This window comes from Oncorhynchus mykiss, chromosome 5 (assembly GCF_057628025.1).
Source record: "Oncorhynchus mykiss isolate SJ-2025 chromosome 5, ASM5762802v1, whole genome shotgun sequence".
NCBI classification, from domain to species: Eukaryota; Metazoa; Chordata; class Actinopteri; order Salmoniformes; family Salmonidae; genus Oncorhynchus; species Oncorhynchus mykiss.
In genome coordinates, this window is record NC_143026.1 from 98,289,560 (window position 1) to 98,359,904 (window position 70,345).

General features: G+C 44.7%; 3 protein-coding genes across 10 annotated transcripts in view; 2 read left to right on the plus strand and 1 right to left on the minus strand.

The window, feature by feature from the left end:
* Positions 1-2,641: 2,641 nt before the first annotated feature.
* LOC110524904 (nucleotide sugar transporter SLC35D2) lies at positions 2,642-27,904 on the plus strand. Of its 5 annotated transcripts, XM_090236559.1 has the most exons (13): positions 2,642-2,822; positions 3,260-3,293; positions 3,375-3,461; positions 3,543-3,610; positions 6,661-6,732; positions 11,018-11,086; positions 13,599-13,701; positions 18,867-18,959; positions 21,956-22,023; positions 22,141-22,219; positions 24,082-24,164; positions 24,263-24,370; positions 27,639-27,904. In XM_090236559.1, exons 1-12 carry the CDS (start codon positions 2,713-2,715, stop codon positions 24,363-24,365), a joined length of 969 nt encoding a protein of 322 aa, XP_090092685.1. In that variant the 5' UTR covers positions 2,642-2,712; the 3' UTR covers positions 24,366-24,370; positions 27,639-27,904. The 5 variants fall into 5 exon arrangements, with proteins under 5 accessions (XP_090092685.1, XP_090092686.1, XP_021460542.1 ...); XM_090236560.1 differs by lacking the exon at positions 6,661-6,732; XM_021604867.3 differs by lacking the exon at positions 27,639-27,904 and having other exon boundaries at positions 24,263-27,576.
* On the minus strand, positions 27,613-38,935 carry si:ch211-121a2.4 (transmembrane protein 205). 4 transcript variants are annotated; one of them, XM_090236564.1, is made up of 5 exons: positions 38,814-38,899; positions 33,756-33,956; positions 31,856-32,000; positions 31,600-31,763; positions 27,613-31,201 (listed from the first exon to the last, which is right to left on the minus strand). In XM_090236564.1, exons 3-5 carry the CDS (start codon positions 31,953-31,955, stop codon positions 30,899-30,901), a joined length of 567 nt encoding a protein of 188 aa, XP_090092690.1. In that variant the 5' UTR covers positions 31,956-32,000; positions 33,756-33,956; positions 38,814-38,899; the 3' UTR covers positions 27,613-30,898. The 4 variants fall into 4 exon arrangements, with proteins under 4 accessions (XP_090092690.1, XP_090092689.1, XP_021460545.1 ...); XM_090236563.1 differs by having other exon boundaries at positions 38,801-38,886; XM_021604870.3 differs by lacking the exon at positions 33,756-33,956 and having other exon boundaries at positions 38,801-38,935.
* A 10,346-nt stretch (positions 38,936-49,281) lies between these two features.
* The window catches only part of LOC149983637 (uncharacterized), a 57,904-nt gene continuing 36,840 nt past the window's right edge, over positions 49,282-70,345 (plus strand). Inside the window, exon 1 of the mRNA XM_090236566.1 lies at positions 49,282-49,551. The gene's annotated coding sequence lies outside the window, so the exon portion shown is untranslated. The remainder of the gene's footprint in view (positions 49,552-70,345) is intronic.

Below are 70,345 nucleotides of genomic sequence, written 5' to 3' on the forward strand. Positions count from 1 at the left end.
ACGGCTGCGTGGGCCCATGGTGTTTATACTTGCATACTATTGTTTGTACAGATGAACGTGGTACCTTCAGACGTTTGGAAATTGCTCCCAAGAATGAACCAGACTTGTGGAGGTCTACAATTTTTTTTCTGAGGTCTTGGATGATTTCTTTTGATTTTCCCATGTCAAGCAAAGAGGCACTGAGTTTGAAGGTAGGCCTTGAAATACATCCACAGGTACACCTCCAATTGACTCAAATTATGTAAATTAGCCTATCAGAAGCTTCTAAAGCCATGACATCATTTTCTGTTTAAAGCTGTTTAAAGGCACAGTCAACTTAGTGTATGTAAACTTCTGACCCACTGGAATAGTGAATTATAAATGAAATAATCTGTCTGTAAAAAATGGTTGGAAAATGACTTGTGTCATGCACAAAGTAATGTCCTAACCGACTTGCCAAAACTATAGTTTGTTAACAAGAAATTTGTGGAGTGGTTGAAAAACGAGTTTTAATGACTCCAACCTAAGTGTATGTAAACTGCCGACTTCAACTGTACCTCGGCCTCAGCTGTGAACAATCTGAGAGACAAGGCAAGAAGGGCCTTCTATGCCATCAAAAGGAACATAAAATTTGACATACCAATTAGTATCTGGCTAAAATACTTGAATTAGTTATAGAACCCATTTCCATTTACGGTTGTGAGGTCTGGGGTCCGCTCACCATCCAAGAATTCACAAAATGGGCCAAACACCAAATTGAAACTGCATCAGAATTCTGCAAAAATATCCTCTGTGTACAACATAAAACACCAAATGATGCATGCAGAACAGAATTTGGCTGATCCTTGCTAATTATCAAAATCCAGAAAAGAGACTTTAAATTCTACAACCACCTAAAAGGAAGTGATTTCCAATCCTTCTTTAACAAAACCATAACGTACAGAGAAATTAACCTGGAGAAGAGCCCCCTAAGAAAGCTGGTCCTGGGCTCTGTTCACTATCACCCCACAGAGCCCCAGGATAGCAACACAATTAGAAGCAACCAAATCATGAGAAAACAAAAAGAAAGACTGCCGTAAGCAGACCACACTGCCCTTTCCCACCTGGACAAAAGGAACACCTATGTGAGAATGCTGTTCATTGACTACAGCTCAGCTTTCAACACCATAGTGCCCACAAAGCTCATCACTAAGCTAAGGACCCTGGGACAACAGCTCCCTCAGCAACTGGATCCTGGCCTTCCTGACAGGTCGCCCCCAGGTGGTAAGGGTAGGCAACAACACATCTGCTACGCTGATCCTCAACACTGGGGCCTCTCAGGGGTGCTTGCCTATTCCCTTGCCTAGCCGAACACACCATCATTCACATCGACAGAGCTGTCGTGGAGCGGTTTGAGAGGTTCAAGTTCCTTGGTGTCCACATCACCAACAAACTATCATGGTCCGAACACACAAAGACATTTGTGAAGAAGTCAAGCTTCCTGACATCCAGGACCTATATACTAGGCGGTGTCAGAGGAAGGCCAAAAAAATTGTCAGACTCCAGTCACCCAAGTCATAGACTGTTCTCTCTGCTACCGTAAGGCAAGTGGTGCCAGAGTGCAAAGAACCAAAAGGCTCCTTAACAGCTTCTACCCCCAAGCCATAAGACTGCTGAACAACTAATCAAATGGCCACCCGGACCATTTACATTGACCCCGCCATATCACTTTACCCCTACCTACATGTACAAATTACCTCGACTAACCTGTACCCCCGCACATTGACTCGGTACCGGTACTCCCTGTATATAGCCTCGTTATTGTTGTTTGATTTTCTTGTTATTTTTCAATGTTTTAGATTTTTTTTTCACTAGTTAATTTAGTAAATATTTTATTAACTTTCTTGAACTGCATTGTTGGTTAGGGGCTTGTAAGTAAGCTACTACACCTGTTGTATTCTGAGCATGTGACAGCTTGTCTTCAAATCAAATGTTATGTGCACTGCTCTTGTACTTCAACTATTTGCACATCATTACAACACTGTTTGTAGACATAATGACATGTGAAATGTCTTTATTATTTAGAAACTTTTGTGAGTGTGTTTACTGTTACTTTTTTTGTTTATTTCACTTGCTTTGGCAATTTAAACATGTTTCCCATGCCAATAAAGCCCCTCGAATTGAAATTGACAGATTTTTCGCCGAGTTGGGCCTCTCTTTCCTCTTCCTCTCTGACGCAGGGCAAGCAAGCGATGGCTGAGAGAGGATGATGGTTAGTGCTATATGGGATCCTCAATACGTCCACACCCTAAATCATAACCCTAACTTTACCTTAAAGGTAGACTCAGCGAAAGTGAACAGCATAGTGGGTTAATTTCCGCAAAAACTAAGGGCGTTGAAGCGTGGGGCCAACTGCTCCGCTGTTTTGGAGCCCTTGCAACAACGCTGTACACAGCGTGAAGCATCCCTTGCACATGCGCAGATACTGTCCGTGTTCGAGAGCATCAACACAGTTATGTATCATTGGTAAATTGTGACTGACTGATCTACAAATAATAATGAGTTATTTATGATGCAATGTGATTTGCAGGTCAGTCAGTCGCCTGCAGTCGTTTTGACTATCTCGAACAGTCAATATCTGCGGTGCTGCTCGGGGCAACGTCATATCGTTGAGTTTACCGGACGTCCCAGTGATCCCGTTTAGACTCTTCGAGAGAAGGATAGAGAGTGGGAAAGAGGAAAGAGTGCTTGGGGATGGCGGACAAATCTCTCACGGTGTTCGTGAAGCTGTTCGCCGCGGTATTTTACGGACTCAGTTCTTTTCTCATCGTCGTGGTAAACAAGAGCATCCTCACAAACTATAGGTTTGTTTGATTTCCGTTTAGTCTGTTCGCTAGGTTCCAAAAACATCTAGACACACAGCGATGCTACGTACTGTTTGATTCTGATCAGGCTATTTATCAACTAGCTAACGTAAACTCACTTGCTAGTGAAATAATACTGCTTGGACAGGTTACGTTATTTAGCTAGTTAATTAACGCCGGCGAGTTACTTCCTACTAACGTTAGATACACATTTAGACATTTATTTATATTTTCTATGTAGGTAACTTAGCTACGGGTTTGAGGCTTTGGTGGCTAATGTTAATTTATTTAAAGTTTAACTTTCATCGCTACACTAGCTAGCTGACTACTCGTTGTGTCACCGTTTGGGACACCTTCATATCACGAAGTTAGACGAGATGTTTGTCAATTTTCTCAAGCTGTTTTCTTGTCAACGTACGATACATTTTTACTTTCAGGTTCCCCTCGTCAATATGTGTCGGCATCGGGCAAGTAAGTGTGTTATTCCTGTGTTTGTGTGTGAGAGAGAAAGTGCGGTGTGTTAATCCAGTATAACTGAGGTGTCTGTTATAGATGCTGGCCACCGTGGTCGTGCTGTGGGTGGGCAAGGCTCTGAGGGTGCTGAGTTTCCCAGACTTCGACCATAGTATACCTCGCAAGGTGAGTCAGTCAGCTAATAGGTAGGTGTGCATGTCTGTCTGTGTCCATCTTTGTGTGTGTAACGTGTTTCTCTTGTTGCAGACCTTCCCACTCCCTTTCTTGTACGTAGGGAACCAGATAACTGGACTGTTTGGGACAAAACGGCTAAAGTATGTTATGCTTATCTGGGTTTATATGTTATGGTTATATGTAATGTATATATGTTGTGGTAGGGCTGGGTGAAATGGCCAAAATCTCATCCCGATATATTCATTTCAAATCCCGATAACGATACATATCAAGATACAGTACCTTTTCTGTAAATTCAATGAATCAATAGTTTATATAAAATGACCACATGTAAAGGCCTATTTCTCATTACATTTTGAATTATACTCTACAAATGAAAGGTACTTACTCATATTTGGTAGGTTCTAAATAAAAGGAGAACTTTTGTGCACATTTTCAATTAAGCATGTAACAAAATATAAATGTATTAAATCGAAAAAGGTAAATGGAGAACACTTCAACTATAGTTGAAAATATATGTATATATGTCTATATATTTTATTTTTTTTTTGGGGGGGGGGGGGGCTTGCCTGTGTTGCATGATATTTTGGCATTAATACTTGTCACATATCAATTTGGTACCTTGGGTCGAGTGTTCACTCACAAAACCCCTGTTTCTTGACCGTGTAAATTGGTGCCATGTCTTTGCAGATGTAAGTTGTAACAGCAGCTGTTATCTCCTTCCATCTTCGTGATTCTTTGCCATATGGTGTGCCGCGAGTAAACCTCTCTTGCAACATCTGAGTCGGATTTGTTTTGAGCACTCGACTTTACTTTTTTGGGTCTCGTCCGTGGAGACTCTCCGTACTGTTTCACATGATTATTGCGTATGTGGTAAAAGAGGTTTGTGGTTTTTGAGCCTGTTGTCTGGACCGGCCTGCGGCATATTTTGCAAAGGACAGTTTTCTGGTCCATGTCAGAAGTTTCATACCCAAATCATGTCCATGCGACCGAAGTAGCTCCTCTTTTAGGTATGAGCTCTGTGTCACATTCACTCTACTCCATATTTGTTGCAAATTTCCAGAACGCAAAGCGTCGTCCAGTTGACTAAAAATATTGCCCTAAAGAGTGATTTGCGACACAATGAAATAAACGATAGAGCATAATATTAAACGTTAGATGTTTTTCTATTGTCACATGATATGTATCGTCATATCGCCCAGTTATATGTTGTGGCTCTGGGGGGTTATATGTTGTGGCTCTGGGGAGTTATATGTTGTGGCTATCTGGGGGGTTATATGTTGTGGCTATCTGGGGGGTTATATGTTGTGGCTATCTGGGGGTTCGGAAAGTATTCAGACCCCTTCTGATTTCCCACATTTTGATACGTTACAGCCTTATTCTAAAAGGGATTAAAATAAACATGTTCCTCATCAATCTACACACAATACCACATGACAAAGCGAAACAGGTTTTTAGTGATGTTTGTAAATGTATTAAAAATAAAAAAGATGTAAATAAGGGAAGTAATTCAGACCAATTGCTATGAGACTCGAAATTAAGCTCAGGTGCATCCTGTTTCCATTGATCGTACTGGATGTTTCTACAACTTGATTGGATTCCACCTGTGGTAAATTCAATTGATTGGGCAGATACACCTGTCTATATAAGGTCCCACAGTTGACAGTGCATGTCAGAGCAAAAACCAAGCCATGAGGTCGAAACAATTGTCCGTAGAGCTCTGATACAGGATTGTGTCGAGGTACGGATCTGGGTAAGGGTACCAAAACGTTTCTGCGGCATTGAAGGTCCCCAACAACACAGTGGCATCCATCATTCTTAAATGGAACCACCTAGAATCTTTCTAGAGCTGATTGCCTGGCCAAACTGAGCAATGGGGAAGGGCCTTGGTCAGGGAGGTGACTGACAGATTTCCTCTATGGAGATGGGAGAACCTTCCAGAAGGACATCTCTGCATCAACCATCTCTGCATCACTCTACCAATCAGACCTTTATGGTAGTGTGGCCAGTTGGAAGCCACTCCTCAGTAAAAGGCACAACAGCCTGCTTGGAGTTTGCCAAAAGGCACCTAAAGACTCTAAGACCATGAGAAACAAGGTTCTCTGGCCTGATGAAACCAAGATTGAGCTCTTTGACCTGAATGCCAAGCGTCACGTCTGGAGGAAACCTGGCACCATCCCTACAGTGAAGCATGGTGGTGGCAGCATCGTGCTGTGGTAATGTTTTTCAGTAGCAGGGACTGGGAGATTAGTCATGATTGAGAGAAAGACGAACCGAGCATCGTACAGAGATCCTTGATGAAAACCTGCTCCAGAGTGCTCCGGACCTTCAGACTGGAGTGAGGGTTCACCTTCCAACAGGACAATGACGCCAAGACACAGCAGCAGTGGCTTTGGGACAAGTCTCAATGTCCTTGAGTGGCCCAGCCAGAGCCCGGACTTGAACCTGATCTCTGGAGAGACGTGAAGATAGCTGTGCAGCGACGCTACCAATCCAACTTGACAGAGCTTGAGCAGATCTGCAGAGAAGAATGAGAGAAACTCCCCTACATACAGGTGTGCCAAGTTTGTAATCGCTGCTAAAGGTGTTTCAACAATGTACTGAGTAAAGTGTCTGAATATTTATGTAAATAAGGCATTTATGTTTATTTTTAATACCAACATGTCTAAAAACCTGTTTTTGCTTTCTCATTATGGGGTATTGTGTGTAGATTATATATATTTTTTTACCTTTATTTAACTAGGCGAGTGAGTTAAGAACAAATTCTTATTTTCAATGACGGCCTAGGAACAGTGGGTTAACTGCCTGTTCAGGGGCAGAACGACAGATTTGTACCTTGTCAGCTCGGGGGTTTGAACCTGCAACCTTTCGGTTACTAGTCCAACTCTCTAACCACTAGGCTACCCTGCCTAGATTGAAAAGGGGGAAAACTCATTTTAGAATAAGGTTGTAACATAACAAAATGTGGAGAAAATCAAGGGTCTGAATAATGCACTGTATGTTCTGGTAATATTTGGGGTTATATGGAATGGTTATAGGTTGGGGTTATCTGGGGGTGCAGGTTGGGGTTATCTGGGGGCGCAGGTTGGGGTTATCTGGGGGCGCAGGAGGTTATCTGAGGCTTCATCTAGCTGTGTTGTTTTGGAGGTAGTGGATAGATGATGATGATGATGATATTGTTCTCTACCAGCCTGCCGATGTTCACAGTCCTCAGGAGGTTCTCCATCCTCTTCACCATGATGGCTGAAGTTCTGCTGCTCAAGTATGATTTACTATTTAATATTATTTAAATATATTTATTTTGTTTGAATATTGAAACACTAGGTTATACAGCTTTGTTTTGTCTCTATCCTCTAAAGGGAGAATCCTAACTTCTACTATGTGATTTTCCGGTAGTCATGCATTGATGTCATTGGAGACCAAGGAAACATATTTGTTGAAGTGGCAGTTAAGATTCACCCCTAAATGACCTGTCTGTATGTCTGTAATAAAATAGTGCCTCCAAGTATTCACCCCTTGACTTTTTCCACAATTTGTTGTCTTACAGCCTGAATTTAAAATGGATTAAATGTAGTTTTTTTTGTCACTGGCCTACACACAATACCCCATAATGTCAATGTGGTATTATGTTTTACAAATTAATACAAAATATAAAGCTGACATGTATTTACTCCTAAGTGTTAAACCCCTTTGTTATGGCAAGTCCAAATAAGTTCAGGAGTAAAGATGTGCTTCACAATTCACATAATAAGTTGCATAGACTCACTCTGTGTGTAATAATGGTGTTGAACAAGACTTTTGAATGACTACCTCATCTCTGTACCCCACACATTATCTGTCCCTCAGTCGAGCAGTGAATTTCACACAGATTCAACCACAAAGACCAGGGCGGTTTTACAATGCCTTGCAAAGAAAAGCACCTATTGGTAGATGGTTAATTTAAAAAAAAAAGCAGACATTGAATATCCCTTTGATCATGGTGAAGTTATTAGTTACACTTTGGATGGTGTATCAATAAGCCCAGTCACTACAAAGATACAGGCGTCCTTCCTAACTCAGTTGCCGGAGAGAAAGGAAAACGCTCAGGGATTTCACCATGTGGCCAATGGTGACTTTTTAAAACATTTACCGATTTTTAATGGCTGTGACAGGAGAGGACTGATGATCAACAACATTGTAATTGATATACTAAACTAAGTGACAGAGTGAAAAGGAATCCTGTACAGAATATAAGTATTCCAAAACATGCATCCTGGCGACAGCAAGGCACTAAAGTACAACTGCACAAAATGTGGCAAAGAAATTAACTTTGTTTCGGCAAATCCAACACATCACTGAGTACCACTCTTCAACAGAGTGGCCCATAGCTAGTGCATTGATCTTAATAAGATAGCCAGGCGAGACAACCACATACAGTATTAGTCGTATCACATAATACAAAATGCATAAAAATGTCTCTTCACAGTCCCTGTGTAAGGTGTTCTTTTATTGTGTTGGTCCCCATTTTCATGAGCTGAAATGAAAGATCCCAGAAATGTTGTGCATACGTTTGTTTACAAATGTCTTAGTGAGCATTTCTCCTTTGCCAAGATAATCCATCCACCTGATAGGTGTGGCATATCAAGAAGCTGATTAAACAGCATGATCATTACACAGGTGTACAATAACCTGCCACCCTAAAATGTGCAGTTGTCTCAAACACAATGCCACAGATGTCTCGAGTTGTGGGAGTGTGCAATTGGCATGGTGACTACAGGAATGTCCACCAGAGCTGTTGCCAGATAATTGATGTTAAACTTCTCTACCATAATCCGCCGCCAACGTTGTTTTAAAGAGTTTGCAGTACGTCCAACCGGCCTCGCATCGGCAAGCAAAGTGTAACAATCACGCCAGCCCCTCCACCTCCTGACTCTTTCACCTGCGGGATGGTCCGAGACTAGCACTAATTTCTGCACAAAAGGCCAGAAAAAGTCTCCGGCAAGCTCATCTGCTTGCTCGTCATCCTCACCAGGATCTTGACCTCACTACAATTTGGCGTTGTAACCAACTTCAGTGGGCAAATGCTCACCTTCGATGGCTACTGGCACGCTGAAGAAGTGCGCTCTTCATGGATGAATCCCGGTTTCAACTGTACCAGGCAGATGGCAGACTACGTGCATTGCGTCGTGTGGGCGAGCGGTTTGCTGATGTCCCATGGTGAACAGAGTGCCCCGTGGTGGTGGGGTTATGGTATGGGCAGGCATAAGCTACGGACAACAAACACAATTAGCATTTTATCGATGGCAATTTGAATGCACAGAGATACCATGACGAGATCCTGAGGCCCATTATTGTGTCATTCATCCATTGCCATAGCCTCATGTTTCAGCATGATAATGTACAGCCAGCCCCATGTCGCAAGGATCTGAACACAGTTCCTGGAGGCTGAAAATGTTCCTTCTGTGGCCTGCATACTCAGACATGTCACAGAGATACTTTTGTATATAGTGTATGTGGACACCTCTTCAAATTAGTGGATTTGGCTATTTCAGCCACGCCCATTGCTGACAGGTGTATAAAGCCGAGCACACAGCTTTGCAATCTCCATAGACAAACATTGGCAGTAGAATGGCCTAACCAAAGAGCTCAGTGACTTTCAACGTGGCACCGTCATATGATGCCACCTTTCCAACAAGTAAGTTTGTAAAATTTCTGCCGTGCGAGAGCTGCACCAGGCAACTAAGTTCTGTTATTGTGAAGTGGAAAAGAGCAACAAGGGCTCAGCTGCAGCCCACACAAGCGCACAGAATGGGATTTCTGACATGCGTACCTTGTAAAAAATTGTCTGTCCTCGGTTGCAACACTCACTACAGAGTTCTTAACTGCCTCTGGGAGCAACGTCAGCACCAGAACTGTTTGTTGGGAGCTTCGTGAAATGGGTTTACCTGGCCGAGCAGCAGCACACAAGCCTAAGATCACCATGTGCAATGCCAAGCGTCGGCTGGAGTGGTGTAAAGCTTTCAGCCAATGGAATGGAAACGCGTTCTCTGGAGTGATAAATCAAGCTTCACCATCTGGCAGTCCGACGGACAAATCTGGGTTTGGCGGATGCCAGGACAACGCTACCTGCCCGAATGCATAGTGCCAACTGAAAAGTTTTGTGAAGGAGGAATAGTGGTCTGGAGCTGTTTTTCATGGTTCGGGCTAGGCCCCTTAGTTCCAGTAAAGGGATATCTTAAATCTACAGCATACAATGACATTCAAGACTATTCTGTGCTTCCAACTTTGTGGCAACAGTTTGAGGAAGGCCCTTTCCTGTCTCAGCATGACAGTGCCCCCATGCAGAAAGCGAGGTCCATACAGAAGTGGATTGTCGATCGGTGTGGAAGAACTTAACTGGCCTGCACAGAGCCCTGATCTCAACCCCATCGAACACCTTTGGGATGAATTGTAACGCCGACTGAGCCAGGCCTAATCACCCAACATCAGTGCCCGGCCTTACTAATGGTCTTGTGGCTGACCAAAATGTTCCAACATCTAGCGGATTGCCTTCCAAGAAGAGTGTGTTGTTGTTATAGCAGCAAAGGGGTGACCAACTCCATATTAATGCCCATGATTTTGGAATGAGATGTTTGACGAGCAGGTGTCCAGATACTTTTGGTTAGGTGGTGTAGTGAACCATGATGAGATTCTGAGGCCCATTTTTTTTTTTTTGTGCCTTTCATCCACCATCACCTCATGTTTCAGCATGGTAATACATGGCCCTATGTCTCAAGGATCTGTACACAATTCCTGGAAGTTGAAAATATCCCAGTTCTTCCATGGTCTGCATATTCACCAGACATGTCACCAAATGAGCATGTTTGGGATGCTCTGTATTGACATGTACGACAGCATGTTCCAGTCAATATCTAGCAAGAGGAGTGGGACAGCATTCCACAGAACACAATCAACAACTTAATGCGAAGGATATGTCACACCAGATACTGACTGGTTTCTGATCATCGCCCCTATTTTTTTTTAAAAGATATCTGTATTCCCAGTCGTGAAATCCACAAATTAGGGCCAAATGAATTTTTCAATTGACTGATTTTCTTATGAACTGTAACTTAGTAAAATCTTTGAAATTGTATGTTGCGTTTTATTTTTGTCCAGTGTAAATTGGCTTAAAAATCTGTCAAGACTTTAACATTTCTGTCTAGCAATGATCAACAACCAACTTGACAGAGCTTGAAGAATAAAAAAAATGTATAATGTGCAAATATTTTATAATCCTGGTGTGCAAAGCTGATAGACTTACCTAGAAAGACTTCCAAAGTGATTCTGACATGTATTGACTCAAGGGTGTGAATGCTTATGTAAATTATAAGTTTTTGTATTTCAGTTTCAAATCATTTGCGACAATTTCTAAATGCATGTTTAAACTTTGTTATAATGGGTTATTTTGTGAAATCTATTGAATCCATTTTGAATTCGGGCTGTAACACAACATGGAATAAATCAAGAGGTCTGAAGACTGTCTGAAGGCCTGTACTTAGTTTCTAACCTTTTACTCTTCAACTCTTCAGGAAGACATTCTCCAGGCCTGTCCAGCTAACAGTGTTTACTATGATCCTGGGGGCGTTTGTAGCGGCAAGGTACGTTCTACTGCTCCATGTGTGAAGAGTCTGACGTCAGCTTTAGTCATGGTATATCATCTATAGGACCGCTTTATTAATTTAGTATAATATCTTTAGGACATGTTTATTCATATGGTATAGTTTTGTATTTGTATTTATTTCACCTTTTATTTAACCAGGTAAGCTAGTTGAGAACACCTTTATTTAACCAGGTAGGCAAGTTGAGAACACCTTTATTTAACCAGGTAGGCTAGTTGAGAACTTGTTCTCATTTACAATTGCGACCTGGCCAAGATAAAGCAAAGCAGTTCGACACAAACAACAACACAGAGTTACACATGGAATAAACAAAGATACAGTCAATAATACAGTAGAAAAAAATCTATATACAGTGCGTGCAAATGAGGTAGGATAAGGGAGGTAAGGCAATAAATAGGCCATGGTGGCGAAGTAATTACAATATAGCAATTAAACACTGGAATGGTAAAGTTCTGAAGATGAATGTGCAAGTAGAGATACTGGGGTGCAAAGGAGCAAGATAAATAAATAAATACAGTATGGGGATGAGGTAGGTAGATGGGCTGTTTACAGATTGGCTATGTACAGGTGCAGTGATCTGTGAGCTGCTCTGACAGCTAGTGCTTAAAGCTAGTGAGGGAGATATGAGTCTCCAGCTTCAGTGATTTTTGCAGTTCGTTCCAGTCATTGGCAGCAGAGAACTGGAAGGAAAGGTGGCCAAATCAGGAATTGGCTTTGGGAGTGACCAGTGAGATATACCTGCTGGAGCGCGTGCTGCTATGGTGACCAGTGAGCTGAGATAAGGCGGGGCTTCACCTAGCAGAGGCTTGTAGATGACCTGGAGCCAGTGGGTTTGGCGACGAGTATGAAGCGAGGGTTAGCCAACGAGAGCGTACAGGTCGCAGTGGTGGGTAGTATATGGGGCTTTGGTGACAAAACGGATGGCACTGTGATAGACTGCATCCAATTTGTTGGATAGAATGTTGGAGGCTATTTTGTAAATTATAACGCCGAAGTCAAGGATCGGTAGGATGGTATGTTTGGCAGCATGAGTGAAGGATGCTTTGTTGCGAAATAGGAAGCCGATTCTAGATTTCATTTTGGATTGGAGATGCTTAATGTGAGTCTGGAAGGAGAGTTTACAGTAACCAGACACCTTGGTATTTGTAGTTGTCCACATATTCTAAGTCAGAACCTTCCAGAGTAGTGATGCAGGCAGGTGCGGGCAGTGATTGTTTGAAGAGCATGCATAAAACATTTAGGTCAACTTTATTCATATGGTATATAATATCTTTAGGTCAGCTTTATTCATATGTTATATATCTTTAGGACAGCTTTATTAATATGTTATATATCTTTAGGTCAACTTTATTCATATGGTATATATTATCTTTAGGTCAGCTTTATTCCTGGTGCACAGAGAAGGGTTAGGGTCCACACCAGTATCTCCATGTATTTTCTTGTGTTATGTCCCGTTTTTGTCCTACGCTGAATGACCACATTGGAAATAAGTGTTTACGCTTTCATGTGTGTTACGAATCCCTTTTGGCCCGACAGTCTAGGGGAGATGGTAACGAGACCCGTAACATAACTCATGCAAATTATAATAGTGAAAAAGTAAAAGTGAGAACGAAATGACCACAGACAACTAAATTAGAAAACACACGGTAATGGGGGGGAAGCAGGAAAAGGGGCTGAGCTGGACCCAAGGAAAGAAATAATAAGTATTCAAAAACATCCCTAAGCTAGACTAGCCTATTTCAACAGCTAACTAACTAACCAAAATAGAGTGGGTGGTCCGCCCAGTTCTAACTAGTGTATTTAACAAAGTTTACCTACGGGTAGTGTATGCCCATGGGCGACTTGTCTTGGTTCCCCCTTTTCCCACCAGCAAACAAACACAAACACCATAACCAAAAACAATACTCACATGTGAGGACAAAGTGATATGGAGGTGCTCAAACAAAAGATAGCTCAATACATAAAGAGCGATAGAGAGACATAGTAGGAGAGGGTGAAACGGAGCGATCTACAGACATATGTCATTTACAGAGAGATTGAGCTCTAGAGCAAACAAACAAAAAGGAACTGTGATTGGGTAGGAAACAGGAGGAGGTGTGTCTTCTGATTGATGATTGATTGGTGACTGGTTGGGGAGTGATGATTTTCACCTGTGAGGAGAAGGAGAGAAAAGAACACAGGATACCTGTATCCGTAACAATGTGTCATCCTCTGGGTTTCTTGTATTTTAAAAACTGTTTTAAACTGCATATTGTTTTACCAAAAATAAAATGAATCAATTCATAAAGTGTTTAAATGATCTCTTTGAGTTGTGCTGGAGGAGTCATGCCCACTCTAGAATGTTATCTTTATGGCGTGTGTAAGCTGAGTCTCTGCCCCCAGCTAAATACATGTTCCAACATGTACGCCCTCTCTTATGTTTCTGACCTGTCTCTGCGCTCTACTGCACTGACCTGCTGTATGTGTCCGTCCGTACGTGTTCTCTCTCCAGTGCTGACCTGTCGTTCGACCTCCAAGGCTATGTGTTTATTCTGCTAAATGATGTTCTGACTGCAGCTAACGGAGCCTACGTCAAGCAGAAGCTTGACTCCAAGGTATGTAAGCAGCTAGCTGGACTAATGTGTGTGTGTATATACAGTGGGGCAAAAAAGTATTTAGTCAGCCACCAATTGTGCAAGTTCTCCCACTTAAAAAGATGAGGCCTGTAATTTTCATCATAGGTACACTTCAATTATGACAGACAAAATGAGAAAAAAAATCCAGAAAATCACATTGTAGGATTTTTAATGAATTGTTTTGCAAATTATGGTGGAAAATAACAAAAGTTTATCTCAATACTTTGTTATATACCCTTTGTTGGCAATGACAGAGGTCAAACGTTTTCTGTAAGTCTTCACAAGGTTTTCACACACTTGCTGGTATTTTGGCCCATTCCTCCATGCAGATCTCCTCTGGGGCTGTTGCTGGGCAACACAGACTTTCATCTCCCTCCAAAGATTTTCTATGGGGTTGAGATCTGGAGACTGGCTAGGCCACTCCAGGACCTTGAAATGCTTCTTACGAAGCCACTCCTTCGTTGCCCGGGCGGTGTGTTTGGGGTCATTGTCATGCTGAAAGACCCAGCCACGGTTCATCTTCAATGCCCTTGCTGATGGAAGGAGGTTTTCATTCAAAATCTCACGATACATGGCCCCATTCATTCTTTCCTTTACACGGATCAGTCGTCCTGGTCCCTTTGCAGAAAAACAGCCCCAAAGCATGATGTTTCCACCCCCATGCTTCACAGTAGGTATGGTGTTCTTTGGATGCAACTCAGCATTCTTTGTCCTCCAAACACGACGAGTTGAGTTTTTACCAAAAAGTTATATTTTGGTTTCATCTGACCAAATGACATTCTCCCAATCTTCTTCTGGATCATCCAAATGCTCTCTAGCAAACTTCAGATGGGCCTGGACATGTACTGGCTTAAGCAGGGGGACACGACTGGCACTGCAGGATTTGAGTCCCTGGCGGCATAGTGTGTTACTGATGGTAGGCTTTGTTACTTTGGTCCTAGCTCTCTGCAGGTCATTCAATAGGTCCCCCCGTGTGGTTCTGGGATTTTTGCTCACCGTTCTTGTGATCATTTTTTGTGATCACAGTTGAAGTCGGAAGTTTACATACACTTAGGTTGGAGTCATTAAAACTTGTTTTTCAAACACTCCACAAATTTCTTGTTAACAAACTATAGGTTTGGCAAGTTGGTTAGGACATCTACTTTGTGCATGACACAAGTAATTTTTCCAACAATTGTTTACAGACTGATTAATTCACTATCACAATTCCAGTGGCTCAGAAGTGTACATACACTAAGTTGACTGTGCCTTTAAACAGCTTGGAAAATTCCAGAAAATTATGTCATGGTTTTAGAAGCTTCTGATCGGCAAATTGACATCATTTGAGTCAATTGTAGGTGTACCTGTGGATGTATTTCAAGGCCTACCTTCAAACTCAGTGCCTCTTTGCTTGACATCATGGGGAAAATCTCTAAAGAAATCAGCCAAGGTCTTAGAAAGTCATCCTTGGGAGTGTATAAACGCCATGGGACCACGCAGCCGTCATACCGCTCAGGAAGGAGACACGTTCTGTCTCCTAGAGATGAACGTACTTTGGTGCGAAAAGTGCAAATCAATCCCAGAACAACAGCAAAGGACCTTGTGAAGATGCTGGAGGAAACGGGTACAAATGTATCTATATCCACAGAAAATTGAGTCCTATATCGACAACCTGAAAGGCCGCATAGCAAGGAAGAAGCCACTGCTCCAAAACCGCTATAAAAAAGCCAGACTACGGTTTGCAACTGCACATGGGGACAAATATCGTACTTTTTGGAGAAATGTCCTCTGGTCTGATGAAACAAAAATAGAACTGTTTGACTGTTTGAGATAGGAAAATTATGTGGATATATTGAAGCAACATCTCAAGACATCAGTCAAGAAGTTAAAGCTTGGAATTTAGAATTCAAGGCACACTTAACCAGCACGGCTACCACAGCATTCTGTCGCGATACACCATCCTATCTCGTTTGGTCTTAGTGGGACTATCATTTGTTTTTCAACAGGACAATGACCCAACACACCTCCAGGTTGTGTCAGGGCTATTTGACCAAGAAGGACGCTGCATCAGATGACCTGGCCTACACAATCACCCGATCTCAACCCAATTGAGATGGTTTGGGATGAGGTTGGACCGCAGAGTGAAGGAAAAGCAGCCAACAAGTGCTCACATATGTAGGAACTCCTTCAAGACTGTTGGAAAAGCATTCCAGATGAAGCAGGTTGCGAGAAGTGCAAACTTTTGACTGATACCGTATGTTGCACCTAGCTGGACTAATATATTTAGCACCTAGCATTCGGAAAGTATTCAGACCCTATCACTTTTCCCACATTTTGTTACGTTATAGCCTTATTAAAAAATGTATTACATTAATTTGAGCAATCGGGGGAGAAGGGCCTTGGTCAGGGAGGTGGAGGAATAATGGTTTGGGGCTGTTTTTCATGGTTCAGACTAGGCCCCTTAGTTCCATTGAAGGGAAATCTTAACTCTACAGCATACAATGACATTCTAGACTATTCTGTGCTTCCAACTTTTTGGCAACAGTTTGGGGAAGGCCGTTTCCTGTTTCAGCATGACAATGACCCCGTGCACAAAGCGAGGTCCATACAGAAATGGTTTGTCGAGATCGGGGTGGAAGAACTAGACTGGCCTGCACAGAGTCCTGACCTCAACCCCATCAAACACCTTTAGGATGAATTGGAACGTCGACTGCGAGCCAGGTCTAATCGGCCGACATCACTAATGCTCTTGTGGCTGAATGGAAGCAAGTCCCCGCAGCAATGTTCCAACGTCCAGTGGAAAGCCTTCCCAGCAAAGGGGGGACAAACTCCATATTTTAAGGCCCCTGATTTTGGAATGAGATGTTTGTAGAGCGGGTGTCCATGTAGTGTATGTGGAGATAATGGAAGGCAAGCTATCCTTCACATGTTATCGCTGGATACCAGTTAGTTTAGCTAATCAGACAAAACTTGTGACTGACGTTTTAACTCAATCAATTATCAAGGCTTGTACTCCAGTATAGCACAGGCAGGCTGAGATATGTTTAGAAAGTGACCCACTGTCACCCTTGGTGACTTCTGAATGAGAGTTAATTTTGGGAGTTGACATGAGATGAGGTTGGCTGTTGCACTCATATTACACTGTCTGCTAGCTTTCTAATTCACTTCATGCTACTGCTTTGACGATCTCTCATCACCACTAGTTCTACTACTAGTAATAGTATTCTACTACCATTTCTACCACTAGTTATACTGTTCTACCACTAGTTATACTATTCGACTACTACCACTAGTTATGCTATTCTACTACTAGTTCTACCACTAGTTATACTATTTTACCATCAGTTATACTACTAGTTCTACTATTCTACTACTAGTTATACCACTTGTTCTACTACTAGTTATACTGTTCTACTACTAGTTATACCACTAGTTATACTGTTCTACCACTAGTTATACTGTTCTACCATTAGTTATACTATTCTACTACTAGTTATACTGTTCTACTACTAGTTATACTACTAGTTATACTGGTCTACTACTAGTTATGCCACTATTTATACTGTTCTACTACTAGTGATACTGCTAGTTATACCACTAGCTATACTGTTCTACCATTAGTTATACTATTCTACTACTAGTTATACTGTTCTACTACTAGTTCTACTACTAGTTATACTGGTCTACTACTAGTTATGCCACTATTTATACTGTACTACTACTAGTGATACTGCTAGTTATACCACTAGTTATACTGTTCTACCACTAGGTCTACTACTAGTTATACTGTTCTACTACTAGTTATACCACTAGTTATACTCTTCTACCACTAGTTATACTGTTCTACCACTAGTTATACTCTTCTACTACTAGTTATACTCTTCTACTACTAGTTATATTATTCTACTACTAGTTATACCACTAGTTATACTATTCTACCATCAGTTCTACCACTAGTTATACTGTTCTACCACTAGCTATACCACTAGTTATACTGTTCTACCACTAGGTCTACTACTAGTTATACTGTTCTACCACTAGTTCTACCACTAGTTACACTGTTCTGCTACTAGTTATACTGTTCTACTACGAGTTATACCACTAGTTATTCTGTTCTACCACTAGTTCTACCACTAGTTATACTGTTCTACCACTAGTTATACTACTAGTTTTACCACTAGTTATACTATTCTACCATCTGTTATACTATTATACGACTAGTTATACCACTAGTTATACTGTTCTACCACTAGTTATACTGTTCTACTACTAGTTATACTGTTCTACCACTAGCTATACCACTAGTTATACTGTTATACTACTAGTTCTACCACTAGTTCTACTACTAGTTATACTGTTCTGCTACTAGTTATACTGTTCTACTACTAGTTATACCACTAGTTATACTGTTCTACCACTAGTTATACTGTTCTACTACTAGTTATACCACTAGTTATACTGTTCTACTACTAGTTATACCACTAGTTATACTGTTCTACTACTAGTGATACTGCTAGTTCTACCACTAGTTATACTGTTCTACCACTAGGTCTACTACTAGTTATACTCTTCTACTACTAGTCATACTGTTCTGCTACTAGTTATACTGTTCTACTACTAGTTATACCACTAGTTATACTGTTCTACCACTAGTTCTACCACTAGTTATTCTGTTCTACCACTAGTTCTACCACTAGTTATACTGTTCTACTAGTTATACTGTTCTACTACTAGTTATACCACTAGTTATACTGTTCTACTACTAGTTATACCACAGTTCTACTGTTCTACCACTAGCTATACTGTTCTACCACTAGCTATACTACTATTATACTGCTAGTTATACTTTTCTACCGCTCGTTATTCTCCCGCAAGTTATGTTATACTGCCGCTAGTTATACTATTCTATTGCTAGTTATGCTATTCTACTACTGCCAAAGTCATTTTTATGTACGGTTCTTTAGACTAATGATAACCCTACCACCATATATATTGTTAGCATGCCATCCCAACAACCCCAAAGAGTTTGTTGTAGAGCAGTGAGCTGGTGACAGCTATATGCTGGCTAGAGAGGAATGTACCATCATGAATAACCCTCTCTGTTCTCTTCTCTGCCTCTTCTTCCCCTCCCTTCTCTCCCTCTCTTGCCCCTCTCTCCCTCTCAGGAGCTGGGGAAGTATGGCTTGCTGTATTATAATGCGTTGTTTATGATCTTTCCAACAATGCTGCTAGCTCAACTCACTGGAGACGTTCAGAGGGTAAGATCTGTCTGTCTGTGTGGCAGCAGTCTCTCAATGTGCTAATGTCATGGAGAGACTGAGAGGGAGGGCACGAGACAATTGGCAAAGAGGGCAAACTTAGGCAGGAAACGTCAACGACGAACAGTGAGCCGTCAACTCATGCATGAAAAAAATAACAATTAAAGAAAAGCATCTGTCGGTCATATTTTTAATCTGAGCCTAGAGAAAAGTATTTGTCCTCAGGCCTGGAGGGAAGCCAGTCATGTGGCTACCCAAGAGTGGTAAAGCAGCTGGTTTACACTGGTTCTAACAGCAGACCTATCAGCAAACTGTTGAAAATACAGTACAACACTATTTCTCTGTAAACAAATTAACAACAGACGTTCAGCATGCTTATAGAGAAGGGCACTCAACATGTACTTCTCTGACATAAATGTAAAATAAGACAATTGTGGGTGCTGTTCTGTTAGAGTTCAGTGCAGCCTTTGACAGTACTGACCATAACCTGTTGTTGAGAACTTGTTATGTGGATTCAGAGCTATCTAATAGAACTCAGAAGGGCTTCTTTAATGTGAAACATTTAAGGTGTAGTGTACCACAGGGCAGCTCTTCAACTCTGCCACTTTTTTATATTTTGACCAATGACCTGTCACTGGCATTACACAAAGCCTGTATGTCCATGTATACTGAGGATTCAACCATATGCCCATGAAGTCATCAAAACCCTTAACAGTTGCAGTCTGTTTTGGAATGGGTGCCAGTAATAAACTTGTCCTGAACATCTCTAAAACGAAGAGCATTCTATTTGGTGCAAATAATTTCCTACGTTCTAGTGGCTGTTGTACAAGTTGAGAGGACTAAATTACTTGTAAACTGTCATGGTCAAAACATATTCAATGGTTGTGAAGATGGAGAGCGGTCTGTCCGTAATAAAGAGATGCTGTGCTTTTATGACACCAAGTCCTGCAGGCTCTAGTTTTCTTGTCATGATTATTGTCCGGTTGAGTGCTGCAATAAAAGACCTAGAACGACCAGAACAGAGCGGCACCTCTTGCTCTTCATTGTAATCAGAGGGCTGATATAAATACTACAGTGCCGTGCAAAAGTATTAATCCCCCTTGGTGTTTTTCCTATTTAGTTGCATTACAACCTGTAATTTGAATGGATTTTTATTTTTGGATTTCCGGTAATGGACATACAGAAAATAGTCCAAATTGGTGAAGTGAAATGAAAAAAAAAAAACTGAAAAGTTGTGCGTGCATATGTATTCCCCTTTGCTATGAAGCCACTAAATAAGATCTGGTGCAACCAATTACCTTCAGAAGTCACATTGCACACGGGTGGACTTTATTTAAGTGTCACATGATCTCAGTGTATATATACACCTGTTCTGAATGGCCCCAGAGTCTGTAGCATCACCAAGCAGACCAAGGAGCTCTCCAAACAGGTCATGGACAAGGTTGTGTTATAAAAAAATATCAGAAACTTTGAACATCCCACGGAGCACCATTAAATCCATTATTAAAAAATGGAAAGAATATGGCACCACGTGGGGGCTGCCCACCAAAATTCACGGACCAGGCAAGGAGGGCATTAATCAGAGAGGAAAAAAAAACAACTAAGATAACCCTGAAAAAGCTGCAAAGCTCCACACCGGAGATTGGAGTATCTGTCCATAGGACCACTTTAAGCCCTACACTCCACAGAGCTGGGCTTTACAGAAGAGTGGCCAGAAAAAGGCATTGCTTTAGAAAAAAATAAGCAAACACGTTTGGTGTTTGCCAAAAAGCATGTGGGGGAGACCCCAAACATATGGAAGAAGGTACTCTGGTCAGATTAAACTAAAATGTAGCTTTTTGGCCATCAAGGAAAACACTATGTCTGGTACAAACCCAACACCTCTCGTCACCCCGAGAACCCAGTGAAGCATTGTGGTGGCAGCATCATGCATGCTTGTGGGGATGTCTTTCATCAGCAGAGACTGGGAAACTGGTCAGAATTGAAGGAATGGTGGATGGCGCTAAATACAGGGAAATTCTTGAGGGAAACCTGTTTCAGTCTTCCAGAGATTTGAGACTGGGACGGAGCTTCACCTTCCAGCAGGACAATGACCCTGAGCATACTGCTAAAGCAACACTCGAGTGGTTTAAGGGGAAACATTTAAATGTCTTGGAATGGCCTAGTCAAAGCCCAGACCTCAATCCAATTGAGAATCTGTGGTAGGACTTGAAGGAGCTGGAGCAGTTTTGCCTTGAAGAATGAGCAAAAATCCCAAGCTTATAGAGACATAGCCCAAAAGACTTGCAGCTGTAATTGCTCCACAAAGTATTGACTTTGGGGGGGAATAGTTATGCACGCTCAAGTTCAGTTTTTTTTCTTATATCTTGCTTGTTTCACAATAAAAAATATTTTGCATCTTCAAAGTGATAGGCATGTTGTGTAAATCAAATGAGACAAACCCCCCAAAAAACGTTTAATTCCAGGTTGTAAGGCAACAAAATAGGAAAAATTCCAAGGGGGTCAATACTTTCGCAAGCAACTGTATGTATGCCATTCTCTCTTGGCTAAGAGTTGAGGAGAGACTGACAAGAAAGCATGCAATAATGGCTCTATATAATACTGTATCTCATATTGGTCAAATGAACAGTAAACCTGGTTTAAAAAAACAGATAAAGCAACACCTCTCCCCTGTTTGACCTAGATCGTTTGTGTGTATTGATATGTAGGCTACGTGTGCCGCTTTTGTAGTTATGTCCTTGAGCTGTACTTGTCTATTCATGTTTTGTGTGGACCCCAGGAAGAGTAGCTGCTGCTTTTGCAACAGCTAATGGGGGATCCTAATAAGATACCAAAAGAGTGCGAGACAGAGAGACAGTGTCTGAGAGAGAGGCCTGGTTTTCCAAACTCAGGAAGTGAAGAGGCCAGCAGCCAGAAACACACAAAGCTGCCATTATGTTGTTAGCTACTACTAAATACACTTTCTCTGCTGTCTTAATGATGGTGTATGTCTGCAGGCGGTGGAGTATGATGGCTGGTCAGACATCCTGTTTCTCAGCCAGTTCATCCTATCCTGTATAATGGGGTGAGATCCTGACTCTTAACCTCTCTGTTCTCTACCCCTCTTCCATACTCCTCTTCTGTCTGTTTTCTACCCTTCTGTGCTGTGTGTGTGATGACTTGTGGTGTGTTTGTATTGCAGGTTTGTGCTGATGTATTCTACAGTGCTCTGTACACAATACAACTCAGCTCTAACCACCACCATCGTGGGCTGTATCAAGGTAAGCTCCCAGAACAGAACCCCAGCCCATTAATAATGACAAGATAAAATGCTGTCTTAGCCCTAACCCATTAATTATGACATGATAAAACATTCTCTAATAATGACATAAAACACTAACCCTAACCTATCAATAATGAAATGATAAAACGTTAACTAACCCATCAATAATGACAAAAGGCTCTCTAACCCGCCGATATTTTTAGCTAAAAAAAATTGCGGCGTTTTAAGCATTCTAGTACAGTTAAACACACACACATGGACACAGAGGTCCAAGGCACTGCATCTCAGTGCAAAAGGCGTAACAACAGTGCCTGATTCGAATCCAAGCTGGATAACATCCAGCCGTGATTGGGAGTCTCATAGGGCGGCGCACAATTGGCCCAGCATCGTCCGGGCCGTAGTTGTAAATAAGAATTTTATCTTTTATATTGAAGGCAAATCGGAAATTCCACCATTGCGTCTAATCCTCATTGTTGCTAGCTTCACAACACATAACTCAGTCAAGTCAAGCCTCACTAGCCAGATGAAGCTAGCAGGCTGCTTAACCCTGTTGCCCAAAGCTAAAGTTATAAGTAGCTGGCTAGCTATTTATTTTCATGAACAACAAGTGGCAACCTAGCTAATACTTACTCACAAGGATTCCTAAATCATTGCTAAGAATAATGAAAATGACTGCAGTTTCTACTGATCATTGTTTTCAGGCAGGTTGTATTGGTGCTGGCCAGGTACCAAGCTAAAGCTAGATACCCCAGAAGTTGTGGTCGAACAAATTATGCTTTATTACCAGCGCAGTATTGAAAACACATCGTTCGTGGCCGGTGTTTACTTTTCTGTACAGCTTTGACCCAAACGGCGTTCCATAGTATGTATGTCGTGACGCTATTACTGTGTAACATCTGAAAAATAGCACACTTGGTAGTGTGTCCCGGTGCTCGACCAGTCGGCGAAAGCCAACATCACCCACGACAGAGAACGGTTGATTGTCAAGGGCAATGAATTCCATTATCTTGGCATTAATTGATTTTGCCTTTTGTGTTGTCTCGCTCAAATGACTGCTCGATCCACACAGCAGACATTGTGTGGGCTAGGTTAGGAGTGCTGTGTAGCGCCATTACGTCATGTACCTACGTTATATAGGTATGCACGGTAGCTTTGACATCGGGCCGATGCCGTTAAGTTCACCAATATATTGTGCATCCCTAATAATGACATGATAAAACGCTCTCTAACCCATCAGTAATCACATGATAAAACGCTCCAACTCATCAGTAATCACATGATAAAACTCTCTCTAACCCATTAGTAATCACATGATAAAAAGCTCTCTAACATGAACCTGTTAAGGACAAAACTCTTCTAACCCATTAATAACGACGTGATAAAATGTTTTCTAACCCATCAATAAAAGCACGAAACAAACACTAATCCTAACCCATTAATAATGACGTGATAAAATGCCCTAACCCATTAATAATGACACACGCTCTCTAACCCATCAATAATCACATGATAAAACCTCACTCTAACCCATTAATATTGACAAAACGTTCTCTAACCCTAACCCATTAATATTGACAAAACGTTCTCTAACCCTAACCCATTAATATTGACAAAACGTTCTCTAACCCTAACCCATTAATATTGACAAAACGTTCTCTAACCCTAACCCATTAATATTGACAAAACGTTCTCTAACCCTAACCCATTAATAATGACAAAACGTTCTCTAACGCATCAATAATGACACACGCTCTCTAACCCATCAATAATCACATGATAAAACCTCGCTCTACCCCTAACCCATCAATAATGACATGTTAAAATGTTTTTTTAATCCTTCTACTGTGTTCTTTCTCACAGAATATTCTAGTGACATACATCGGGATGGTGTTTGGTGGAGACTACATTTTCTCTTGGACAAATTTCATTGGTTTAAATATCAGGTATGGGCTGGATATATTTGGGCTTAAGTCACACAACAGCAGAAATAGTTCTTCATTTCAGACAGTTAATGGTGTGTGTGTGTGTGTGTGTGTGTCAGTATTGCAGGTAGCCTGGTGTACTCCTACATTACTCTGACAGAGGAACAGTCCAGTAAACCCTCTGAGAACGCCATGGAGATCAAGGGGAAAGTGGTGGTGTGACATCGGTATGCCAGAGGAAAAGTCACTGGAGATCCTTTTTCAAATGTTAATGGTACAAGAGAACATTCTATTTTTGGTACATGTTGTATTTATGGACTTAACAGCTGTGGTTACCATAGCAACCAACTGGACACCCCACCATGGCAACAGGCTCCTCCCACTGGACATGTGGATTAGGAGGGTGTTGCTGGGGCAACATGATTTTAAAGGGTGCTTTTACTTAACTTCCTCATGTTTAGTCATTAGACGATTACATCATGGAGAGCACGGTCTTCCCGTTTTTGGTGAAATGGGTTCATGGGGATTGAATTCTCTCCTGATGTCAGAACCAAGCAGAATGTGTGGAATGTTCCCTCAAACAGGAATGGTCCAATGGAATCTGAGGCAGTATTATGTGGGTGCTGGTATGTGCATAAGATGTTGTCCATCATACAGTTGAAGTCGGAAGTTTACATACATATACACCTTAGCCAAATACATTTAATCTCAGTTTTTCACAATTCCTGACATTTAATCCTAGTAAAAATCCCATGTCTTGGGTCAATTAGGATAACCACTTTATTGTCAGAATAATAGTAGAGAATCACATTCCCAGTGCGTCAGAAGTTTAAATACATTCAATTAGTATTTGGTAGCATTACCTTTAAATTGTTTAACTTTGGTCAAACGTTTCGAGTAGCCTTCCACAAGCTTCCCACAATAAGTTGGGTGAATTTTGGCCCATTCCTCCTGACAGAGCTGGTGTAACTGAGTCAGGTTTGTAGGCCTCCTTGCGCCCACACGCTTTTTCAGTTCTGCCCACACATTTTCTATAGGTTTGAGGTCAGGGCTTTGTGATGGCCACTCCAATTCCTTGACTTTGTTGTCCTTAAGCCATTTTGCCACAACTTTGGAAGTATGCTTGGGGTCATTCAACTTCCTTGAGATGTTTCTTCAATATATCCACATAATTTTCCTACCTCATGATGCCATCTATTTTGAGAAGTGCACCAGTCCCTCCTGCAGCAAAGCACCCCTACAACATGATGCTCTTCGGCTTGCAAGCTTCCCCTTTTTCCTCCAAACATAACAATGGTCATTATGGCCAAACAGTTCTATTTTTCTTTCAAACCGTAGTCTGGCTTTTTTATGGCGGAGCAGTGGCTTCTTCCTTGCTGAGCGGCCTTTCAGGTTATGTCGACTTGTTTTACTGTGGATATAGATACTTTTCTACCTGTTTCCTCCAGCATCTTCACAAGGTCATTTGCTTTTTGTTCTGGGATTGATTTACACTTTTTGCTCCAAAGTACGTTAATCTCTAGGAGACAGAACACGTCTTCGTCCCGAGTGGTATGACGGCTGCGTGGTCCCATGGTGTTTATACGTGCGTACTATTGTTTGTACAGATGAACGTGGTACCTTCAGGCTTTTGGAAATTGCTCCCAAGGAGCAACATACTTGTGGAGGTCGACGATTTCTTTTGATTTTCCCAACCAGAGAGGCACTGAGTTTGAAGGTAGGCCTTGCACAGGTACGCTTCTGATAGGCTAATTGACATGACATAATTTTCCAAGCAGTTTAAAGGCACTGTCAACTTTGTGTATGTAAACTTCTGACCCACTGGAATTGTGATACCGTGAGTTAAGTGAAATAATCTGTAAACAATTGTTGTAAAAATTACTTGTCATCCACAAAGTAGATGTCCTAACCGACTTGCCAAAACTATAGTTTGTTAACAGGAAATTTGTGGAGCGGTTGAAATACAAGTTTTAATGACTCCAACCTAAGTGTATGTAAACTTCTGATTTCAACTGTATCTGATAGGAAAGACTGTTTATATTGTCATTCTCCAGTATTTCTGAATTTCTGCTCTGGGTTTTATAAAGGGTTTGTATGTGTGACTGGGTCTCTGTAGAGGCAACTTGTGGTAATTATGTTAAGTTTATGATTGTCAAATCTTTTCATTTGCTTTTAAAAACAATATTATTGCACTTTTACCAGCTGTCGGTCTAGCTAGCCAATGTTGGGAGAAGGTGAACTATATATGCCTTACTGTGACACGCCATGTCCAGGGTTAACTTACCCTAAAGGCTTTCACGTCGCGCTGATTGTGGATATAGTGTTGGTGTGCCGATCATCCTCTGTAGATATCTGACTTGTGCTTCTACATGGAAAATCGGTACACACATTACGTTCAGAGGTGCTAAGTACTCTCTGCCACCAAACTCTATAGGTGTCTGAGCCCTAAAGACCAGAGGTTAACTCCACCCTCCATGTTTTCCTTAGATTTGAAGCATACAAAGACGTTTAAAGGTAGACTCAGCTAAATGTTGCCACGAGCAGCACCACAGATATTCAGATGCAAGACTTGGCTCTCACACAGTATGTGCACGGGTTTGTTTCATAACTCAAATTGAAATCTTCCGCTGCTCTATGTTCGCTGCATACGTTAGTCTGAGACTGCCCTCATTTGTGATGACGTCAAAATGAAGGGTGTTGTACAAAACAAAGTCATCAGAGATTGGATCGTCTTTAACCGTGTATCGAAGCCAATGATGAATTTTCTAAACGCCGCTTTATCCACGTGTGTTCTTCGGGCACAACACCTCTGTCTCTGGGACCAATCAAAACGGTTAGGATGTTTGCTTTCTAGAAATCGTCGGGATCCAGGCTCTTCCGTTGGCGTGGCATTTGGCCGGCGCAAGAAGTTTGGGTAGCCAGGGCACCAAAACAGCACAGAAGTTGAGTCCGACCCACTATGCTGTTTAGTTTCTGCATGTACGACATATCACTGAGTCTACCTAGCGCAAGCGTCACTTGCTCGTCTCATTGATTAGTGGGTCTGTTTTAACTGTAGCTGGCAGGCAACAGACAATACCTTGCTCTTGTTAAAGCTTTTAGAGTTGTTTCATAGTTTGGCTGTCAGAGGTTAACTTCTCCCCTAAGGGTTAAGGATGGGACTAACTTAACCCTGAAGGCTGTTTAATACTTAGAAACGTCAGGGTCCTTTTACATGCCATTACCCAACAGTCAAGTTGTCAGGTATGGCAATATTCACCATTTTAAAATAGCATTTTTGATATACCAATGTCTGCACTCCCCAAGGTTTTAGCTGGGTGTACTTACTTTTTGTTACTGATCTGTGAAGTAAGTTATGTTGATCACCAAACATGTCAAACTATCTTCAAAACCAGAACAATGATTTTTAACATTAAAAATACCTCATCTACAACCCTTGCAAGTATTTCAGTCCATAGTGAAATTGATATTTTTGCTGTCTTCTGTTTATTGCAGACCACTGACAGTCAGAGGCTAAAAGCAGCACAGGGTCAGCCACACAGCAGCAGCAATCCTAATGTATACCTTCTGTTCCATGAAATGAACCCTCTCATCAGCAATCTCTGCAGGTCACTAAGGGAGGTGCGTGGATGTGGAACCCTGTGCGGACTTTCGATTGAAACCCGAGGTATACGTTAAAATAATTGTATTACTTACACTGGATTTATGTAAACAAATTACTAAAACCAAATAAAGTTAATGGAACTAACAATCACAAAAAAGCTTGACAGTCAGGGAGATTTACATTTCAAAAGCAATTAAGCGGTATTGATTTGTTAGAACACAGCATTAGCCATGGTAAATGAATTGCAGGACATTTGCTTTTAAGAATGCAAAATGTATTCTAACACCATGGAGAAATTGGCTTAAATAAAATGGGGGGCTCAAATTCAGCTACACCCACCACCCTTTTTGATCCAGAAAAACCCTGCATATTAGGGGTTAAATGTCTTGCTCAAGGGCACCTCAGATATATTTGATTAAAACACCCCAAATTAAAAGAAATCCACTCCTACATGTAACACCAAATAAATATATAGTACCAGTCAAAAGTTGATACCTACTGCTTCCAGGGTTTTTATTTTTTACTATTTTCTACATTGTAAAATACGTGTAGACATCATGTAACCAAAAAAGTGTTAAACAAATCTAAATATATTTGAGATTCTTCAAAGTAGCCACACTTTGCCTTGATGACAGCTTGGCATTCTCTCAACCAGCTTCACCTGGAATGCTGTTCCTACATATATGCTGAGTGCTTGTTTGCTGCTTTTCCTTCACTCTACAGTTCAACTCATCTCAATTGGGTTGAGGTTGGGTGATTGTGAAGGCTAGGTCATCTGATGCATCACTCTCCTTCTTAGTCAAATAGCCCTTACACAACCTGGAGGTGTGTTGGGTCATTGTCCTGTTGAAAAAGAAATGATAGTCCCACTAAGACCAAACACGATGGGATGGCGTATCGCTACAGAATGCTGTGGTAGCCATGCTGGTTAAGTGTGCCTTGAATTTTAAATAAATCAGACGGTGTCACCAGCAAAGCACCATCACCTCCACGCTTCACAGTGGGAACCACACATGCAGAGATCATCCGTTCACCTACTCTGCATCTCAAAGGCACGGCGGTTGGAACCAAAAATCTAAAATTTGGACTCATCAGACCAAAGTACAGATTTCCACTGGTCTAATGTCCTTTGCTTGTGTTTCTTGCCCAAGCAAGTCTTCTTATTGGTGTCCTTTATTAGTGGTTTCTTTGCAGAAATTTGACCATGAAGGCCTGATTCACGCAGTCTGTTACTTGAATTCTGAAGCATTTATTTGGGCTGCAATTTCTGAGGCTGGTAACTAATAAATGTATTCTCTGCAGCAGAGGTAACTCTGGGTCTTCCTTTCCTGTGGTGGTCCTCATGAGAGCCAGTTTCATCATAGCGCTTGGTTTTTCAACTGCACTTGGAAGAAATTTTCTGTATTGACTGACCGTTTTTTTCTCTTTGCACCAAATAGGGCTATCTTCTGTATACCCCCCTACTTTGGTTCAAACGCATTAAGTACATTTCTGGAATTTCTTTCCTTCTTAAGGCACACCTGTTAATTTAAATGTATTCCAGGTGACTACCTCATGAAGCTGGTTGAGAGAATGCAAAGCTGTCAAGAATCTCATATATTTTGATTTATTTAACACTTTTGATTTCTACATGATTCCATAGTTTGTCTTAACTATTATTCTACAATGTAGAAAAGTCAAAGTGAAAAAAAAATGGCTTCCACCATTTCAAAGTAGTCAACTGAGTGTTCAGTGAATTGTTGCCTATGGTTTGTAAAATAATTTTTATAAATTTGGTAGCCAACAAATGAATCAAGATTTGGTTCAGCACTGCAGGTGGCACTAAATCACCAATACTCTTATTAAACACAAAAGAAAATCGACAACTTTCAAATTGAGATGGCGCTACCCATGCTGTCACATAATCCATTGAGGCACAGAGGAGTCCTTTCTACCTCTATGAAGCCAACACAATTGTTGGAGCGTTCACAGGACATTACATCAAGGACGCACCTGGAGGTCCCCATGGCAGCCCCACAGGATAGGCCTTAGAGTCTTGCAGGAGAGTGATGACCTCACCACCCCCTAATTTCTACCGGTAGATGAGGGTTGTGTGAATGTGACTTTAAAAATAATCTCTTGCTTTACTGACACCATCCACATCAGCTCTACATTTAAAGGGATTTTGACAATGAAAACCTTTATCTACTTCCCCAGTCTGATTAACGCAAGGATACTTTTGTGAGCCAATATTAACTGGTGTTAGTGCAATGACTGGGTGCATGATACCATGGACTTCCAGTCATTGTGCTAACACTAGTTAGCATTGGCTCACGAAAGTATCCTTGCGTATACCTTTAATCCAACTTAAAAGCTGCAAAGCCAAAGCTCTGCCATCTCTGATCGTTCCTCTAGTCGTAGAATAAAATACATCCCTCCATCTCTCCTCTAGTTTAATAAAATACATCCCTCCATCTCTCCTCTAGTTTAATAAAATACATCTCTCCTCTAGTAGAATCGAATACATCCCTCCATCTCTCCTCTAGTTTAATAAAATACATAACCCCATCTCTCCTCTAGTTTAATAAAATACATCTCTCCTCTAGTAGAATCGAATACATCCCTCCATCTCTCCTCTAGTTTAATAAAATACATAACCCCATCTCTCCTCTAGTTTAATAAAATGCATCCCTCCATCTCTCCTCCAGTAGAATAAAATGCATCCCTCCATCTCTCCTCCAGTAGAATAAAATACATCCCTCCATCTCTCCTCTAGTTTAATAAAATACATAACCCCATCTCTCCTCTAGTTTAATAAAATACATCCCTCCATCTCTCCTCTAGTTTAATAAAATACATCCCTCCATCTCTCCTAGTTTAATAAAATACATCCCTCCATCTCACCTCCAGTAGAATAAAATACATCCCTCCGCCTCTCCTCTAGTTTAATAAAATACATCTCTCTAGTAGAAGATTAAAATGGCTTGAAAAAGAACAAACCTGAGTGTTGCTGGACTTAACTATGGGAGGCTGGTGAGGGTAGGGCGGCTCATAGTAATGTGAATAGTATGAAACCATGATTTTAATGTGTCGATACCATTCACTCCAGCCACCCGTGGACTTACCATCCATATTTCCCCAGCCAATAGATACTGCAGATTTGGTAACTGTGCTATAGTGAAGTAAGGTTCTCTGCTAGGTAGTACAGGCTGTATGCATTGCAGGTAATGCAGCAGATGTTACACAGCGAAGACAACAGTCTGTAAAGCCACAGCTGACCAGACAGACGCCTGTATCTACCGTCTGTCTCACACAGCTTGGCGTAAGCCTCCCTATTGGTAGATAGACCAATGTCCTGGCCCAATCCTTGTGCTTGCTCCATTAGATGCATGTCTTCCATTATCTCTGATGTCATCTGACCGAACCACTGGGCGTTGACCGCTGCTACCGACACACACAGGAAGTATACCCCAATCTACAGCGAGAGAGACAAAGTGTATCAATGTATGAAAGCAGCTGCATAGAGGAATGAGTCCCTGACAAGGTTAGAGATCTGGGGGAGAATCTCAATTTCATTCTCGTCTCCTCAAAACCCATTGAGAGAGCCAGAGGTCCCTCCCTTCGGACCTTCTCCAATGGGTTATGAGGTGAGGATTCTCCCACGGTCAGGACTCCTCATGCACCTGGAAGGTCTCCCTGGGAGAATCTGTTGCATACTTCATGTCCTCTCCTTTTCATAACCCATTGGAAGAGAAGGTCTGAAGGGAGGGACCTCTGGCTTTCTCATCCAATGGGTTTTGAGAAGGAGATGAGTATGCAATTGAAATGTTCCTTGTCATCTAGCAGGGTGGTAGGGTCAAGGGTTCAAGTTACCTGGAAGGCCTCTCTGTCATCTAGCAGGTCTGCAGGGTGGTAGACAGCGAACAGCGTCAGGTTGAGGAAGGCACAGAGAGAGCCCAGGTGAAGGTAGAACGGAACCAGTCTGCTCTGGATCAAACCAAATGTGTGTCTGTTCAGGTGGCTGTCCATCACAAAGCCTGATCAAAAACACACAGGAGCCCTATAGGAGTACTGTCCATCATACACACCCTCTCACAGGGTTAAGGGGATCAGAGGTCAAGTTACTTACTTGATATGCAGGTAAACCAGATCTGCATGCCCCAGTAGGTGGACAGCAGCACCAGTTGCAGCAGTTTGGCAGAGAGGCTGGGATCCCCTTCAGTGGTCATTGTCAGTCCAGCCGTCTCCTTCCACCTTTCTCTCTGCCTGGATCCCTGTAAGCAGACACACAGGGTTATTTCTCTCTGACCCTGTCCCCCCACTAAGTCACGAGCAGTAGCAGGTTACTGGACCAGAGGTGAAAGTCTAGTTTCAGAATAACAGCAATGTACAACTAGCTAGCTACTCAACTTAACTCTGTTTCCCTTGTATCTATAAGAATCTGACTACATGTTAATTACATTCTCTAGTTTGGAACGTGGCAATGTCTTGGAAAACGCACCTCAATCCAGTGATGGGAGATGTCAGTGTACTAATTATGCCAACTGACAAATCAAGATGATTAAAAACGAGGAGCATTACAATGAAACCTTTTTATTGATCTAGTCACTGGTGCTTCCTGCTTTAATTTTCGTTTGTAAGCAGGACTCAGAAGGATAAAGTCATGGTCAGATTTTCCAAATGGAGGGCGAGGGAGAGCTTTGTACGCGTCTCTGTGTGTGGAGTAAAGGTGGTCTTGAGTGTTTTTCCCTCTGGTTGCACATGTACCATGCTGATAGATATTAGGTCAAACGGATTTGAAGTCCCCGGCCACTAGGAGCGCTGCCTCTGGATGAGCGTTTTCCTGTTTGCAAATGGCGGTATACAGCTCTTTGAGTGTGGTCTTAGTGCCAGCATCGGTCTGTGGTGGTATGTAGACAGCTACGAAAAATACAGATGAAAACTTTCTAGGTAGATAGAGTATCTCATGATAAGCTGTTGATCACACTACCTCAGACAGGCAAAACCTTGAGACTTCCTTAGATATCGTGCACCGGCTGTTGTTTACAAATATACATAGACCGTCACCCGTTGTCTTCCCAGAGGCTGCTGTTCTATTCTGCCGATGCAGTGTATAACCCGCCAGATGCATGTTATTCATGTCGTTGTTCGGCCACTTCTCAGTGAAACATAAGATATATGTGCTTTTAGCATGTCCAATTTATTTTCCAGAGATTGTACGTTGGCCAGTAGTACGGATGGCAAGGGCAGATTAGCCAATCATCTTCAGATCCTCAAGGCACCCCGATATCTTTTCCGTCTCTTATCTCCTGTGAATGACGGGGATGGGGGCCTGTTCAGGTGTCTGGAGTAAATCCCTCTTGTCTGACTCATTTAAGAGAAATTATTCGTCCAGTTCAAGATGGGTAATCGCAGTTCTGATTTCGATAAGATATTTTTGTCATACGAGATGGTAGCAGCAACATTATCTACAAAATAAGTTACAAACAATGCTTAGAAAACAAACAAAATAGCACTGTTGGTTAATTAAGAGCCCATGAAACGGCAGCCATCCTCTCCAATGCCATCTTACATTTATGTAAATGTAATATTTGTTTATTTTATTAGCAAACATTTCTAAAAACCTGTTTTTGCTTTGTCATTATGGGATCTTGTATATAGATTGATGAGGGGAAAAACAATTTCACCAGTTTTAGAATATGGCTGTAACCTAACAAAATGTTGGAAAAATTCAAGGGGTCTGAATACTTTTCCAAAGGCACTGTACGCTGCTGCTACTGTTCATCTATCCTGTTGCATAGTCACTTTATCCCTACCTACAGTACCAGTCAAAAGTTGACACACCTACTCATTCAAGGGTTTTTATTTTTAATATTTTCTACATTGTAGAATAATAGTGAAGACAAACTATGAAACAACGCAGTAACAGAAAAGTGTTCAGTCAAAATATATTTCGTATTTCAGATTCTTCAAGGTAGACATCCTTTGACAGTTTTGCACACTCTTGGCATTCTCTCAACCAACTTCACCTGGAATGCTTTTCCAACAGTTCCCACATATGCTGAGCCTTTGCTGGCTGCTTTTCCTTCACTCTGCGGTCCAACTCATCCTAAACCATCTCAATTGGGTTGAGGTCGGGTGATTGTGGAGGCCAGGTTATCTGATGCAGCACTCCATTACTCTCCTTCTTATAGTCCTTACACAGCCTGGAGGTGTGTTGGGTCATTGTCCTGTTGAAAAACAAATGATAGTCCCACTAAGACCAAACCAGATAGGATGGCGTATCGCTACAGAATGCTGTGGTAGCCATGCTGGTTAAGTGTGCCTTGAATTCTAATTAAATCACTGACAGTGTCACCAGCAAAGCACCATCACACCACCACCTCCACGCTTCACGGTGGGAACCACACATGCAGAGATCATCCGTTCACCTACTCTGCATCTCACAAAGACACAGCGGTTGGATCAAAAAAAACTCATTTGGACTGATCAGACCAAAGTACAGATTTCCACTGCTCGTGTTTCTTGACCCAAGCAAGTCTCTTTATTAGTGGTTTCTTTGAAGCAATTCACGCAGTCTCCTCTGAACAGTTGATGTTGAGATGTGTCGGTTACTTGAACTCTCTGAAGCATTTATATGAGGTGCAGTTAACTCTAATGATCTTATCCTCTGCAGCAGAGGTAACTGGGTCTTCCTTTCCTGTGCCGGTCCTCATGAGCCAGTTTCATCATAGCACTTGATGGTTTTTGCAAATACAACTTAAGAATCTTTCAAAGTCCTTGAAATTCTCCAGATTGACTGACCTGCATGTCTTAACATTCTGTATACTCCCCTTGTCCTAAGGGTAAAAAAAATGACCCGCCTTCACTAAACCCCTAAAATAAAGTAGCTTAATTGAATTTTAAATCCCAAATCTATTTTGCATGAAGAAACAACCCGTCATTCTTCAAACTTTGAATATCTGGGTTTTCCCTCTTCACAATGCAGATTAAATGCAGTCTACACCACTCGGTTTTTTTTAACACACCTATCAATAGTTCTTTACTAAAGTAGAGTTGTATTATTATTTATTGCTTAAGGTACTGCATAGGTGTAAACTTGTGTGCAAGAGACAGCACTTGTATTGCCTAAGAAAGAAGCAGAAATGTGAAAAAGTAGTCTTGATTGCATTTTATTGAAGAGAAACAATAAGTCTTGAACTTTTTTGGCAACATAGTGATACTGTACAATGAGGAATTCAACTACAAAATACTAGTCTTCTCAAATTTTTTAACCATTGCCCCCACCCACAAGGTGTATAAACAATAAATTAGAACAAACTAGATACAAAACAAAAATGTGAACATAAATCAATGAACTCTACTTAGCAGATGTAGGAAAGTGTGTGTGCATGGACTTAGCAGATGTAGGAAAGTGTGTGTGCATGGACTTTGCAGATGTAGGAAAGTGTGTGTGCATGGACTTTGCAGATGTAGGAAAGTGTGTGTGCATGGACTTTGCAGATGTAGGAAAGTGTGTGTGCATGGACTTTGCAGATGTAGGAAAGTGTGTGTGCATGGACTTAGCACATGTAGGAAAGTGTGTGTGCATGGACTTAGCACATGTAGGAAAGTGTGTGTGCATGGACTGTGCAGATGTAGGAAAGTGTGTGTGCATGGACTGTGCAGATGTAGGAAAGTGTGTGTGCATGGACTCAGCACATGTAGGAAAGTGTGTGTGCATGGACTTAGCACATGTAGGAAAGTGTGTGTGCATGGACTTAGCAGATGTAGGAAAGTGTGTGTGCATGGACTTAGCAGATGTAGGAAAGTGTGTGTACATGGACTTAGCAGATGTAGGAAAGTGTGTGTGCATGGACTTAGCAGATGTAGGAAAGTGTGTGTACATGGACTTAGCAGATGTATTTCTCACATGTGCAGCACATAGTATTTATTTTACAGTCCTTCGGCTCTCCTTTCTTTGAATGTGTGGGGTTACAAGAGCCTTTCCCAGCTGCTCCAGGAACATCCTCTTGTTCCACTTATCAGGCATCCAGGTAGGGTTGATCTTGTTCCATATCACGAATGCATGAGGACACATCAATGATGTTATGGAAGATGACCAGGGGCCAGCGGGCAGTTCCAATCACCTTGTCCACACCTCTTTTGTTGTGGTTGTAGTCCAGGATGATGTCTGGCTTCCTGTCCTTATGATCACCATATTCTTGTTCCTCTTTGCGAGGTAAGAAACTAGAGTGGTGGTGAAGGCAAACTTCGATGAGAAGGCCTCTCTCCCCCTTGTTGTGAGGAGTGCAGGCTTGTTCTTTCTAACTGGGCCAACCATGGTGATCTTCTTCTGGAGCTGCTGGCTGAGTTGATAAGAGGTGAAGAAATTGTCACACGTGACATTGTGCCCCCTTAGTCCATCTGTCACACCAAGCACAACCTGCATCACCTGGTTCTTCTCCGGGCCTCCACTGGTCGGCTTCCCTGTGTAGACTTGCATCTTCCAAGCGTAACTGAATTGTGTGTCACAGGCCACCCATATCTTGACTCCATACTTTGCTGGCTTGCTGGGCATATACTGCCGGACAGGACAGTGACCTTTAGACAAGAGATTACTGTCAGTAATTAGTTTCAGTGTCACAGAAAACAATCACTTAAATCAATGATATTACAGCAATACATAATAAAATTAACAGTGAATCACATTACAGATATGAAAATAAAAATGTACCTCTGAATAGAACCAGTTGCTTTAGGCCCAGGGTTGTAGAGGTATGGCAGACACTCCACCCATTTCTTATGGCTGCCAGTTTTTCTCTCACACCTTGACTCAGTTAACACATTTTAGCATTCTTGAGACCGTGTGAAAGACTGTGGCATCATGGCACGGAAAATCGCCCTTCCACTCTCTGCATCCCAGAGACTACATGTAGCCTCGCCTCGGGACTTATACACACCCGCTAAGATTAGCAGCCCTATGTAGACACGCAGGTCAATCTCATCCATCCTTTTCGAGTTGTCTCCAATTTTGTCATTTCCAGGATGATTTTTTTCGATGGCTGGTGTGAACATGTAGAATGTTGAGGTAATGTCCTGGGCAACTGCATGCCTTGTGGGCCCTGGGGCCATCCTTATGACATTTGTGCTGCCTTCCTGCCCTGGTTGTCATATGGTGAAAAGGACCATGTTATTTTGCTGTTCTTTGACAAAAATGTATCTTTCAGCTTGGGGGATTTCTCCACCTGAAGATGATGCATCGTGCTCTGGGTTGTATTCTTCCCCATCTTCTTTAGATACCTCTAAACCATTGTTTTCTTGTTTCTCCTGGACATCTGAAGAAAATAAAAATCAGATCTACGACCTGTTGGGCACTGAAACGTTGCACTCATGGCTTCAGCAGAGAGAGAACTGGAGGGACTGTCATCTGCAGCACCTTTATAGCCTCTGACTGCATTCACCATTAGCAAACAATGTTTAGTTAGTCTGAAATTGTCTAAGTTCAATCAGTAGCACACAATCTCAATTTCTCATTGTTGGTGTGTAAATTATTTTATAACTACAGGGACAAAAATGACCCTAAGAATCTTTGTACCCTGGTGGTGTACAGCTTTCATGGAAATATGAACAAAGGCAATGTTTCACTTTTTCTAATGTTGGGGTCACTCTAGGAAAAGTCAACTAATTTCAAGTTGAAAAAATACAATTTAGGGGGTTTTCTCTGCTGTTAAACATAGTGGCGGGTCATTTTTGATACTTAAGACACTAAAAGGGTTCCAGTAATGAATGGACTAATTTCTCTTTGCTAATTTGAGTTTGCCATAATATGGACTTGGTCCTTTACCAAATACCTTCTGTACCACCCCTACCTTGTCACAACACAACTGATTGGCTCAAATGCATTAAGGAAAATTCCACAAATTCACATCTGTTAATTGAAATTCATTCCAGTTGACTACATCATGAAGTTGGTTGAGATAATGCCAAGTGTGTGCAAAGCTGTCAAGGCAAAGGGTGGCTACTCTGAATAATCTCACATTTAAAATATATTTTGATTTGTTTAACACTTTGGTTCCATGTGTTATTTCATAGTTTTGATGTCTTCACTATTATTCTACAATGTAGCACATGACTGGTGCTGTATACGTTATGTAAAGTTACATATCGGTACTGGTACCCAGTATATATAGCCATGGTATCGTTAGTCATTGTGTATTTATTCCTCATTTTATTTCATATTTTTCCTCTCTGCATTGTTAGGAAGGGCACGTAATTAAGAATTTCAAGTCTGCAGCGGTTGTTTACAAATGAAATTCGTCTCCCTGATCTTGGAAAAGCCGCGTTGTGACTAGAGAGTAATTAAAGTGTAGTCCGATTCTTACGGCTATTTCCCAACAGCTTTACACTGTTGTGTCCCTTGATTATTTCGACCCCAGAACCATGTGTTGTTGCCATGCTATGTTGTTTTAGGTCTCTATGTAACGTTAGTGGTGCCTCTTGTCGTGATGTGCGTTTTGCCCTATATTTTGCATGTAGGATTAAACCTACATAAAAAATATATATATATTTTTTTATGTAGGTTCAATCCCCGTCCCCGGAAAAAGGCATTTTTTGTAGGCCGTCATTGTAAATAATAATGTGATCTTAACTGACTTGCCTAGTTAAACATGTGGATTTTTTAATCCGTCTGACAGCATATAACATGACTAACTAACTGCAGACATACTTAGCCCGCAAGGTGGTTACAGCATGCTACATAGTTAGGCAGCTAACGTTAGCCGGCAAGCCATTTGATCAGTGTGGGGTGGGGGGGACATAACAAGCCAGCTTCAATGTCACCTTCAACGAACTACGTTGGCTAGCTACTTGTTGTCATGTTTCAAAAGAGGTACTGTAGCTGCTAGCGAACTGCTGCCTGCCTGGCAGCTTAGCTAGCCAATTATGAGAAGTCAAGACAGGCTTGCTAACTAGCCACCTAAATTGTGCAAATTTGTCTAATCGTGCATAAAGATTTCAATAATTTGTAATCAGTGCTTTTCAGGATAACGTCCATTAATCTCTATTTAGGAAAAATGTTTTATTTCAACAGCACCTCAAATAGCTACCAGTTTGTTGCAGTCTTGAAAACGACACCTTTCCTTGCTGACTGGAGACAGAGGCGCTCTTCTTCTTCGTTGGAGATGGGTCTGCGGATACGACTTTAAGGTGCACTGCCACCTACTGTACTGAAGTGTGAGGCCAGTCACGGCCAACCCATCTGAATTATTCTTGTTCGTAAAATGAAAATAAATATTAATAATTGCACCACCAACTAACCCTACACCTATACACCACGATTTCATTAAAAAAACTACACTCATTAAGAGTTTGGACACACCTACGCATTCAAGGGTTTTTCTTTATTTTTTACTATTTTCTACATTGTAGAATAATAGTGAAGACATCAACTATGAAAGAACACATATGGAATCATCTAGTAAGCAAAAAAAGTGTTAAACAAATCCAAATATATTTTAACGACCCTAGGCCGCTACAATATTTTATATTTGAGATTATTCAAAGTAGCCACCCTTCGCCTTGATGACAGATTTTACAGTGTTCGGGAGCTGCCAAGTAGCAAGCCTATATTGGAGTCCAGAATAGCGACACTGCCCTCTGGTGTTTAAATTAAGAACTGTCATTGAACCCATTGAAAATAGGCGATCTCAGCGGAGAAAATATTGTAAAACATATTTTTTTAAACGACGAAATAGAACAAACGTAAAATTATTACAAATGAGTGCAGAGAATGAAGAAATTGCAGAAACTTCTGAAATGGAGAAAGTGAGGAATTAGATGAAGGAATACAAGGAATGAGGAAACAAAAAAATGTATGTAGAAAATGGCAACCATTGGTCGAGTACTAGAGTTTGAGGCAACAAAAGAGGATTTTGATTCCCATTTAGAGCGTTTTGAGCGTTGGCTGGATGCAAATTAAATCAAAGATGGAAAGAAAGCAGACGTATTTCTCAGTGGTTTGGGTCCAACTGAGTATGGATTGCTGAAAGGTCTCATTGAACCAATAAATGCAGTGGAGTTGACCTATGCAGGTCTGGATATTTATGGATTTTTTTTGATTGCTCTAAGACCCACATTGGTGTCAATGTTGGTATACAAGGAGTCAATATCAATTGAAAAAAACACAGTTTCTTGAGGCACACTCATTTATTTCAATTCTGTCACAAATTCATACGTATCTTTAATGAAGCTTTGATGTTTCCGTGACAGAGGATTTATTAACTAATCTAAATACTCCGCTATTCTATATGATTCAGAACCACAATCCAATACAATTGGCCTACCACATGGAACCTCTGAAGGAATGGTCCAAGCCTCAGGAGGTTTGTGGATTTTAGGCAACAAATTAAATTGTCTGGGGCGCGGGGTATCTGGTCCATATAGGTAAAACATTTGTGTCTGTAATGTATTTATTCTCATAAAGTTCCCCTATAATCTGCCTCATTTTTCTCTGGGTCTCCTGTTGCAATGAATGAGTCAGTGGTCTATAATGTTTAGAATTACTCAATTGCCTATTCGCCTCTGTCAGATACTGGGTTTTATCCAATATAACAATCTTTGATCCTTTATCCGCTAGTTTTATAACTGTGTTTGAATTCTTACTTCAGGAATTTAAGGAATTCCGTTCTTGTTTTGTAAGATTATCGTTTCCTGCAGATTCAAAGTAGAGTCGCTTTGAATTAAAGTCTGCATCGTATTAGACACTCCCTGTAGCTTAGGCTCCCAGTGTGATGGACCAATAAATAGTACTCTTTGGTTGTCAGTATTATAACTAAAATGATCAGGTCATTTTAATTTTCTATGGTAAGTTTGCAGATCCCTCCTGAGCTCCATACGATCGATCTTAGCGGGTGTCGGAATAAACATAAGGCCCTTCTCCAGAAGTTGCTGTTCTGCCGCTGTAAGTCTAAAAGTAATCGATAAATTCAGTACATTAGAGTGCTGGGGAGTAATACCAATACACTCTTCCCCTCTTAATAGTTTAACTTGTCTAGCCAGTAATTTAAAATGTTAACAGCTGTATCTGGTCTCCAATGTATTGGATCATCCTGCATTGTGTGAAATCTAAGTTTATTCAGATCCAATAGTTCCCTACAATATTTATAAATATACTTGTTCAATTGATTCAGTACCTCCTGTTTTTCCCATGAAAGCTCATCCGAAAAATGTATGATGGGAACATAAACCTGTGCATGAGGAAAAACTTCAGTTTTATTCAGTAGTGGTGTACTGCTGGTTCAAGCCGTTAACAAGACCCATTGATAGAACAACCTTCTGTGTGTTTTGCTGTTTCTCCCGCTTGCCTATCACTCCTGCAATATTTCTGAAGGTTGCTCACGGAAAGCTATCTATCTGTGTATAGTGTCAGTTAAACTAGGAATGCTTGCAAGGTTGGATTCCCCAATAAAAACAACAGGCTTTGTAATCTCTAGAACCTGTGATCCAGAAACGGTTTCAGTTTCAGGATCACAGGTTCTAGAACAGTTTCTATCCCTAAACTGTGTCAGTTTCAGGATCACAGGTTCTACAACAGTTTCTATCCCTAAACTGTTTTCATCAGACTTTTAGGACATGACTGAACCTTTTTTTATTTTAGGATCTTAACACTTTACATTTTTATTGACGTTCTTATGATAGATTTGACTGTTTAACTTGTATGTACCACAGGAAGTTGGTGGGACCTTAATTGGTGAGGACAGGCTAAGTTACAGGCTAGGTTAAGATTAGGCGTGGGGTTTGGGGAAAGGTTAAGGTTAGGTGTGGGGTTAAGGGAAAGGTTAAGGTTAGGCGTTGGGTTAGGGGAAAGGTTAAGGTTAGGCGTGATGTAGTGGAATATGTGGCATGGTTTCCATGTGTTTGATTCCATTTTCTTCGCTCCGTTCCAGCCATTATGAGACGTCCTCCCCTCAACAGCCTCCACTGGTATGTACTGTCCTGTATGTGAGAGAGCTCCAACAAGGAATTCTAAAGTATGTTGTATTATTAATACCTGCAAATGGCAAATAAACCACTTGAACTCCTTATGAATGTCTGCAGCCGACTAGGCTGTTGCCATCTGACAAGCGCTGAAAATATTACAGGAATAGTCTGCAAATGTTGATGAAGACTCAAAACAACATGCACTCAAAACACTCAAAACAACATGCAGTCTTTCCACAAGACTCCCATGAAGTTATAGTGTGACGTTAAAGTGACATACTGCACTTGTTTTATACTGTTTTAGATGTATCCTCTGTTTAAACATTTAAACTCTTACAATAACACCGGTAAAATACCAATGGGATCATTTGTTGTCTTTTATGGGTTAGGGTTAGAGGGTTAGGGTTAGAGTTAGGGTTAGGGGTTAGGGTTAGGGGTTAGGGTTAGAGGGTTATGGTTAGAGGGTTAGGGGTTAGGGTTGGGTAAGGGTTAGGGTTCGGTTAGGGTTAGGGTTAGGGGGTTAGGGGTAGGGGTTAGGGTTAGGGGTAGGGTTAGGGTTAGGGTTAGTGAATATAATTGTGTTTCGTTTCAACTAGTTAGTTTTACGGTGCACAGGCCTATCTCCTGTTTATCCCTCCCATTTCTGATGATCTAATATAATAGGTGTAGTACTTAAAAAGGCCCGTAGATGTCCTCCTAGGATCATAAATTAAACTGAGGTAGGCTCCAAGTTGCCTCTTTTTCTGGGTGGCAGTGCAGAAGTCAATGTGGTGAGAGATTCATTCAACCATAGTGTTGTTAAATATGAACATAAACACCATATTGTGCATTTAAATGGTTTTACTGTTTTGCTAAAGGAAAGGAAAAACCTAAAAGAGGAAGTGCCAAACTAAAACCAAACAAACCATAAATATATAGAGAGTAAAAATAAAATATGAATAAAACCATGTTCTTCTCCATCCATTTTCCTGTCTGTTAAAACCCATTTTCTAAAACCTCTCGTTCAGGCCATTTGGCGTTATTGTCTGTAGGTGCTGGATCCACTCCTGTTCTACCCTCCTTCGCTGCCCACAGGTCCAGCCTATATGTGACTGTAACCCTGATATGGTAAGGTGAGTGATGGGGTGCTCCTGGAAGTGGGTTATGAGTTCCGTTTGTAGGTGTGCCCTTTTAATGTTATACAGGTTGTGACGGCCCTGAATTATTCTGAACCGTCTCAGTGCTTCTCCTTCCAATAGGGTGCTTTCCCTTTAATTCCCAATTAAATAGCCAGCATCAGCTGCGCAAAAGGGGGGTTGTGATGGAGACGTGACTGAGGATGTGTTCCCGAAGCTTCTCTATTCCGGTTGTTTTGTTGCTGTTAAACGTGTGTTTTGTAGCCTGAGAGAGTTTACCCAGGATCGGATCCACTCTTTGCGTCCGTGGACTACACCTCTCCGTTCTTCGTGGCCTTTCTCCGCTGGAGATCTATTGGCAGATTGGATTGTCTGACTGACCGACTGACTACCACCTTTTTGTATACGGTATTTCATTTGTTTTGATATGATGTATACGGTGATGATTTATGTAGTTAGATGTAGTTGAGGACTTACTAAGAACTGATACGCTTTAAAGTTCTGTGGTAAAATTATTGTTATACTGATTGTATGATTTAATACTGGGTTTACGCTACACGGAATGAACGGACAAACATTGCGAACTCCTTTACCGGGCTGGACTCTTTTTAGTCCCGAGGTACAGGACATTTCTGGAGGAACCAGAACTCATTGTGTTATATTATTATGTGTGTGCAATCCATTGATGTTGCTAATACAACCCACGCAAAATAATATAGTTGTTTTTTGAAGTTCTTTTCAATGTTTTAAGGGTTTATGAAAAGTTTATTTCCCTCCTGACGTTTACATAAGTCCTTTGTATTGGTGTAGACTTGACGGACCAGATGGGACTCATTCCCTCCCAAACTAAAAGGAGAAACCAATGTTTTCTCTGGTAGGCACAACCTACCTGGCACCCCTATAAATAATAACCTCAAGTCAAAACCGTTACAAGGTGTTGTTTGAGTCTGGTTTCTATGGTGTGTTTGGTTTCTCCAATGTATTGTTTATTGCAAAGTGTACATGTAATGATATAAATGGTGTTATGTGTGTTTCAATGAATAGGATTCTTGTACTGGTGCTGATGTGTGGCTGTGTATATTTGTAATGAACTTTATCTGTCGAAAATGGAAATGATGAGGTTTGAGGTCTTGTGGTGGCTTACTACTGAATCTTGCTTTGGTGAGGAGGTCCTTTAAGTTTTTGTTCTTTCTAAATGCTGAAATGATTCTGTATGGTTTGAGTGGTATGTAAGTGTGCTGAACTGTAGAGAAGTTGTGTTTGATTGATGTAGGGGTTAGGGGGTTAGGGGGTTAGGGTTTAGGGTTAGGGGTTAAGGGTTAGGGGTTAAGGGTTAAGGGTTAAGGGTTAAGGGTTAGGGGTTGGGGGTTAAGGGTTAGGGGTTAGGGGTTGGGGTTAAGGGTTGGGGGTTTAGGGTTAGGGTTGGGGGTTTAGGGTTAGGGTTAGGGGTTAGGGGTTAGGGTTAGGGTTTAGGGTTAGGGTTTAGGGTTAGGGGTTAGGGGTTGGGGTTAGGGGTTGGGGTTAAGGGTTAGGGGTTAGGGGTTAAGGGTTAGGGTTAGGTTTCTAGTTAGGGTTAGGGTTAGGGGTTAGGGTTTAGGGTTAGGGTTTAGGGTTTAGGGTTAGGGTTAGGGTTAGGGGTTAGGGGTTAGGGTTAGGGTTAGTTTGTCTAGTTTTGAGTCGGTTGATCCACTTCCATCTCTGACACGTGGAAGCCGAAGGGGGGGAAGGGAGGGGTGTGCACTCCACACATGTGCGCGCGGTCCGGGTGGGTCCGGGCGCGGCCGGCCAAAGTAGTAGGCCCCATGGTTGCCCACTTGTAGATTAACCCGTTGGTTGGGTTAAAAGACTGTCTGTCAGTAGGTTTTAGGTTTAGGTATAGTTTTAAGAGTGGTTAAGGTTAGGGTAAGGTATAGTTTTTTAGAATGGTTAAGGTTAGGTTTAGGTAAGGGTTAGGGTTAGGGTTAAGGTTAGGTTTCTAGTTTTGAGTCGGTTGATCCACTTCCATCTCTGACACGTGGAAACCGGAGGGGGGAAGGGAGGGGTTGCACTCCACATCATATACGCGCGGGTCGGAGGGTACGGGCGCGGCCGGCCAAAGTCGTAGGCCCCATGGTAGCCCACTTGTAGATTAACCCGTTGGTTGGGTTAAAGGACTGTCTGTCTGTAGGGTTAGGGTTAGGTAAGGTTTTAGAATGGTTAAGGTTAGGGTTTGGGGTTAGGGTAAGATGTTTTTTTTATTTTTTTTTAAAAAAAATTTAAAAGAAGGGTTAGGGTTAGTTTGTTTGGTGGAGCAAACAAAGAGACACGGAGGAAGGCCGGAGAGAGAAGCTATGAGCAGCAGACCAAGACGCGACTGTGGACTTTGTTGTAAACAGAATATCGTGCGGCTAGACCGACATTTCAAGGCTGTACATGGACTTAAGTTCGGTACTATGGAGTGGACGAATGCTATGCAATTTAGCCGGTTTTCGAGTGAGAGACAGCACCCCGAATCAGGGCAGTATATGCAGCCTGACAACGGTGTTGAACCGCGGCCGGAGGACCCTGTGATTTTGGAGTGTTTTGAAAGTGAGTTGTCCGTGGAGCAGCAGCCTGTGGACGAGGGTGATCAGACGGCAGGTGCGTCGGCGGCGGTGCAGCCAGTCAGTCAGGTCGGTAGTGAACTGTGCTCGGATCCGAGGGAGCAAGGCTGTGACGTGGCGACTTCCACGGAGAGCGAGAGTGATGAGGACGGCGGCGTACCGTCCCGAATGGAGGTTTGGAGTAATGCAATTTTGACTCAATATGAACAATATATTACGGGTATACACCCTTCAGTTAAACGAATTGACAATAGTCGCACCAGTATATCCCGAGTACGGGAATTCCTCCGCATTATGTCAGAGGGCAAGGCCGATGAAGGACTGTGTTTTCTGGATAACTACAGACGTGTGTATGAGTGGTATGGTCAATGTGATGACCGTGGTTTGGCACCATCCACGTTAAAAATGTACCGGGCCGATGTTCGAGGTTTCCTGAATTATCTTATTAAGTTCCGGCCAAATGGTATGCAAGCTAAGGTCGTTGGAATTCGAAAGATGTTACTCTGCTTGACGAAGATGGACAGGGACTCACGGCAGAGCCAGGCAACTCATAGGGCAAAATTCCGCCAACGCTGCAGGGACGAGGTGCTCAGCGCTGCGGAGTTAAAACGCTTTGTTGAGCTAAGCAATCAAGCCATTCCTTCAGTTCTCAGTAGGCTGGAGGTCCGTGCCACCTGCTCTGACAGGCGTAGGTTTGCAGCTCTCATGTCCAGCCGGTTGGCCATATTTAATGGCACTCGACGATCCCCAGTCACCATGTTTAGTGAGAGTGATTTCAATGAAGTAACCCCGGAAGGTGGGGGTTATCAGATGTGTGTAGCTAGCCACAAAACAAACTATAGCTTTGGGGAGTGCAGAATTGTTCTATGTCAGGAGGAATACACTTGGCTTAAACGATTCCATCAAATCAGGCCTCATCTGAGTGGAATGACCTCAGAAATAGAACTCTTCTTTTTCACATCCTGCGGTCAACCTTACGGTAATCTGTGTGAGTATGTGGGGCAAATCTTTGCAGAGTTTGGCATTGGAAGTAAAGTGACCTTCGGTACAATTCGACGCAGTGTTGCCACATTGAACTTTAACCAAGGCTCGGATACAGACCGAGGAAGGGTTAGGGTTAGGGTTAGGGTTTTAGGGTTAGGGTTAGGGTTAGGGGTTAGGGTTAGGGTTAGGGGTTAGGGGTTAGGGTTAGGGTTAGGGTTAGGGTTTAGGGGTTAGGGTTAGGGGTTAGGGTTAGGGTTAGGGGTTAGGGTTAGGGTTAGGGGTTAGGGTTAGGGGTTAGGGTTAGGGTTAGGGTTAGGGGTTAGGGTTAGGGTTAGGGTTAGGGGTTAGGGTTAGGGGTTAGGGTTAGGGTTAGGGGTTAGGGTTAGGGGTTAGGGTTAGGGTTAGGGTTAGGGGTTAGGGTTAGGGTTAGGGGTTAGGGTTAGGGTTAGGGGTTAGGGTTAGTTTGTCTAGTTTTGTTTGTCTAGTTTTGAGTCGGTTGGTTGTCTAGTTTTGAGTCGGTTGATCCACTTCCATCTCTGACACGTGGAAGCCGAAGGGGGGGAAGGGAGGGGTGTGCACTCCACACATGTGCGCGCGGTCCGGGTGGGTCCGGGCGCGGCCGGCCAAAGTAGTAGGCCCCATGGTTGCCCACTTGTAGATTAACCCGTTGGTTGGGTTAAAAGACTGTCTGTCAGTAGGTTTTAGGTTTAGGTATAGTTTTAAGAGTGGTTAAGGTTAGGGTAAGGTATAGTTTTTTAGAATGGTTAAGGTTAGGTTTAGGTAAGGGTTAGGGTTAGGGTTAAGGTTAGGTTTCTAGTTTTGAGTCGGTTGATCCACTTCCATCTCTGACACGTGGAAACCGGAGGGGGGAAGGGAGGGGTTGCACTCCACATCATATACGCGCGGGTCGGAGGGTACGGGCGCGGCCGGCCAAAGTCGTAGGCCCCATGGTAGCCCACTTGTAGATTAACCCGTTGGTTGGGTTAAAGGACTGTCTGTCTGTAGGGTTAGGGTTAGGTAAGGTTTTAGAATGGTTAAGGTTAGGGTTTGGGGTTAGGGTAAGATGTTTTTTTTATTTTTTTTTAAAAAAAATTTAAAAGAAGGGTTAGGGTTAGTTTGTTTGGTGGAGCAAACAAAGAGACACGGAGGAAGGCCGGAGAGAGAAGCTATGAGCAGCAGACCAAGACGCGACTGTGGACTTTGTTGTAAACAGAATATCGTGCGGCTAGACCGACATTTCAAGGCTGTACATGGACTTAAGTTCGGTACTATGGAGTGGACGAATGCTATGCAATTTAGCCGGTTTTCGAGTGAGAGACAGCACCCCGAATCAGGGCAGTATATGCAGCCTGACAACGGTGTTGAACCGCGGCCGGAGGACCCTGTGATTTTGGAGTGTTTTGAAAGTGAGTTGTCCGTGGAGCAGCAGCCTGTGGACGAGGGTGATCAGACGGCAGGTGCGTCGGCGGCGGTGCAGCCAGTCAGTCAGGTCGGTAGTGAACTGTGCTCGGATCCGAGGGAGCAAGGCTGTGACGTGGCGACTTCCACGGAGAGCGAGAGTGATGAGGACGGCGGCGTACCGTCCCGAATGGAGGTTTGGAGTAATGCAATTTTGACTCAATATGAACAATATATTACGGGTATACACCCTTCAGTTAAACGAATTGACAATAGTCGCACCAGTATATCCCGAGTACGGGAATTCCTCCGCATTATGTCAGAGGGCAAGGCCGATGAAGGACTGTGTTTTCTGGATAACTACAGACGTGTGTATGAGTGGTATGGTCAATGTGATGACCGTGGTTTGGCACCATCCACGTTAAAAATGTACCGGGCCGATGTTCGAGGTTTCCTGAATTATCTTATTAAGTTCCGGCCAAATGGTATGCAAGCTAAGGTCGTTGGAATTCGAAAGATGTTACTCTGCTTGACGAAGATGGACAGGGACTCACGGCAGAGCCAGGCAACTCATAGGGCAAAATTCCGCCAACGCTGCAGGGACGAGGTGCTCAGCGCTGCGGAGTTAAAACGCTTTGTTGAGCTAAGCAATCAAGCCATTCCTTCAGTTCTCAGTAGGCTGGAGGTCCGTGCCACCTGCTCTGACAGGCGTAGGTTTGCAGCTCTCATGTCCAGCCGGTTGGCCATATTTAATGGCACTCGACGATCCCCAGTCACCATGTTTAGTGAGAGTGATTTCAATGAAGTAACCCCGGAAGGTGGGGGTTATCAGATGTGTGTAGCTAGCCACAAAACAAACTATAGCTTTGGGGAGTGCAGAATTGTTCTATGTCAGGAGGAATACACTTGGCTTAAACGATTCCATCAAATCAGGCCTCATCTGAGTGGAATGACCTCAGAAATAGAACTCTTCTTTTTCACATCCTGCGGTCAACCTTACGGTAATCTGTGTGAGTATGTGGGGCAAATCTTTGCAGAGTTTGGCATTGGAAGTAAAGTGACCTTCGGTACAATTCGACGCAGTGTTGCCACATTGAACTTTAACCAAGGCTCGGATACAGACCGAGGAAGGGTTAGGGTTAGGGTTAGGGTTTTAGGGTTAGGGTTAGGGTTAGGGGTTAGGGTTAGGGTTAGGGGTTAGGGGTTAGGGTTAGGGTTAGGGTTAGGGTTTAGGGGTTAGGGTTAGGGGTTAGGGTTAGGGTTAGGGGTTAGGGTTAGGGTTAGGGGTTAGGGTTAGGGGTTAGGGTTAGGGTTAGGGGTTAGGGTTAGGGTTAGGGTTAGGGGTTAGGGTTAGGGGTTAGGGTTAGGGTTAGGGGTTAGGGTTAGGGGTTAGGGGTTAGGGTTAGGGTTAGGGTTAGGGGTTAGGGTTAGGGTTAGGGGTTAGGGTTAGGGTTAGGGGTTAGGGTTAGTTTGTCTAGTTTTGTTTGTCTAGTTTTGAGTCGGTTGGTTGTCTAGTTTTGAGTCGGTTGATCCACTTCCATCTCTGACACGTGGAAGCCGAAGGGGGGGAAGGGAGGGGTGTGCACTCCACACATGTGCGCGCGGTCCGGGTGGGTCCGGGCGCGGCCGGCCAAAGTAGTAGGCCCCATGGTTGCCCACTTGTAGATTAACCCGTTGGTTGGGTTAAAAGACTGTCTGTCAGTAAGTTTTAGGTTTAGGTATAGTTTTAAGAGTGGTTAAGGTTAGGGTTAAGGTTAGGGTAAGGTATAGTTTTTTAGAATGGTTAGGTTTAGGTAAGGGTTAGGGTTAAGGTTAGGGTTAGGGTTAGGGTTAGGGTTTAGGGTTAGGTAAGGGTTTTTTAGAGTGGTTAAGGGTTAGGGTTAGGGTTAGGTATAGTATTTCAGAATGGTTTTAGGTTTAGGTAAGTCTGTCAACTCAACTTAGGATCAGGCAAAACCCTTGAGTTGCGTACCTTATGCAGGTCCGGTCCTCGGTTGGTTGCCATGTGTCCATGTCGAGTGGTATGGTCATGATGTCTTGGTCCGCTATGTCAACGGAAGTGGAAAGCATAGTGCAACTTAGGAGTTTACTCTCTTTCGGAACCTTCTTTTTTAGCTCCATGTTGTCTATGTATTTACTTCAGTGTTCGTCACTTTTTGGTCCTGGATGTTTTCAATCATGTGTGTAATTAGGAGTTATTCCCTTCCAGGATCCTAATTCCAAATTAACCCATGTCTAGTCAAATCCAGCTGGTCTGTATGGGTATACTCGGCGTAGGATCAGGCAAAACCATCGAGTTGCGTACCTTGTGCAGGTCCGGACCTCAGTCGGTTGCCATGTGTCCCTGTCAAGTGGTCAGTCTTTAGACTACAGTGGTTTGAGCAGACAAAAACCCAGAAGGCGAGTGGAGTTTCGTCCTGTGTTTCGGTAGGTGTATGGAGGGTTTAGGAACCGGCAAACCTTCTCTGGCTTACGTATGAAACGTCCGGCAGTAGTAGAAGTTAATTGGGTGTTTCCATCCCCACCATCTCGGTCGTAAGTGATTCAGTGGTTTTGGGTGATAGTGACCAGTGAAGTTACTCCCTTCCAGGATCGTAACGTCTCCAGAGGTATATCCTCCCTAGACAGTGAATTTGTTCGTAGTCCAGGTCAAACAAGTGGATCGGTTGTCCAGGCTAAGTACGGCGGGGTAAGGTTGTCTAGTTTTGAGTCGGTTGATCCACTTCCATCTCTGACACGTGGAAGCCGAAGGGGGGGAAGGGAGGGGTGTGCACTCCACACATGTGCGCGCGGTCCGGGTGGGTCCGGGCGCGGCCGGCCAAAGTAGTAGGCCCCATGGTTGCCCACTTGTAGATTAACCCGTTGGTTGGGTTAAAAGACTGTCTGTCAGTAGGTTTTAGGTTTAGGTATAGTTTTAAGAGTGGTTAAGGTTAGGGTTAAGGTTAGGGTAAGGTATAGTTAGGGTTAGGGTTAAGGTTAGGGTTAGGTTTTAGGGTTAGGGTTAGGGTTAGGGGGTTAGGGGTTAGGGTTAGGGGTTAGGGTTAGGGGTTAGGGTTAAGGGTTAGGGTTAGGGTTAGGGTTAGGGTTAGGGGTTAGGGGTTAGGGTTAGGGTTAGGGTTAGGGTTAGGGTTAGGGTTAGGGTTAGGGGTTAGGGGTTAAGGGTTAGGGTTAGGTTTCTAGTTTTGAGTCGGTTGATCCACTTCCATCTCTGACACGTGGAAACCGGAGGGGGGAAGGGAGGGGTTGCACTCCACATCATATACGCGCGGGTCGGAGGGTACGGGCGCGGCCGGCCAAAGTCGTAGGCCCCATGGTAGCCCACTTGTAGATTAACCCATTGGTTGGGTTAAAGGACTATCTGTCTGTAGGGTTAGGGTTAGGTAAGGTTTTAGAATGGTTAAGGTTAGGGTTTGGGGTTAGGGTAAGATATGGTTTTTTTTAAAAGAAGGGTTAAGGTTAGGGTTAAGTTTAGGTATGGGTTTTGGGATGGTTAAGGTTAGGGTTAGGGTTAGGGTAAGGTATAGAAAAGGTTAAGTTTAGGTAGGTCTGTCAACTCAACTTAGGATCAGGCAAAGCCCTTGAGTTGCGTACCTTATGCAGGTCCGATTCTCGGTTGGTTGCCATGTGTCCATGTCGAGTGGTATGGTCATGATGTCCGGGTCCGCTGTGTCGACGGAAGTGGAAAGCATAGTGCAACCTAGGAGTTTTACTCTCTTTCGGATCCTTCTTTTTTAGCTCCATGTTGTCTATGTATTCACTTCAGTGTTCGTCAGTCTTTGGTCCTGGATGTTTTCAATCATGTGTATGATTGGGAGTTATTCCCTTCCAGGATCCTAATTCCAAATCAACCCATGTCTAGTCAAATCCAGCTGGTCTGTATGGGTATACTCGGCGTAGGATCAGGCAAAACCATCGAGTTGCGTACCTTGTGCAGGTCCGGACCTCAGTCGGTTGCCATGTGTCCCTGTCAAGTGGTCAGTCTATAACCGCCAGTGGTTTGAGCAGACAGACACCCAGAAGGCGAGCCCTCTATACGGTTGTCATGCATCCGCCCCTGGAGTCACGTCCTGTGTTACGGTCGGTGTATGGAGGGTTTAGAAGCCGGCAAACCTTCTCTGGCTTACGTATGAAACGTCCGGCAGTAGTAGAAGTTAATTGGGTGCTTCCATCCACACCATCTCAGTTGTAGGTAATTCAGTGTTTTTGGGTAATAGTGACCAGTGGAATTACTCCCTTCCAGGATCGTAACGTTTCCAGAGGTATATCATCCCTAGACATTGAACTGGTACGTAGTCCAGGTAAAAAAATGGTTCGGTTGTCCAGGCTAAGTGCGGCGGGGTAGGGGGTCCCCAGTAGGAATTTCCTCTGTGGGGTCCGATACCTCGCCAGACATTATCTGGGCACCCCAGGGGTTATTCGGCAGACGCGATCCTCCAGCCGCAGCGCATAACCCAAAAGCCCCTCTTTTGGGTATCCCAACCCGCTAGGACCAAACACGCGCTACTGAACCTACTGCCAATCCAGATCTAATCTGGGGTAGATAGTGGTCCAGCGCGTTACGTGAGTCTCCCGTGTGTAAGGGGGCTTGGGAGGGTTGAGCCGATAGGTCTGCCAACAGGCCCCAGAGGGGTCCCGAAGGAGTCCGGTCGCTACCATTTCCTCCGGTCTTCTTGCTTGGTGTATGGTCGGGCCTAGTTTGCTTAGGGTCTGCTCGCTGCGGGGGAGTCGACAAAACCGTGCCCCCAGAGTAGTTGGAGAAAAAAGGTTCTCGTCCGTTGGGGGTGCTGGTGGGTATCTTCAGTGAGGTAGAGTTGGAAGGATGGTGAGATGGTGAGGGTTCTTGTTAAATAACATAAAGATATTTAGATTTCTATTTTATAGTTTCTTTGCATCAAAGGGTCCATGGTCATGGTAACCCTGAGTTCAAGAAAGCGGGAAAAAAAATGATATACTTATATATAAATATATAGTTATATATTTCTTTTTTTTATTTTTTTTTATTTTTTTTTTTTTATTTTTTATTTTTTATTATTTTTTTATTTTTATTTTTTTTATTTATTTATTTTTTTTTTTATTATTTTTTTTATTAAAAGGAAAGTATTTCTTGAGAGTCCATGGGCATGGTAACTCTATGGTGCTATTTGAAGATCTGTTTTTTTGTGGTCTTAATGACCCCCTATCTGTTGTATGGGATGTGGGGTGTGTAAGGTGCAGGTGCAGTGTCTGTCCAGTCGTTCCTCCGTTGTACTGAAGGCCTCAGTAATGGTCCAGTCGTGGTGGTGGTATAGGGCCTGGAGGTTCCCGGGGGTAGTGATTCGTCCCTCTGGTTTATAATGTGAGGTGGCTGCTGACCAGGGAGTCCTTGAGATTTTTATTCCGTTTGAAGGCCAGGATGGGTGTGTGGAGAGGGAGTAGTTGTTTGCGCTGGAGTCTTTGCTGGATGATAGTAGTCACTCGGAGGCTGGGTGAGTTGTAGGTTGTAATGATGGGTAGGATCCGGTGGTTTCCTTTGTTTGGTCCCGGGCGTGGGTGTCTCCTGGTGTAGTGTTTGGTTTTTTTGAGCTCCGAGCGGGTGTATCCTCTGTTTTTGATGAGTGCTTTGGAGAGGGTGCGTGTAGCAATTTGGAGGTCTTTGGTTTGGGTGCATATCCGGCGGAACCTCAGGAATTGTGATTTTAATATTCCTCTCCCGGTGTGCGGAGGATGGAAGCTGGTGGCATGCAGGAGTGCGTGCGTGTCTGTGTTCTTGAAGTACATTTTGGTATCGAGTCTTCCAGTCCTGATGAGGTTGGGTCCTTTGTAGGTGATGGTGTCCAAGAAATGTACTTGAGAACTGTGGAGTTGGTGTGTCAAGTTGATGGAGGGGTGGTGGTTGTTGAGGATGGTGGTGAATTGAAGGAATTCTGCTGTGCCATGTTGCCATATTCCCCATATGTCGTCGAGATAACGGTATAGGCGGAATGGTTTGAATTGGCATAGTGGGTAGACAGTGTTTTCCCATTCGGCCAGGTAGATGTCTGCATAGGCCGGTGCAAATCTTTTTCCCATGGCTACCCCTTTGGTTTGGAGGTAGGTGTTGCCGTTGAATTCGAAATCGTTACGGGTAAGGGCCAGTTCAAGGAGGCGTAGGAGGTGGTCATCAGGTCTGTCCGGTGAGGGGTATTTTGTAAGGGTGGCTCTGACGGCTGTAAGTCCTGCTCCTAATTCGATGTTGGTGTAGAGGCTCTCGATATCCATGGTGAATAGGAGGTCATCAGGGGTGACTGGAGTGTTTGCGATTTTCTGGAGGAAGTCAGGGGTATCTTTGAGGTAGCTGTTGTGTTTGGAGGCAAGGGGACGAAGGTGTATGTCTAGCCATTGAGAGATGCCGTATGTTTCACTGCCGCAGTCTGAGATGATGGGTCTCCCCGGGGGGGTTTCAAATGGGAGAGGCCAAGTGGAGGGGTCTTTGTGGATTTTGGGGAGTAGGTAGAAGCATCTGCTCCTGGTAGGTGTATCCCCTGTGAGGTAGTCTCGTTGCCTTTTGGTGATGAGGTTCTTCCGTTCCATTTGGAGGAGTTCTCTTTTGATGAGTGCTGTAGATCGGAGGTAGATGGGTCTCTCTATGAGTTGGTAAAAGGCTGTGTTTTGGAGTTGCCTTTCTGCTTCGAGGATATATTGTTGGGTGTCCATGATGACGATAGCTGAGCCCTTATCCGCTGGTTTAATGATGATGGTGGGGTTATTTTTGAGTTGTTGGAGTGCTGTGGTTTCCTCCTTGGTGAGGTTGTAGGTGGGTTCCGGGGAGAAGGTAGTGGTATTGATGGTATCCCAGTCTTTATTCATGATGTCCGTTATCCAGGGGGGTAGGTCTGTGATAGGTGGTACCCAGCCTGTGGGTTTTTGTAGCCGTGCTAATTTGTCCCTATGGGCTGTGGTGTCCTGTGGTAGGGGTTCCAGTTGGTGGAAGAATGTAGCTACTTTGAGTTTATTGTGGTAGTGGTTTATTTCCGTTTGGAGTGTAGTACGGGTGTGGTAACCGTTTTTGGTTGTAGGGATGAAGTTCAGGCCTCTTCGTAGGAGGCTGAGTTGCGTAGGGGAGGGGGAGAAGGAGCGTGATAAGTTAATCACCTCGGAGCCTTTGATAGCTGGTGTAGGGTTTATGGGTGTTGAGGGTGGTGCCAGTGAGTTGACCCTGGTTTTAGGGGATGTGTGTTGGTGGTCCGTTTTGTTGGATGATCTGCTTTTTTTGGGAGGAGGGGGAAGTGATGATGGGAAGGTGTTGGTTCTGCTTTTCTGTGTGGTGGGGAGGGTGGGTGCTGCTGTCTTCAGCATGGGAGTGTACCATCTCCCCCTGGTCAGGGTAAGAGAGGTAATATGTTATGTGGTGTGTTGTTTCCACCATTTCCAAATGGCTATGGCAGTCTTGGGAGTCCAGTGGAGGTAGTCTTGAAGGGTGTAGAAGTCGGCTGTGGGTAGGAGAGGAATGTGTGGATAGTTTTGGATGTATCTGTTGATTACGTTCAGGTTGATTCTATCCTCCAGAGGCATTTTGGGGGAGTAGTTGATGAGCGGGATGAGAATCTTAGCGTTGGGGAAGGCTAGGGTAGCCGTGTCGTGGAGGTTGGAGACATCGGTGCGGTGTTGGGTTGCGTCCCCTAGTTCTCTATCGTTGAGTCCGAATGATAGGATGAGTTGGGTGACCAGGGGTTCTCCTTTGGGTAGGAGGAGTGATAACATCCGGATGGCGTGTTGAATTTTTGCTCCGGGGTAGGCCTCGGTTTGAACCTGTTCGGAGTAGATGAGGGGTAGCTTAGAGATGTTGGAGTCACCCATGATAAGGAAGGGTCTTAGTGGTTTGATTGTCCACCTACTCTTTTCTCCTCTGGATGGGTTTCTTCTGTGGAGACTATTATCCATCCTTTCGGGAGGTATTAGCTCCGGTGGTGTCCCTAGGTGATCCGAGGGTGGGGTGGATGTCTCTGTGGCTTCCGGCCCGTGGGTGCTGTAGGTGGAGGATTGGGGGGTGGTGGATAAGCCCTCCGTGGGTGGGTGGTATGTCTGTTGCCTTCTCTCTTTTGGTGGGGGGTCACAGGATTTGTGTAGTCTTTTTCCTGGGATCCGAGGGGCTCTGGTTTTAGTAGGTTTTGTTTGGGGAGGGGAGGTCTCCGCCTGTGTGGGTGGAGATTTTTGAGGTTCCGAGGTCATCCGAGTGTTATCCCGGTGTGGGGTGGTGGTGAGGTTAGATTTTTCCACCTGGGACGCCGCATCCATGAGTACTTTATCCTCCATAAGGTCAGGCTCAGGCAGGTACTGTGGGGATGGTGGTATAGGAGAGAGTGGTGGTCCAGAGAGGGCAGGTGGGTTGGTGGTGAGTGTCTGGAAGGTGGGGAGGTTGTGGTCCGTGGCTGCCCAATCGTTGGTGATTTTTTTGATGCCCTTTGATTGGGGTGGAGGATTATGCTGGTCCCCGAGTAGTGATTCGTTAGCCATGCGTTTTCGTGGCTTGGTTATCCTCTGTTCCTGAGGTTTTGCATGCCGTTCCTCCCTGGTTTGGGTGTGGGATGCCACGGAAGGATCAGAAGCCACCTTGGCACTTGCTGCCTGTGCCTGGTCCCTTGTAGTCCTGTTTGGGCTAGGATTTCGGGGTGGTTCAGCAGGTTTTGTTTTTACCGGAAGGGACCCTAACCTAGCCACCCTGGTCAGGGTATGGATAGGTCTCTGGGTCCCCTGGTATGGTAGAGGTGAGTGGCTGGTTGTGGGAGGTGTCCTTGTAGTTCTCTGTTGTATAGGGGAAATATTTGTCTCCGGAGTGGTGGTGTTAGATGATTCCGGGAGAGGGGAAGTGGAATCTTCCTTCAGAGGGTATCGTCCCGATGTGGGGTGTCTGTGGGTCCGTGGAGAAGGAGAGGGTCTGCTGGTGTGTGCCCTCGGTAGGGTGGTATCCCCCTCGTCCTCACTGTGAAGTTGGCAGTGGGTGAGTGGTGGTTGGAATGGGCTGTTGTCTCTCGTAGGCCAATTCCCGTAGAATTTTGGGAGTGAGTCCCTGATGTCCTGTAATAAGTAGTCCCGGAGTGGTTCGCTGAGGAGTTTCTGGGCCCATGTGACCCCTAAATACCAGGCTTCCTGCCAGTCAGGGCAGGATGGAATGTTGTAAAGTATGGCGTATTTGTGAGATATTTCCTCCCTGTAGTGCTGTTCTAGGATCTGGTGGCTGGTTTGGATCCAAAGTGAAGATGCTGTAGCGAGAGCCGCTAGGGTGGTGTCAGATGCTCCTGATGGTGTGAAGGTAGCTGTAAGCGTTCTGGCCTTGTGGAGGTAGCCCGGAGGTAGCTGGTTGTCCGAGAGGTAAAAGCTGATCGTCTCCATGTGGTGTCTGGCTCTAATCAGCTTGGAGAGTGACCGTGCTGTAGAGTTGAGGTTGGGGGGGATAGGTGGGGCTCCAGTGGTGTGGTGTTCTTCCGCTTTGTTGCTGGTTGGTGAGACCAGGTAAACCTGGTGGTTAGGGGTGGTGTCCCTAGGGGTTTTCTCATCTGCTGGGCTACTTGTCCCCTTAGGAGTAGTGCTGCGTGTAGGAGGTCCGGTCCTGTGGAGCCGTGTGGTTGAAGGTGTGGGTTGGGGTGGGGTAGATAGCCCCTTTTGGTCTGCTGGTTGGGTCCGGGACGTAGAGTGCCTGGAGATGGGTTTGAGACGTATGCTTCGAATGTGTCCTCTAGGAGTGTGATCTCCATCTCTGTGTGTGTGATGCTTGGGAGTATCTGTTGGACGTGGTGGGGTAGAGGGGTGCCTAGCGTAGGGGTAGCTCCTGCTGTGTCTGTTCACATAGCCAGGGGGCTGATGTTCAGGTTGTCTATCCCTGTATGAAGGGTTGTATTTCGGGGTGTCTCTATTCCGGCTTGTTCGTCTTGGAGGTGCTGTGGGTGGTGGTGTTCCGTAGGAGGGGGGAGTAGGAGTTCCAGAAGGGGGGGTGGGGTTCTGGGTTGAAGGTCTGAGGTGGTTCTTCTGGAGGTCCTGGAGTGGGGTGGTATGAGGTAGGATGTAGAGTGGGGTGGTCTGGTGGGGATGGTTTCTAGTTTTGAGTCGGTTGATCCACTTCCATCTCTGACACGTGGAAACCGGAGGGGGGAAGGGAGGGGTTGCACTCCACATCATATACGCGCGGGTCGGTTTCTAGTTTTGAGTCGGTTGATCCACTTCCATCTCTGACACGTGGAAACCGGAGGGGGGAAGGGAGGGGTTGCACTCCACATCATATACGCGCGGGTCGGAGGGTACGGGCGCGGCCGGCCAAAGTCGTAGGCCCCATGGTAGCCCACTTGTAGATTAACCCGTTGGTTGGGTTGGTTTCTAGTTTTGAGTCGGTTGATCCACTTCCATCTCTGACACGTGGAAACCGGAGGGGGGAAGGGAGGGGTTGCACTCCACATCATATACGCGCGGGTCGGAGGGTACGGGCGCGGCCGGCCAAAGTCGTAGGCCCCATGGTAGCCCACTTGTAGATTAACCCGTTGGTTGGGTTAAAGGACTGTCTGTCTGTAGGGTTAGGGTTAGGTAAGGTTTTAGAATGGTTAAGGTTAGGGTTTGGGGTTAGGGTAAGATATGTTTTTTTTTGAAAGAAGGGTTAAGGTTAGGGTTAAGTTTAGTTATGGGTTTTGGGATGGTTAAGGTTAGGGTTAGGGTTAGGGTAAGGTATAGAAGAGGTTAAGTTTAGGTAGGTCTGTCAACTCAACTTAGGATCAGGCAAAGCCCTTGAGTTGCGTACCTTATGCAGGTCCGGTTCTCGGTTGGTTGCCATGTGTCCATGTCGAGTAGTATGGTCATGATGTCCGGGTCCGCTGTGTCGACGGAAGTGGAAAGCATAGTGCAACCTAGGAGTTTTACTCTCTTTCGGATCCTTCTTTTTTAGCTCCATGTTGTCTATGTATTCACTTCAGTGTTCGTCAGTCTTTGGTCCTGGATGTTTTCAATCATGTGTATGATTGGGAGTTATTCCCTTCCAGGATCCTAATTCCCAATCAACCCATGTCTAGTCGAATCCAGCTGGTCTGTATGGGTATACTCGGCGTAGGATCAGGCAAAACCATCGAGTTGCGTACCTTGTGCAGGTCCGGACCTCAGTCGGTTGCCATGTGTCCCTGTCAAGTGGTCAGTCTATAACCGCCAGTGGTTTGAGCAGACAGACACCCAGAAGGCGAGCCCTCTATACGGTTGTCATGCATCCGCCCCTGGAGTCACGTCCTGTGTTACGGTCGGTGTATGGAGGGTTTAGAAGCCGGCAAACCTTCTCTGGCTTACGTATGAAACGTCCGGCAGTAGTAGAAGTTAATTGGGTGCTTCCATCCACACCATCTCAGTTGTAGGTAATTCAGAGTTTTTGGGTAATAGTGACCAGTGGAATTACTCCCTTCCAGGATCGTAACGTTTCCAGAGGTATATCATCCCTAGACAGTGAACTGGTACGTAGTCCAGGTAAAAAAATGGTTCGGTTGTCCAGGCTAAGTGCGGCGGGGTAGGGGGTCCCCAGTAGGAATTTCCTCTGTGGGGTCCGATACCTCGCCAGACATTATCTGGGCACCCCAGGGGTTATTCGGCAGACGCGATCCTCCAGCCGCAGCGCATAACCCAAAAGCCCCTCTTTTGGGTATCCCAACCCGCTAGGACCAAACACGCGCTACTGAACCTACTGCCAATCCAGATCTAATCTGGGGTAGATAGTGGTCCAGCGCGTTACGTGAGTCTCCCGTGTGTAAGGGGGCTTGGGAGGGTTGAGCCGATAGGTCTGCCAACAGGCCCCAGAGGGGTCCCGAAGGAGTCCGGTCGCTACCATTTCCTCCGGTCTTCTTGCTTGGTGTATGGTCGGGCCTAGTTTGCTTAGGGTCTGCTCGCTGCGGGGGAGTCGACAAAGCCGTGCCCCCAGAGTAGTTGGAGAAAAAAGGTTCTCGTCCGTTGGGGGTGCTGGTGGGTATCTTCAGTGAGGTAGAGTTGGAAGGATGGTGAGATGGTGAGGGTTCTTGGTAAATAACATAAAGATATTTAGATTTCTATTTTATAGTTTCTTTGCATCAAAGGGTCCATGGTCATGGTAACCCTGAGTTCAAGAAAGCGGGGAAAAAAAGATATACTTATATATAAATATATAGTTATATATCTTTTTTTTTTTTTTTTTTTTTTTTTTTTATTTATTTTTTATTTTTTATTTTTTTTTTTAATAAAAAGGAAAGTATTTCTTGAGAGTCCATGGGCATGGTAACTCTATGGTGCTATTTGAAGATCTGTTTTTTGTGGTCTTAATGACCCCCTATCTGTTGTATGGGATGTGGGGTGTGTAAGGTGCAGGTGCAGTGTCTGTCCAGTCGTTCCTCCGTTGTACTGAAGGCCTCAGTAATGGTCCAGTCGTGGTGGTGGTATAGGGCCTGGAGGTTCCCGGGAGTAGTAATTCGTCCCTCTGGTTTATAATGTGAGGTGGCTGCTGACCAGGGAGTCCTTGAGATTTTTGTTCCGTTTGAAGGCCAGGATGGGTGTGTGGAGAGGGAGTAGTTGTTTGTGCTGGAGTCTTTGCTGGATGATAGTAGTCATTCGGAGGCCGGGTGAGTTGTAGGTTGTAATGATGGGTAGGATCCGGTGGTTTCCTTTGTTTGGTCCCGGGTGTGGGTGTCTCCTGGTGTAGTGTTTAGTAAGGTGGGGAGGTTGTGGTCCGTAGCTGCCCAATCGTTGATGATTTTTTTGATGCCCTTTGATTGGAGTGGAGGATTGTGCTGGTCCCCGAGTAGTGATTCGTTGGCCAGGCGTTTTCGTGGCTTGGTAATCTTCCGTTCCTGTGGCTTAGCATGCCGTTCCTCCCTGGTTTGGGTGTGGGATGGCACGGAAGGATCAGAAGCCACCTGGGCACTCGCTGCCTGTGCCTGGTCCCTTGTAGTCCTGTTTGGGCTAGGATTTCGGGGTGGTTCAGCAGGTTTTGTTTTAACCGGAAGGGACCCACCCTGGTCAGGGTATGGATAGGTCTCTGGGTACCCTGGTATGGTAGAGGTGAGTGGCTTGTTGTGGGAGGTGTCCTGGTAGTTCTCTGTTGGATAGGGGAAATATTTGTCTCTGGAGTGGTGGTGTTAGATGATTCCGGGAGAGGGGAAGTGGAATCTTCCTTCAGAGGGTATCGTCCCGATGTGGGGTGTCCGTGGGTCCGTGGAGAAGGAGAGGGTCTGCTGGTGTGTGCCCTCTGTAGGGTGGTATCCCCCTCGTCCTCACTGTAAGGTTGGCAGTGGGTGAGTGGTAGTTGGAATGGGCTGTAGTCTCTCGTAGGCCAATTCCCGTAGAATTTGGGGAGTGAGTCCCTGATGTCCTGTAACAAGTAGTCCCGGAGTGGTTCGCTGAGGAGTTTCTGGGCCCATGTAACCCCTAAATACCAGGCTTCCTGCCAGTCAGGGCAGGATGAAGTGTTGTAGAGTATGGTGTATTTGTGGGATAGTTCCTCCCTGTAGTGCTGTTCTAGGATCTGGTGGCTGGTTTGGATCCAAAGTGAAGATGCTGTAGCGAGAGCCGCTAGGGTGGTGTCAGATGCTCCTGATGGTGTGAAGGTAGCCGTAAGCGTTCTGGTCTGGTGGAGGTAGCCCGGAGGTAGCTGGTTGTCCGAGAGGTAAAAGCTGATCATCTCCATGTGGTGTCTGGCTCTAATCAGCTTGGAGAGTGACCGTGCTGTAGAGTAGGCGTTGGGGGGGATAGGTGGGGCCCCAGTGGTGTGGTGTTCCTCCGCTTTGTTGTTGGTTGGTGAGACCAGGTTAACCTGGTGGTTAGGGGTGGTGTCCCTAGGGGTTTTCTCATCTGCTGGGCTACCTGTCCCCTTAGGAGTAGTGCTGCGTGTAGGAGGTCCGGTCCTGTGGAGCCATGTGGTTGAAGGTGTGGGTTGGGGTGGGGTAGATGAGCCCCTTTTGGTCTGCTGGTTGGGTCCGGGACGTAGAGTGCCAGCTTGTTAGTCTTGGGGGTGCTGTGGGGTGGTGGTGTTCCGTAGGAGGGGGGAGTAGGAGTTCCAGAAGGGGGGGTGGGGTTCTGGGTGGAAGGTCTGAGGTGGATCTTCTGGAGGTCCTGGAGTGGGGTGGTATGAGGTAGGATGTAGAGTGGGGTGGTCTGGTGGGGATGGCATCAGGAGATGTGTCTTTGTGCCCCTGATGTAATGGTGTAGGGGTGTAGTCCTCCGGTGGTTTTGGTCCTATGGAGACCGTGGAGGGGTGCTGTCTGGTGGGAGAGAAGGTCCATTGGTGTGGGATGTTTCCCCCGCTGTGTAGAAGCTTTGGAGAAATGTTCATTATGTGGCGTTTCCATAATGAGCCCAGGCTGCCGGTCGGAGCTGTTTTCGTCCGGTCCCTTGGTGCGTATCTTGCGGATTTGTTCCGAGAGTCCGTATAGATCATTAAGACCCGTCGCGATTGTGGGGCTAGTCTAGATGTAGAGTGGGGGGTCTGAATAGTCCTCGCAGTCCCCAGAGTCTGCGTTGTCCCGTAGATCAGCCATGTGTGGTGTGTACCTATGTGAAAACTAAAAGTAAGGGAAGAGAAAAGTACAAAGAAAATTGAGTAGCCAAAAAGAGTTACCCCCGAAGTCTGTGTGGGACCTGTCCTCTTTACAGCTACACAACAGATCTAGGGGAAACCCAGCCACGACGCGTTTCTGCCTTGCTCGGCTTCATCAGGTGGCAGAGAGGAAAAAAAGTGCAAAAAGGAGCACTGGGTCGTAATGCGGTAAAAAAGCCGTATTATGGACCGGAAAAAATAGGGTGTGTGTGGGTGTATGTGAGTGGTAGAGTCTCGGTGGTCTGGAAGGTCTATGAAGGTCTGTAGGAGTATCAGCTGGAGTTTGGGTCCTGATGAGGTATCTTTTTGGGGGGGAGGGCGAGTCGTAGGAGTCCGGTCGTTCAGGTGAGATGCTTGTGGGGAGTGTAGAATATCAGCCGGTGTCTGGGTCCCAGTGAGGTGTCCCTTTAGGGGTTGGTATATAGTTGGGGTCCGGTAGATCCTTGAGGGGAGAGGTGGTCTGGGTAGAGTGCAGGCTTGGGTCTTTATCCAGTAGATCTGTGGGGAGAGGTTCGTCTTGGTAGAGTCCAGGCTGGGGTCTGTGTCCAGTAGGTCAGTGGAGGAGAGGAGGAGAGGAGGTCTTCTGCAGGTTTCCAGCTTGAGTCTTGTATCCAGTAGAAGGCTTCTCTGGGGATCCGTGGATCCTAATGATGCTGAGACTGAGGGGTGCTCCTCTTTTTATGTGAAAAACTGGGGGTGTGGTTTAGGCCAGGGGTCCAATCATGAGATGGCACAAGGTGTGCATGCGGTGTGCACGTGAAGGCCTGTTGGAGTTTGGTCCAATGAGATCTTCCCTTTGTTTGAGTGAGGCGTCTGTTCGTCTGTAAGGTGTAGGGGAGCCTTTGTCATAGAAACCAATGCGAAGGATGGAACTTTGCTTTTGGGGTGCTGTATAGGATGTGGGTCCCAGAGGTGTGAGGTTGATTTTAGGTAAGACTAGAAGTCTTAAGGGTCAGGATGAGCAAAACGTGGAGTTTCTGTGATGAGTAGAAGTATATTAGATCCTCCTCTGAGAACGTAGTGTTTGACCTCTGTGTCTCCATTGACTTGTGTGTTAGCTTCGGGAGCGGTCTGCTCTTGTTGAGGGTTTGGGCCTAGAAGGAACCCAAGAAGAGGTTCTGTAGTTTCAGGAGGAGTTGAGGGTAGGGTGGACATCTGTGGGATTCGGATGAGACTATAGTGGAGTTTCTAGGTGACCCATAGGTCTGTCTGTAGGCTTTCAAAAGTGGTGGACATCTTTTTCCGTCTTTTTGGAGTTTGCGTAAGAGTGCCGAAGGAGCGATGTAGAGTTGAGGTGAAGATCGTGAACTCTGGTCATTTTCAGGTGTGTGGGGAACTTATAACCTAGTTTCTTTGTTAAGGGGTAGTGTTAGGTAGTGTTTCTGGGGGGTAGTTTCAGTTTGGCCAGCTGGGAAGTGTTGCTAAACTTGTCGTCTTTAGTTGGTGCTTTTTAGCGGAGTATAGCTTCCATCGCGTTTTCGTCCATTTGGGATCCTGGGTATATAGTAGATTTGGCCGTGTTGTCCAGTTAACGTCCACTTGGGGAATGGGAGGTACGGGTCCAGAAAAACTTTTTTGGCTGTTTCCAGTGATGTTTGTCCTCCGAAGATGATGGGACCACTCCAGTAGGGGAGAGACTTACCTGGGGGGAGGGGGGAATACTTACCTGGGGGAGGGTCTGGTGTCGGATGTTGGTATTATCCTGGGTTTTTGGTATGTGGGTGTATGGTGCAGGGGTGTGAGTGTGGTGGGCCTATATTGTAATTTGTATTATTTTGCTCCTAAGTTGGAAATATGGTCGTCAGGATGGGTAAAAAAATCCTCTTTAGTGGAAAAAGGTAAAATCTTTGAGTAGGAGTCTTCTTTTGTTGAAGGGGGGGGGGGGGGGGGATTCTTCTTGTTGAAAAAGAAGGGGGGGGGGGGTCTTTGAAAAAAATCCTCTTTGGTAGAAAAAGGTAGAATCTTTGAGTAGGGGTCTTCTTTTGTTGAAGGGGGGGGGGGGGGAATTCTTCTTGTTGAAAAAAAGGGGGGGGGGGTGGTCTTTGAGAGAAATCTTCTTTAGTAGAGAAAGGTAGAATCTTTGAGTAGGGGTCTTCTTTTGTTGAAGGGGGGGGGGGGGGGGAAATTCTTCTTGTTGAGAAAAAAAAAGGGGTGGGGGGTGTAGTGTTCATCAATAAAAAATGCTTTTGGGTTGTAAAAAAAGGTGGTGTGCATCCAGGGGTCAGGAGTAGAGTAGGGTTATTTTAGTTGGTATATAATCTAATGATAATTTTGAACCTGTTCACCATCAAACCAATCCAGAGGGTACAAGGGTTGAGGAAAAAAAACCCTTGTAAAAGGCCGGATTGGGGAGGATGGGTTAGGTTTCTGGTTTCTAGTTTTGAGTCGGTTGATCCACTTCCATCTCTGACACGTGGAAACCGGAGGGGGGAAGGGAGGGGTTGCACTCCACATCATATACGCGCGGGTCGGAGGGTACGGGCGCGGCCGGCCAAAGTCGTAGGCCCCATGGTAGCCCACTTGTAGATTAACCCGTTGGTTGGGTTAAAGGACTGTCTGTCTGTAGGGTTAGGGTTAGGTAAGGTTTTAGAATGGTTAAGGTTAGGGTTTGGGGTTTAGGGTAAGATATGGTTTAGGGTTAGGGTTAGGGTTAGGGTTAAGTTTAGGTATGGGTTTTGGGATGGTTAAGGTTAGGGTTAGGGTTAGGGTAAGGTATAGAAGAGGTTAAGTTTAGGTAGGTCTGTCAACTCAACTTAGGATCAGGCAAAGCCCTTGAGTTGCGTACCTTATGCAGGTCCGGTTCTCGGTTGGTTGCCATGTGTCCATGTCGAGTAGTATGGTCATGATGTCCGGGTCCGCTGTGTCGACGGAAGTGGAAAGCATAGTGCAACCTAGGAGTTTTACTCTCTTTCGGATCCTTCTTTTTTAGCTCCATGTTGTCTATGTATTCACTTCAGTGTTCGTCAGTCTTTGGTCCTGGATGTTTTCAATCATGTGTATGATTGGGTTCTAGTTTTGAGTCGGTTGATCCACTTCCATCTCTGACACGTGGAAACCGGAGGGGGGAAGGGAGGGGTTGCACTCCACATCATATACGCGCGGGTCGGAGGGTACGGGCGCGGCCGGCCAAAGTCGTAGGCCCCATGGTAGCCCACTTGTAGATTAACCCGTTGGTTGGGTTAAAGGACTGTCTGTCTGTAGGGTTAGGGTTAGGTAAGGTTTTAGAATGGTTAAGGTTAGGGTTTGGGGTTAGGGTAAGATATGGTTTTTTTGAAAGAAGGGTTAAGGTTAGGGTTAGGGGTTAGGGTTAGGGGTTAGGGTTAGGGTTAGGGTTAGGGTTAGGGTTAGGGTTAGGGTTAGGGTTAGGGTTAGGGTTAGGGGTTAGGGTTAGGGTTAGGGTTAGGGTTAGGGGTTAGGGTTAGGGTTAGGGTTAAGGGTTAAGGGTTAGGGTTAGGGTTAGGGTTAGGGTTAGGGTTAGGGTTAGGGTTAGGGTTAGGGTTAGGGTTAGGGTTAGGGGTTAGGGTTAGGGTTAGGGTTAGGGTTAGGGTTAGGGTTAGGGTTAGGGTTAGGTTTCTAGTTTTGAGTCGGTTGATCCACTTCCATCTCTGACACGTGGAAACCGGAGGGGGGAAGGGAGGGGTTGCACTCCACATCATATACGCGCGGGTCGGAGGGTACGGGCGCGGCCGGCCAAAGTCGTAGGCCCCATGGTAGCCCACTTGTAGATTAACCCGTTGGTTGGGTTAAAGGACTGTCTGTCTGTAGGGTTAGGGTTAGGTAAGGTTTTAGAATGGTTAAGGTTAGGGTTTGGGGTTAGGGTAAGATATGGTTTTTTTGAAAGAAGGGTTAAGGTTAGGGTTAAGTTTAGGTATGGGTTTTGGGATGGTTAAGGTTAGGGTTAGGGTTAGGGTAAGGTATAGAAGAGGTTAAGTTTAGGTAGGTCTGTCAACTCAACTTAGGATCAGGCAAAGCCCTTGAGTTGCGTACCTTATGCAGGTCCGGTTCTCGGTTGGTTGCCATGTGTCCATGTCGAGTAGTATGGTCATGATGTCCGGGTCCGCTGTGTCGACGGAAGTGGAAAGCATAGTGCAACCTAGGAGTTTTACTCTCTTTCGGATCCTTCTTTTTTAGCTCCATGTTGTCTATGTATTCACTTCAGTGTTCGTCAGTCTTTGGTCCTGGATGTTTTCAATCATGTGTATGATTGGGAGTTATTCCCTTCCAGGATCCTAATTCCCAATCAACCCATGTCTAGTCGAATCCAGCTGGTCTGTATGGGTATACTCGGCGTAGGATCAGGCAAAACCATCGAGTTGCGTACCTTGTGCAGGTCCGGACCTCAGTCGGTTGCCATGTGTCCCTGTCAAGTGGTCAGTCTATAACCGCCAGTGGTTTGAGCAGACAGACACCCAGAAGGCGAGCCCTCTATACGGTTGTCATGCATCCGCCCCTGGAGTCACGTCCTGTGTTACGGTCGGTGTATGGAGGGTTTAGAAGCCGGCAAACCTTCTCTGGCTTACGTATGAAACGTCCGGCAGTAGTAGAAGTTAATTGGGTGCTTCCATCCACACCATCTCAGTTGTAGGTAATTCAGAGTTTTTGGGTAATAGTGACCAGTGGAATTACTCCCTTCCAGGATCGTAACGTTTCCAGAGGTATATCATCCCTAGACAGTGAACTGGTACGTAGTCCAGGTAAAAAAATGGTTCGGTTGTCCAGGCTAAGTGCGGCGGGGTAGGGGGTCCCCAGTAGGAATTTCCTCTGTGGGGTCCGATACCTCGCCAGACATTATCTGGGCACCCCAGGGGTTATTCGGCAGACGCGATCCTCCAGCCGCAGCGCATAACCCAAAAGCCCCTCTTTTGGGTATCCCAACCCGCTAGGACCAAACACGCGCTACTGAACCTACTGCCAATCCAGATCTAATCTGGGGTAGATAGTGGTCCAGCGCGTTACGTGAGTCTCCCGTGTGTAAGGGGGCTTGGGAGGGTTGAGCCGATAGGTCTGCCAACAGGCCCCAGAGGGGTCCCGAAGGAGTCCGGTCGCTACCATTTCCTCCGGTCTTCTTGCTTGGTGTATGGTCGGGCCTAGTTTGCTTAGGGTCTGCTCGCTGCGGGGGAGTCGACAAAGCCGTGCCCCCAGAGTAGTTGGAGAAAAAAGGTTCTCGTCCGTTGGGGGTGCTGGTGGGTATCTTCAATGAGGTAGAGTTGGAAGGATGGTGAGATGGTGAGGGTTCTTGGTAAATAACATAAAGATATTTAGATTTCTATTTTATAGTTTCTTTGCATTAAAGGGTCCATGGTCATGGTAACCCTGAGTTCAAGAAAGCGGGGAAAAAAAAGATATACTTATATATAAATATATAGTTATATATTTCTTTTTTTTTTTTTTTTTAAAAAGGAAAGTATTTCTTGAGAGTCCATGGGCATGGTAACTCTATGGTGCTATTTGAAGATCTGTTTTTTGTGGTCTTAATGACCCCCTATCTGTTGTATGGGATGTGGGGTGTGTAAGGTGCAGGTGCAGTGTCTGTCCAGTCGTTCCTCCGTTGTACTGAAGGCCTCAGTAATGGTCCAGTCGTGGTGGTGGTATAGGGCCTGGAGGTTCCCGGGAGTAGTAATTCGTCCCTCTGGTTTATAATGTGAGGTGGCTGCTGACCAGGGAGTCCTTGAGATTTTTGTTCCGTTTGAAGGCCAGGATGGGTGTGTGGAGAGGGAGTAGTTGTTTGTGCTGGAGTCTTTGCTGGATGATAGTAGTCATTCGGAGGCTGGGTGAGTTGTAGGTTGTAATGATGGGTAGGATCCGGTGGTTTCCTTTGTTTGGTCCCGGGTGTGGGTGTCTCCTGGTGTAGTGTTTAAGGTGGGGAGGTTGTGGTCCGTAGCTGCCCAATCGTTGATGATTTTTTTGATGCCCTTTGATTGGAGTGGAGGATTGTGCTGGTCCCCGAGTAGTGATTCGTTGGCCAGGCGTTTTCGTGGCTTGGTAATCTTCCGTTCCTGTGGCTTAGCATGCCGTTCCTCCCTGGTTTGGGTGTGGGATGGCACGGAAGGATCAGAAGCCACCTGGGCACTCGCTGCCTGTGCCTGGTCCCTTGTAGTCCTGTTTGGGCTAGGATTTCGGGGTGGTTCAGCAGGTTTTGTTTAAACCGGAAGGGACCCATCCTGGTCAGGGTATGGATAGGTCTCTGGGTACCCTGGTATGGTAGAGGTGAGTGGCTTGTTGTGGGAGGTGTCCTTGTAGTTCTCTGTTGGATAGGGGAAATATTTGTCTCTGGAGTGGTGGTGTTAGATGATTCCGGGAGAGGGGAAGTGGAATCTTCCTTCAGAGGGTATCGTCCCGATGTGGGGTATCCGTGGGTCCGTGGAGAAGGAGAGGGTCTGCTGGTGTGTGCCTTCTGTAGGGTGGTATCCCCCTCGTCCTCACTGTGAGGTTGGCAGTGGGTGAGTGGTAGTTGGAATGGGCTGTAGTCTCTCGTAGGCCAATTCCCGTAGAATTTGGGGAGTGAGTCCCTGATGTCCTGTAACAAGTAGTCCCGGAGTGGTTCGCTGAGGAGTTTCTGGGCCCATGTAACCCCTAAATACCAGGCTTCCTGCCAGTCAGGGCAGGATGGAGTGTTGTAGAGTATGGTGTATTTGTGGGATAGTTCCTCCCTGTAGTGCTGTTCTAGGATCTGGTGGCTGGTTTGGATCCAAAGTGAAGATGCTGTAGCGAGAGCCGCTAGGGTGGTGTCAGATGCTCCTGATGGTGTGAAGGTAGCCGTAAGCGTTCTGGTCTGGTGGAGGTAGCCCGGAGGTAGCTGGTTGTCCGAGAGGTAAAAGCTGATCATCTCCATGTGGTGTCTGGCTCTTAATCAGCTTGGAGAGTGACCGTGCTGTAGAGTAGGCGTTGGGGGGGATAGGTGGGGCCCCAGTGGTGTGGTGTTCCTCCGCTTTGTTGTTGGTTGGTGAGACCAGGTTAACCTGGTGGTTAGGGGTGGTGTCCCTAGGGGTTTTCTCATCTGCTGGGCTACCTGTCCCCTTAGGAGTAGTGCTGCGTGTAGGAGGTCCGGTCCTGTGGAGCCATGTGGTTGAAGGTGTGGGTTGGGGTGGGGTAGATGAGCCCCTTTTGGTCTGCTGGTTGGGTCCGGGACGTAGAGTGCCAGCTTGTTAGTCTTGGGGGTGCTGTGGGGTGGTGGTGTTCCGTAGGAGGGGGGAGTAGGAGTTCCAGAAGGGGGGGTGGGGTTCTGGGTGGAAGGTCTGAGGTGGATCTTCTGGAGGTCCTGGAGTGGGGTGGTATGAGGTAGGATGTAGAGTGGGGTGGTCTGGTGGGGATGGCATCAGGAGATGTGTCTTTGTGCCCCTGATGTAATGGTGTAGGGGTGTAGTCCTCCGGTGGTTTTGGTCCTATGGAGACCGTGGAGGGGTGCTGTCTGGTGGGAGAGAAGGTCCATTGGTGTGGGATGTTTCCCCCGCTGTGTAGAAGCTTTGGAGAAATGTTCATTATGTGGCGTTTCCATAATGAGCCCAGGCTGCCGGTCGGAGCTGTTTTCGTCCGGTCCCTTGGTGCGTATCTTGCGGATTTGTTCCGAGAGTCCGTATAGATCATTAAGACCCGTCGCGATTGTGGGGCTAGTCTAGATGTAGAGTGGGGGGTCTGAATAGTCCTCGCAGTCCCCAGAGTCTGCGTTGTCCCGTAGATCAGCCATGTGTGGTGTGTACCTATGTGAAAACTAAAAGTAAGGAAAGAGAAAAGTACAAAGAAAATTGAGTAGCCAAAAAGAGTTACCCCCGAAGTCTGTGTGGGACCTGTCCTCTTTACAGCTACACAACAGATCTAGGGGAAACCCAGCCACGACGCGTTTCTGCCTTGCTCGGCTTCATCAGGTGGCAGAGAGGAAAAAAAGTGCAAAAAGGAGCACTGGGTCGTAATGCGGTAAAAAAGCCGTATTATGGACCGGAAAAAATAGGGTGTGTGTGGGTGTATGTGAGTGGTAGAGTCTCGGTGGTCTGGAAGGTCTATGAAGGTCTGTGGGAGTATCAGCTGGTGTTTGGGTCCTGATGAG

Excerpts from the sequence above, each read along its gene's own strand:
- LOC110524904 (XM_090236559.1), top strand. The coding sequence starts at position 2,713 with ATGGCGGACAAATCTCTCACGGTGTTCGTGAAGCTGTTCGCCGCGGTA. Across the intron at positions 3,462-3,542 it reads ACCATAGTATACCTCGCAAG|ACCTTCCCACTCCCTTTCTT; the intron begins GTGAGTCAGTCA and ends CTCTTGTTGCAG. Across the intron at positions 13,702-18,866 it reads AGCAGAAGCTTGACTCCAAG|GAGCTGGGGAAGTATGGCTT; the intron begins GTATGTAAGCAG and ends TCTCCCTCTCAG.
- si:ch211-121a2.4 (XM_021604870.3), bottom strand. The coding sequence starts at position 31,955 with ATGACCACTGAAGGGGATCCCAGCCTCTCTGCCAAACTGCTGCAACTG. Across the intron at positions 31,764-31,855 it reads CTGGTTTACCTGCATATCAA|GCTTTGTGATGGACAGCCAC; the intron begins GTAAGTAACTTG and ends GTTTTTGATCAG. Across the intron at positions 31,202-31,599 it reads ATGACAGAGAGGCCTTCCAG|ATTGGGGTATACTTCCTGTG; the intron begins GTAACTTGAACC and ends CTCTCGCTGTAG.